Here is a 72,089-nt window from a genome sequence, read left to right on the forward strand (position 1 = left end):
GTAACTAAGCAGCCTATTATTCCTCTAATGTTGAGTTATGGAAGGGCTTTTTGACTGTTTTAACAGGGTTGGAAGCGGTTCGTTTGGTGACGCCACTGTCGAGTGCCATTAGCGATCTATCGTTAGCTGCTAATTTATTTAAGAGTGAAACTGCATTTTCGAAGTCCAAACATTTTCAACAAAAATTTTTTTATGTGTGTGAGAATATTAACTTACGTACTCGGTCATGAGTCACCAAGCACACCGACGACCAACATCAAATTTCGGCCTGTAATTTTTCTTTGGAATTACAATTATTCAAAAATTATTTATTAAAAAAGTTAGGAAGCGAATTCACTAAATTCGCTCAATGAGAATGAAAGATAAATGGTTCAAATGGCTCTGAGCACTATGGGACTCAACTTCTTTGGTCATCAGTCCCCTAGAACTTAGAACTACTTAAACCTAACTAACCTAAGGACATCACACACATCCATGCCCGAGGCAGGATTCGAACCTGCGACCGTAGCGGTCACGCGGCTCCAGACTGTAGCGCCTAGAACCGCTCGGACACACCGGCCGGCTAATGAAAGATAAATTACAAATATTGTTCCATCGGTATTAAAGTGGATCCTTTCGTTGGATACTTGAAATTGCATGAATACTTTAAAAACTAACTAGTAGCTCGGAAGGAATTACTTCCTATTCGATCTATACATCGGAGAAGAGTTTCCGGATGTGAAGGTAAGGTTCAGAAATGCGATTAAAATTCAGGATGAAATGATGCGAATGATAAGACTCGCTGATGACTTTCCCGTCCTGAGTGAAAGTGAAGAAGAATTGCCGGATCTGTTTAATAGAATGAACAGTGTAACATGTACAAAAAACGAACTCAGTGCGTGGAGTGAGCGGTTTTTAGGATAGAGGATCTCGGGAAAACGCAAAAAGGGTTTCAGTCGTAAAGGGTGCAGGCCGAACTCAGAAAGAACGTAGATACCGGAAACATGGGTAAAACAGTTGTAAATTGTCGTAGCCGTGTTGGGAAAGTACCGGAGCTCTGAGAGCTAATAGAAAGCACTGATTCTCAAATCACTATAGGCGCTGAAAGGTGGCTAAAGCCGTACATAAGTTCAGCCGAAATTTTTGCGAAGAACGTAACGGTGTTCCGAAAGAATAGGCTAAACACGTTCGTCGGGAGCGTGTTTGTTGCTGTTAGAAGTAGTTTGTCGTGTCGCGAAACTGAAGTAGATAGTTCCTATGAGTCAGTATGGTCAGAGGTCATTGTTGGCAACCGGAATAAAATAATAATTGGATCCTTTTACTGACTTCCCAATTCAGATGACACAATTGCTGAAAGGTTCAAAGAAAACTTGAGTTTCATTTCAAATCGTACCCGACTCATACGATTATAATTGGTGGTGACTGTAATTTACCCTCGATATGTCCTTGAAAATACTTGTTTAATTCCGAAGGTACGCATAAAACTTCATCCGAAATTGTGCTAAACGCATTCGCTGAAAATTATTGCGAGCAACTAGTTCATGAACCCACGAGAATAGTAAACGGTTGTGAAAACAAACTTGACCTCTTAGCAACAAATAACCCTGAGTTAATAACGAGCATCAAAACGGATATAGGGATTAATGAGAGATTGAATATTGTAACCCCCCAAATGCTCCAAAAAGAAACGAGAACTACACCTATTCAAAAAAGCAGATAAAAATTCACTTGAATCCTTCCTGAGAAACAATCTCCACTCCTTACAAATTAACAATATAAGTGTAGACCAGATGTGGCTTGAATTCAAAGAAATAGTATCGGCAGCAATAGAGAGCCTTATAACAAATTAATTAACAAAAGACGGAGCCGATCCTCCTTGGTACACAAAACGGTTCATAATATTATGACAGAAACAACACAATAAACATGTTAAATATGAACAGACGCAAAATCCCCAAGATTGGCGATCTTTTACAGAAGCTCGAAATTTAGCGCGGATTTCAATGCAAGATGCTTATAATAGTGTCCACCACGAAACTTTGTCTCAAAACCTGGCAATCCAAAGAGATTCTGTTTGTGCGTGAAGTATAGTAGCGGCAAGACACAATCAATGCCTCCTCTGCGGGCCAGCAATGGATATACTATCGAAGACAGGGCTTCCAAACCAGAGTTACTGAACACAGCCTTACGAAACGCCTTCACAAAAGAAGGCGAAGCACATATTCCAGAATTCGAATCAAGAACAACTGCCAACTTGAGTGACGTAGAAGTAAATATCATAGGAGTAGTGAAGCAAATTAAATCACTTAATAAAAACAAGCCTTCTGGTGCAGATTGTATAGCATTTAGTTTCCTTTCAGAGTATGCTGATGCAATACCTCCATACTTAAGAATCTTACAAAATCGTTCGCTCGAAGAAAAATCCGGTCCCAAATACTGGAAAGTTGCACAGGTCACAACAATTCCACTGAATTACAGGCCCATAACAATAACGGCTTTGCTCGGCAGTTCTCGGAAGTACTCGGAACAGCGCGATATTTCATTTACCGTTGCGGTGCGGCTTTTTTTGGTCGCCACAAATCTATGAGTTCGGTAGAATCGTGGTATCAGCTCTGTTTATCCTTCGCTATTTGTTCGTGGTATGAAGGCCGATCACAGTGTTTGCGCAGAACGAGGCAATCTACCGATCTATCGTCACAATCCTTTAAAATGAATGGGAATGACAAAAGAGAGGGACGGACGAGATTTCTCAATTCGCGTAAGTGGTCGGCTCTGACTATTTTCTGTAAGATGACGTAACAGTTGCTTGCAGAGATAATTTAAACATTCAGATGACAATAAAAGAGCAAAAACGTACAACGAACAGCAGACGGGATGCATTGTTCTGTACATCAAGAAGCACTTTGTGCTAAATCTGCAGGCATGGAGCACTTGAAGAAACTGGTGGTACGAATAGTAAAATTCCTGAAGTAGCACCCATTATTCAGTTGTCAGTTGCTACAGTTTCAAAATGGTTCAAATGGCTCTGAGCACTATGGGACTCAACTGCCGAGGTCATTAGTCCCCTAGAACTTAGAACTAGTTAAACCTAACTAACCTAAGGACATCACAAACATCCATGCCCGAGGCAGGATTCGAACCTGCGACCGTAGCGGTCTTGCGGTTCCAGACTGCAGCGCCTTTAACCGCACGGCCACTTCGGCCGGCTGCTACAGCTTCCCATGGAAATGAACCAAGGCTGTGGAGACTACATATATTGCTGAAAATTACGCTGGTTAAGTCGAGGGACATGACTGGAACTATTTTTCGATGTAAAGTCTGCTATTGTTGAATTGAAGAAGCAAACAGAAGTTCAGGAACGAGAATTAGAACATCCAGAATGGATTGCGGACTTGGCATTTTAAATGGACTGGACTGCACCTTGCCCACAGAAAAACATTGCAAGGTAACGTCTTTCTAATTTGATGATGATGCATTTAAAAAGAAAATCGCATTGTAGACGGACACATTCTGACAAAGGCAGTCCAGTTCCCTAAGCTCACTGACGTTAAAGAAAGCGCGAGGTTTCAGGAATTCATTGAGCCCTTGCAAGAATTGTAAGGATTGTTGTATAAAGGTGTCGCAGACACTGTCAGCCTTACATCTGTTTTCGAGACCGTTTGCCGTTTCAGTTGAAAGAGCACTGTGCATGTGCAGACGTAACTGACTGACCTGGAAGGTAATTCTAGTTACAATGACAATTATTTTTGCTTTAAAACTGTCTACATTGCTTTCCCCAGGTAGATTTTCCAAGTCTCCATAATGAGCTTGCAAGAATGCATCAGTATTTCGATCGACATATTTGCGTGAAATACTTTTTTCGATGAAGAAACTAAATCAGTCACGATTACATGGTAACTTGAGAGCGCAACTCGGTGGAATTGTCTCCCTGTGTGCATATGCCAGTAGTTTGTACCAGATAAAGAACGTATTATATCTTCAGGACGCCAAAAATAATTAATTAATACTGAAAACATGTCTTGTTTGTAATCTATGTTGTTGAGAAATATGAAACACAAAACCAAAACGCATGCGGTACTACTACACTGTCATATAAATGTGGTGCGTACACTGTTTTCCGCTCTTCCCACTCCTCGAGCACAGACAGCGTGGTGTGGTGATGGGGGAAATTTGAGTCGAGGCTGAGCAATTTTGAGTTCTGGCGCGTTCATGTCCCGCGAGCCGAAGACTTGGCCATCCTGGTCTATGCGGATATGTTACAAGTTTAGAAGCACCCCACACAATGGGCTCGTCGTCCGCAGTCGCACCTACGTGATAACAGCTCCAATTGCTGTAACTGTATGATTACTCCACTTACAGGCGCACTACATAGTCGAAGAACAAATCTAAGTGTTCCATTCACCTTCCCTAACACTGAATTTACGTGTCTCTATTCGTACAGCTTTTTGATACTACCCCAAAATACGCCCCCCGCCCTCCCCTCCCCACCCCGATCATGGACCATAGACCTTGCCGTTGGTGGGGAGGCTTGCGTGCCTCAGTCATACAGATGGCCGTACCGTAGGTGCAACCACAACGGAGGGGTATCTGTTGAGAGGCCAGACAAACGTGTGATTCCTGAAGAGGGACAGCAGCCTTTCCAGTACTTGCAGATGCAACAGTCTGGATGAATGACTGATTGGGCCTTGTAACATTAACGAAAATGGCCTTCCTGTGCCGGTACTGTGAACGGCTGAAGGCGAGGGGAAACTACAGCCGAAATTTTTATCCCGAGGGCATGCAGCTTTACTGTATGGTTAAATGATGATGGCGTCCTGTTGGGTAAAATATTCCGGAGGTAAAATAGTCCCCCATTCGGATCCCCGGGCGGGGACTAACAAGAGGACGTCGTTATCAGGAGAAAGAAAACTGGCGTTCTACGGATCGGAGCGTGGAATGTCAGATCCCTTAATCGGGCAGGTAGGTTAGAAAATTTAAAAAGGGAAATGGATAGGTTAAAGTTAGATATAGTGGGAATTAGTGACATTAGGTGGAAGGAACAACAAGACTTTTGGTCATATGAATACAGGGTTATAAATACAAACTCAAATAACGATAATCCAGGAGTATGTTTAATAATGCGCCGTCTGTCGAGTGGCTTCAGTATAACGACGCCAATGGCCATACCATGTTGAATACACCGGTTCTCGTCCGATCAGCGAAGTCAAGGAATAATGATTAAAAAAAAAGTAACGCGGATAAGCTACTACGAACAGCATAGTGAACGCATTATTGTAGCCGAGACAGACACGAAGCCCACGCCAACCACAGTATTACGAGTTTATATGCCAACTAGCTACGCAGATGATCAAGATATTGAAGAAATGTTAAGAGAAACGAAAATTTAATAGTCATCGGGGAATGGAATTCGACTGTAGGAAAAGGAAGAGAAGGGATGTAGTAGCTGAATACGGACTGGGGATAAGGAATGAAAGAGGAAACCTCATGGCAGAATTTTGCACAGAGCATAACTTAATCATAGCTAACACTTGGTTTAAGAATCATGAAAGAAGGTTGTGTACGTGGAAAAGGCCTGGTGGCACTGGAAGGTTTCAGATGGATTATACAATGGTAAGACACAGATTTAAGAACTAGGTGTTAAATTGTAAGTCATTTCCAGGGGTAGATGTGGACTCTGACTACAATCTATTGGTTACGAACTGTAGATTAAGACTGAAGAAGCTGTAAAAATGTAGGAATTTAAGAAGATGTGACCCGGATAAACTGATGGAACTAGTGGTTTCAGAGCGTTTCAGAGAGAGCATTAGGGAACGGTTGACAAGAACGGGCGAATCAGTAGAAGAAGAATGGGTAGCTTTGAGAGATGAACTAGTGAAGGCAGCAGAAGATCAAGTAGGTAAAAAGACGAAGGCTAGTAGAAATCCTTGGGTAACAGAAGAGATATTGAATTTAATTAATGAAAGGGAAAAATATAAAAAAGCAGTAAATGAACCAGGCGAAAAGGAGTACAAACGTCTCAAAAATAAGATCGACAAGATGTGAAAAATGGCTAAGTAGGGATGGATAGAGGATGTAGAAGTATATATCACTAGTGGTGAGATAGATTCTGTCTGCAGGAGACCTTTGGAGAAAGAGAACCACTTGTATGAATGTTAAGAGCTCAGATGGAAGACCAGTCCTAAGCAAAGAAGGGAAAGCAGAAGGGTAGAAGGAGTAAGGACTATGGAAGGGCGATGTACTTGAGGGCAATATTGTGGAAATGGAAGAGGACATAGCCGAAGATGAAGTGGGTGATATGTTACTTCGTGTAGAATTTGACAGAGCACTGAAAGACCTAAGTCGAAACAAGGCCCTGGGAGTAGGTGACATTCCATTAGAACTAATGATAGACTCGGGAGAGCCAGCCATGATTAAACTACACCACCTGGTGAGCAAGATGTATGAGACAGGTGAAATACCCTCACATTTCAAGAAGAATATAATAATTTAATCCCAAAGGAAGCAGGTATTGACAGGTGTGAAAATTACCGAACTATCAGATTAATAAGTCACAATTGTAAAATACTAACACGAATTCCATACAGACGAATGTAAAAACTGGTAGAAGCCGACCTCGGGGAAGATCAGTTTGGATTCCGTAGAAATGTTGGAACACGTGAGGCAATACTGACCCTACGACTTATCTTAGAAGCTAGATTAAGGGAAGGCAAACCTACGTTTCTAGCATTTGTAGACTTAGAGAAAGCTTTTGACAATGTTGATTGGAATACTCTCTTCAAATTCTGAAGGTGGCAGGGGTAAAATACAGGGAGCGAAAGGCTGTTTACAATTTGTACGGAAACCAGATGGCAGTTATCAAAATCGAGGGGCATGAAAGGAAGGCGTGGTTTAGAAGGGAATAAGACAGGATTGTAGCCTACCTCCGATGTTATTCAATCTGTATATTGAGCAAGCAGCAAGGGAAACAAAACGAAAAATTTGGAGATACAACTCCATGGAGAAGAAATTAAAACTTTGAGATTTGTTGACGACGTTGTAAATCTGTCATAGACAGCAAAGCACCTGGAAGACAGTTGCACGGAATAGACAGTGTCTTGAAAGGAGGAGATAAGATGAACATCTACAAAAGCAAAACGAGGATAATGGAATGTAGTCGAGTTTACTCGGGTGAAGCTGAGGGAATCAGATTATGAACTGAGACACTTAAAGTAGTAAACGAGTTTTGCTGATTGGGGAGAAAAATAACTGATGATGGTCGAAGTAGAGGGAATATAAGAGAGCAGGATAAAAATTGTAGAGGGAGACCAAGACATGAATACACCAAGCTGATTCAGAAGGAATTGGTTGCAGTAGTTATTCTGAGAGGAAGAGGCTGGCAGAGGATAGAGTAGCATGGAGAACTGCATCAAACCAACCTCTGGACTGAAGACCACAACATCAACGCCAACCAAAATACATGTTGCTCTTGGAGACGCTCTACGTTTGTAAATACGTATATTATTCATGACTGATAACAACTGCTACATTTGTAATAGATCAAAAAAGGGAGGCAAAAGCGGGAGGACAACACTATCTCCTCTTCAGGAGCTCCTCAAAAATTTGAACTAAATTGCGGCGACAATACAAATTGTCAAACTCTAAAAGGCCCAACAGAACTTATAGCAATGTTTTAAAGAAAATACCACATATACGTAGAGAATGTCCCTACGATTCAACTTACACAACGTAATGTAGTAATTGTCTGGTACATGCCATGCAAGCAGAAAACCCATCTCATATTTCAAGGCCGGACGGAAAACCTCTCCAAGTGCAGGGCCTATATAAAAACGATTACGTCCCCATATAGAAAAAAGATCGGAATTCACAGCAAATAAAATCAAGAGATGTGTACACAAATGTCCCATTATGTAAAGATTCTGACTTACCAGTAATGCATATACGCCCATCTAGTACCTCACCCACTACATACCGATGTTAAATTGGCAGGGGGCGCGCCATGTTGCCGCCACGTAGACTGCTCTACTGTGTCCGCCATCCAACGTATTATCCCCGTTATTATTGTATCTAAAACCTCTAAAATAGAACCACAGTCATCATGCTATCTCCTCTCGTGTACTATAGACGCGACATTATTACAGATAACGACGCTTGACAGTAAACCGTTTACCACACCAAAAATTGCAACCAAAATCACACTAAAAAAAAATCCAAGGCACCACAGAGAAGTTATCCGAATGGGAGGGAAATCGGTAGATGTTAAATGTGATGTACATGTACAGAAAAAGGAATGATTACAATTGCAGTAAAAAATTGGAAAATTTACTCAAGAGAAAGGGCTTCACAAATTGAGGAGGTCAGTAACACATTGGTCCACCGCTGACCCTTTTCCAAGCAGTTATTCTGATTAGCAGTAATGGACAGTGTTGTTGGACATCCTCCTGGGAATATCGTGCAAAATTCTGTCAAATTGGCGAGTTAGATCGTGAAAATCCTGAGCTGATTAATTGTCTCTGTCCGTAATGCTCCTAATATTCTCAATTGGGAGAGATCCGGCGACCTTGCTGGTCAAGATAAGCTTTGGCAAGCACGAACACAAGCAGTAGGAATTCTTGCCTCGTGCTGCTGGGTATTATCTTACTGGAATGTAAGCCCAGCATGGCTTGCCATGAAGGGCAACAGATCGCCTCGTGGAGTATCGTCGACGTACAGCTGGGCTGCAAGAGTGCCGCGGATGACATCCGTAGCGGTCCTGCTACCTAAATAAATCTACATCTACATCTACATCTACATTTATACTCCGCAAGCCACCCAACGGTGTGTGGCGGAGGGCACTTTACGTGCCACTGTCATTACCTCCCTTTCCTGTTCCAGTCGCGTATGGTTCGCGGGAAGAACGACTGTATGAACGCCTCCGTACGCGCTCTAATCTCTCTAATTTTACATTCGTGATCTCCTCGGGAGGTATAAGTAGGGGGAAGCAATATATTCGATACCTCATCCAGAAACGCACCCTCTCGAAACCTGGCGAGCAAGCTACACCGCGATGCAGAGCGCCTCTCTTGGAGAGTCTGCCACTTGAGGTTGCTAAACATCTCTGTAACGCTATCACGCTTACCAAATAACCCTGTGACGAAACGCCCCGCTCTTCTTTAGATCTTCTCCATCTCCTCCGTCAACCCGATCTGGTACGGATCCCACACTGATGAGCAATAAAAAAATGGTTCAAAAGGTTCTGAGCACTATGGGACTTAACATCTGTGGTCATCAGTCCCCTAGAACTTAGAACTACTTAAACCTAACTAACCTAAGGACATCACACACATCCATGCCCGAGGCAGGATTCGAACCTGCGACCGTAGCAGTCGCGCGGTTCCGGACCGCGCGCCTAGAATCGCTAGGAAGAGCAATACTCAAGTATAGGTCGAACGAGTGTTTTGTAAGCCACCTCCTTTGTTGATGGACTACATTTTCTAAGCACTCTCCCAATGAATCTCAACCTGGTACCCGCCTTACCTACAATTAATTTTATATGATCATTCCACTTCAAATCTTTCCGCACGCATACTCCCAGATATTTTACAGAAGTAACTGGTACCAGTGTTTGTTCCGCTATCATATAACACTGTTCGACAGGGGTTCTATTTCTGATATTAAAGTATGTGCTTCTAGACCATTTTACCGTGGGAAATTCAAATATGTAAACAAAATATCGTTGTCAGGGATACTTTTTATGTAATCTGTATATATAAATGTATATTCACAATTCATGGCAGACACAGAGACGTTATAGAGAGATACGGGTATGTTGCCGCATCCAGTAGTGATAGAACGTGATAATTTCTTGTGCAACAGCAGGTGGGAAGAATCAGACATCATTAGGTTATCCCCTGCCACACCTATGTCATTAAGACCACCTGAAACATCTCATTAACTCGAACGGCGACAGCCGGTCGCTGCCTCGGCAGTAAAGCTTCAAGCCTACTAGGGGCAGGTGCATCGATTTTACAACAGTGGTGTTAGCCGCAACTTGTGTCAGTCTTAATGAGTGGGTTTTTTTTTGGCTGACAAGTAACTGTCTGTCATATTTCCGAGTACGGTTGAATTTTTTAGTTCCTGTGTGTAAACTGATTGAGCCTGGTGCTGAAGTTAAAACGACTGCTTGTTTATACACATCAGCGTTCCTCTAGTTCCCTACTATTAATTTAATACAGGTGTATTACCAAAGTGGTATTTTTAAATGTGCAGAAATGCCACGTCGTCGTGGATGTCGATATAAGCCGGACAACTTCTGCTACATCTGTGGGAAGTTCACTTTTGCCAGAAATAGGAAGAAAATTTCTTCAGTCATAAAGAAAGCATACAAACATTACTTTGGAGTAGAGGTAGGAGACCAAGATAAAGAATGGGCACCACATTTCTGTTGTGCTACATGTTACTGCAAACTAATTCAGTGGTGGAAAGAATGTGGCGTTGTTTGCTGTTCCCATGGTGTGGAGGGAGCCTAAGGACCATGTTACTGATTGTTATTACAGTCTAACAAAAATTCATAGTTTTACAAACAAAAAGTCGAAGAGGCACATTGTTTACCCAGATCTGCCTTCAGCGAGAATGCCAGTGCAGCATTCCGACAACCTTCCAGTACCTTCAAGAGCTTGAGGTCAAATTCCGAGTGACAGTGAAATAAGTAGTACTGAAGAAATCACAGATGATGATTCTTTATATCACTACACAAGTGAGTCATCGCCAGATTTGTTAACACAGGCAGATTTAAATGATGTAGTACGTGATCTAGGACTAAGTAAAGAAAAGGCGCAGCTGCTTGGTTCAAGATTACAAGAGTATAATCTGCTGCACCAAAGTACTAAAATCAGTGTTCAGGCACAGAAAACATGCCTTTATTTCTTATTTTTCAACTGACGAAGCACTGACATTTTGCAATGACGTTTCTGGCCTGATGAAAGTGCTGAACTTCACTTATATTTCACAGGAGTGGAGACTTTTCATAGATGCATCGAAAATAAGTCTGAAGGGTGTTTTGCTCCATAACGGAAATAAAATACCCTCTGTTCCAGTAGCTTACGCTAGTTTGACAAAAGAGAATTACGAATTCGTACAAAGGATGCTAAATTCATTAAAATACAATGAACACAAATGGAAAATATGTGCAGATTTCAAGGTAATTGCTATGGTACTGGGAATGCAACAAGGCTACACAAAGTATGCCTGTTTTCTTTGCGAGTGGGATAGTCGAGACCGAAATTCTCACTACGTGAAAAAGAAATGACCTAGGCGAAGATGGAAAGTTGGCGAAAACAATGTACAACGTGAAAGTTTGGTAGCCCCTGAATATATACTACTTCCACCGCTTCACATCAAACTTGGCCTGATGAAACAATTCGTGAAGGCCGTGGATCCAACAGGATGTGTGTTTGCATATCTAGCTACCAAATTCCCCTGTCTTTCAGCTGCAAAAATAAAGGAAGGTGTGTTTGTGGGCCCACAAATCAGGGAGCTGCAGAAAGATGCAAATTTTGAAGCATGTTTAACTGATAAAGAAAAAACCGCATGGGACTGTTTCAAGATGGTGTCGGAAAACTTCCTCGGAAGAAGAAGAGCTACTAACTACAAAGCAATGGTGAAGGATATGATCAAAGAATATCAGGATTTGGGGTGCAATATGTCTTTGAAGGTACATACGATGGATTCTCATCTGGACTACTTCACAGAGAATTGTAGTGACGTATCGGATGAACATGGGGAAAGATTCCATAAAGACATTTCTACCATAGAAAGGCGCTATGAAGGGAAGTGGGTACCTTCTATGTTAGCAGATTATTGCTGGAATATCATTCGAGAGAAGAAAGATTCACAATACAAGAGAAAAAAGTTATGTGCATTACAAGGCAGTGGCTCATTGTTTGTCAATTTTCTGTAATTTCTCATGTCAAATAAATGCTTCAAAGTGTATATAGAAAGATTACTGTGTTATATGTTAGATCCCACCCTCCATTAATGTGATGAACTTATAACATCATAAAGATGTGCATTTGTTTGTCGAATTTCACCTCACGTTTGCTGCACTATATCAGAAACTGAAAAGAGAAATAAAATTGCGATTACTCATAAACTATCGCTGACAGAAAAAAACCAAAAACAGTTTTCAATTCAGCACTCAAAATACAACTAGGATCACAATATTTTTTATCAGAAATAGAAAAAAAAGTTTTTTTTGTAGAACAGTGTAATCATACAATAAAGGATCCTTCTTTCTATGTATTCGCAATACATTACATTTGTCTATGTTAAGGGACAGTTGCCACTCCATGCACCAAGTGTCTATCCGCTGCAGGTCTTCCTGCATTTTGCTACAATTTTCTAATGCTGCAACTTCTCTGTATACTACAGCATCATCCGCGAAAAGCCGCATGGAACTTCCGACACTATCTACTAGGTCATTTATACATATTGTGAAAAGCAATGGTCCCATAACACTCCCCTGTGGCACGCGACAGGTTACTTTAACGTCTGTAGACGTCTCTCCATTGATAACAACATGCTGTGTTCTGTTTGCTAAAAACTCTTCAATCCAGCCACACAGCTGGTCTGATATTCCTTAGGCTCTTACTTTGTTCATCAGGCGACAGTGCGGAACTGTATCGAACGCCTTCCAGAAGTCAAGAAAAATAGCATCTACCTGGGAGCCTGTATCTAATATTTTCTGGGTCTCATGAACAAATAAAGCGAGTTGGGTCTCACACGATCGCTGTTTCCGGAATCCATGTTGATTCCTACATAGTAGATTCCGGGTTTCCAAAAACGACATGATACTCGAGCAAAAAACATGTTCCAAAATTCTACAACAGATCGACATCAGAGATATAGGTCTATAGTTTTACGCATCTGCTCGACGACCCTTCTTGAAGACTGGGACTACCTGTGCTCTTTTCCAATCATTTGGATCCCTCCGTTCCTCTAGAGACTTGCGATACACGGCTGTTAGAAAGGGGGCAAGTTCTTTTGCGTAATCTGTGTAGAATCGAATTGGTATCCCGTAAGGTCCAGTGGACCTTCCTCTGTTGAGTGATTTCAGTTGCTTTTCTATTCCTTGGGCACTTATTTCGATGTCAGCCATTTTTTCGTTTGTGCGAGGATTTAGAGAAGGAACTGCAGTGCGGTCTTTCTCTGTGAAACAGCTTTGGAAAAAGGTGTTTAGTATTTCAGCTTTACGCGTGTCATCCTCTGTTTCAATGCCATCATCATCCCAGAGTGTCTGGATATGCTGTTTCGAGCCACTTACTGATTTAACGTAAGACCAGAACTTCCTAGGATTTTCTGTCAAGTCGGTACATAGAATTTTACTTTCGAATTCACTGAACGCTTCACGCATAGCCCTCCTTACGCTAACTTTGACATCGTTTAGCTTCTGTTTGTCTGAGAGGTTTTGGCTGCGTTTAAACTTGGAGTGAAGCTCTCTTTGCTTTCGCAGTAGTTTCCTAACTTTGTTGTTGTACCACGGTGGGTTTTTCCCGTCCCTCACAGTTTTACTCGGCACGTACCTGTCTAAAACGCATTTTACGATTGCCTTGAACTTTTTCCATAAACACTCAACATTGTCAGTGTCGGAACATAAATTTTCATTTTGATCTGTTAGGTAGTCTCAAATCTGCCTTCTATTACTCTTGCTAAACAGATAATCCTTCCTCCCTGTTTTTATATTCCTATTAACTTCAATATTCAGGCATGCTGCAACGGCCTTATGATCACTGATTCCCCGTTCTGCACATACAGAGTCGAAAAGTTCGGGTCGGTTTGTTATCAGTAGGTCCAAGATGTTATCTCCACGAGTCGGTTCTCTGTTTAATTGCTCAAGGTAATTTTTGGATAGTGCATTCAGTATAATGTCACTCGATGCTCTGTCCCTACCACCCGTCCTAAACATCTGAGTGTCCCAGTCTATATCTGGTAAATTGAAATCTCCACCTAAGACTATAACATGCTGAGAAAATTTATGTGAAATGTATTCCAAATTTTCTCTCAGTTGTTCTGCCACTAATTCTGCTGAGTCGGGAGGTTGGTAAAAGGAGCCAATTAATAACCTAGCTCGGTTGTTGAGTGTAACCTCCACCCATAATAATTCACAGGAACTATCCACTTCTACTTCACTACAGGATAAACTACTACTAACAGCGACGAACACTCCACCACCGGTTGCATGCAATCTATCCTTTCTAAACACCGTCTGTACCTTTGTAAAAATTTCGGCAGCATTTATCTCTGGCTTCAGCCAGCTTTCTGTACCTATAACGATTTCACCTTCGCTGCTTTCTATCAGCGCTTGAAGTTCCGGTACTTTACCAACGCAGCTTCGACAGTTGACAATTACAATACCGAATGCTGCTTGGTCCCCGCATGTCCTGACTTTGCCCCACACCCGTTGAGGCTGTTGCCCTTTCTGTACTTGCCCAAGGCCATCTAACCTAAAAAACCGCCCAGCCCACGCCACACAACCCCTGCTACCCGTGTAGCCGCTTGTTGCGTGTAGTGGACTCCTGACCTATCCAGCGGAACCCGAAACCCCACCACCCTACGGCGCAAGTCGAGGAATCTGCAGCCCACATAGTCGCAGAACCGTCTCAGCATCTGATTCAGACCCTCCACTCGGCTCTGTACCAAAGGTCCGCGGTCAGTTCTGTCGACGATGCTGCAGATGGTGAGCTCTCCTTTCATCCCGCTAGCGAGACTGGCAGTCTTCACCAAATCAGATAGCCGCCGGAAGCCAGAGAGGATTTCCTCCGATCCATAGCGACACACATCATTGGTGCCGACATGAGCGACCACCTGCAGATGGGTGCACCCTGTACCCTTCATGGCATCCGGAAGGACCCTTTCCACATCTGGAATGACTCCCCCCGGTATGCGCACGGAGTGCACATTGGTTTTCTTCCCCTCTCTTTCTGCCATTTCCCTAAGGGGCCCCATTACGCGCCGGACGTTGGAGCTCCCAACTACCAGTAAGCCCACCCTCTGCGACCGCCCGGATCTTGCAGACTGAGGGGCAACCTCTGGAACAGGACAAGCAGCCATGTCAGGCCGAAGATCAGTATCAGCCTGAGACAGAGCCTGAAACCGGTTCGTCAGACAAACTGGAGAGGCCTTCCGTTCAGCCCTCCGGAATGTCTTTCGCCCCCTGCCACACCTTGAGACGACCTCCCACTCTACCACAGTTGAGTGATCAGCCTCAATGCGGGCAGTATCCCGGGCAACCACAGTCGTAGTCCGATCGGGGGATGCGTGGGACGAGCTGGCCGTCCCCGACAAACCCCCATCCGGACCCCCACGGTGATGCCCATTGGCAACAGCCTCAAGCTGTGTGACCGAAGCCAACACTGCCTGAAGCTGGGAGCGAAGGGATGCCACTCAGCCTGCATCCGAACACAGCAGTTGCAGTCCCTATCCATGCTAAAAACTGTTGCGCAAAGAACGTCTGAACTAATCTACAGAGAGCGCAAACAAATCGACAAAATTTAAACGGTTTTTAAAATACAAGATTGCCTAGTAAATGCAGTAACGCTGCTACTTGCGCACTGCTGACACACTGCTCGGCGTCGGAAGGAGACTACGCGATTTTACACTATTCAGGTACTAAAACGCGATGCTACAACTCTCAAATACTATAATACGCCCGAAATTTATGAATTAAACAATGCAAGTACAAAAAACACGCAAAGAAATTAAGAATTAAACTATGTAACAAATGAGTGAGCTAGGAGTATACGACTTGCTGCTGCAGCTGCTTATCCAACGGCGGCAGGGAGCACCGAGACCACCACACCCGCTCATTCGGCCGTAAGGCGGGTGATAGACAGGTTGGTATGCCACCACTGTCCAGGTTCAAAATGGTTCAAACGGCTCTGAGCACTATGGGACTTAACTTCTGAGGCCATCAGTCCCCTAGAACTTAGAACTACTTAAACCTAACTAACGTATGGACACCACAGACATCCATGCCCGAGGCAGGATTCGAACCTGCGACCCCACTATCCAGGGCGTCTCCAGACCCGTGTCGTTGGTCATCTTGACTCAGTTAGAAACGGGACTCATCACTGAAGACACTCAATGGGGTTCCATAATGAAGACGTGTCTGGAGACGCCTCGGACGCGGGCTGGATACCAACCTGTCTGTCGCCCTCCATACGACCCGACAAACACGAGTACTGGTCTGGAGTACTGCCTCCTTTTATAGGAGTTCCTCTTTGGTTGTCACTCGCGACCCCAGTACAGCACAGCGCCACGTCGACGATATTCTACGCACCGTTTTGTTACCATTCATGGCAAGTCTTCCTGAGCTTGTATTTCAACTAGATAATGCCCGTCCGCACACGGTGAGAGTTTCTTATGCTTGTCTTCGTGTTAGTCTTCTCCCTGGCGGAGATTGTTTGGAGCATTATGGGCAGGGCCCTCTAAGCAACTCTGGATTTCGTCGATCTAGGACCCCAATCGGACAGTCTTTGGCACCGTTTCCCCGATGAGGACATCCAACAACTCTGTGAATCAAAGACAATCATTATAACTGATGGTATAAGGCCATCGGTGGACCAACACGTTATTGACTTGCTCAGGTTGGGAAGCTCTTTCTCTTGAGTAAATTATCCAGTTTTTCTGAAATTGTAATACATGTTTGCATGTGTATACACATCACATCTACAGGTTCTCATCTCATTCGGATAATACCTCCGTGATGCGTCATTTATTTTTCTTTCGTAGTGTAAATAAGTGGACATAACTTCTATCATACCAGTCAGGAAACAGTATAGCAGGTTGCCACAGCATGCAGAGAATAAAGTTGAATCCATTTGAGCTTTCGGTAAAATAAATCATTGGATCTAGACCTAGCAAGAACTTATCAAAACCACCATCCTCAAATAGATCAAGAAATAACAGACATTTCAATAAAACATAATAAAAGCCACATAATAGAAATCATAGAAATAAAAGGATAAACTACAAGGTAATTGCCAATAGGAAAGACAGTAAGCAACACAAACGAAATAAGTTTATGATTAGAAGAGTGACATAACTGTGCTGCGGTCCACAGACCACAACCACTCTGTACCATCATCCTCAATTCCCTACCTGGGAAACGCTCAGAACTACATATCGCATACATTACATTAAAAGACCATGGCCTGTAATTTTTCAGAGGCAGCTGGAGATGAGACTTTCGTCCTGAAAATTGGTTGTGGTTTCCTTTTTTTGGAAAATAAGAATTTCTTACAACTTTACCAGATGTTATCGATCACGGATGAACTATTCCAAAATATTTAAATGTTATGTGTTTCAAAATTCGCACTAATCATGTAATCGGGTGCTACTGAGTTACTTTGCTGTAGGGTTTTTTGTTTTTTTTTTTTTTTTTTTTGCTCACTGAAAGAGAACCGTCATTCGTTATAAGAAGTAGAAGTTTTATTCCTGTTGTAACACTTACATTTCCAGGTCTCCCCTACACGTGGCAAGACACTTACCAAGACTGCTTCTCGCTAGGTCAAATTACAAAAAAAGATGCCCTAGTTAATTAATAGGACATTTATATTCCAACGGAATAGAGATCCCCTCGCTACAATCAATCCTCTAGTGTATTTCATTGTGCAATACTACGAGGGCTATTCCGAAAGTAAGGTCCGATAGGTCGCGAAATGGAAACCACGGTAAAAATCAAAAATGTTTTATTTGCAACAGTTAGATACACCTTGCAGCTACTTATCTCCATAGTCGCCGACCCGACTTAGACGTGTATCGTAGCGTTGTACCAACTTTCCCATACCCTCGCTATAGAAGGCAGCCGCCAGTGCTCTCCGCCACTTCTCTACGCTGGCCTACGGCTCGTTGTCTTGTGCCGAAATGTTGTCTTCATAACCAGCGGTTCATGTGACCTGAGCTGAAACTCAGAGGGAGACAATTACGGGCTGTATTGTGGGTAATCTCACATTTCCATTTGAAAACGATGCAGGAGCATCTTCATTGCCCCTGCAGAATGCGGCTGAGAATTGTCTTGAAGACGAAACAGCACGACAGTTATGTAATGTTAGCTGCATAGCTTCAGGGGAAATTTCTCACCAGGCCCCCGTACTTGGCGGCAGACACTATTTTCTAGACATCTTTACGCACTCACTGCGAGCTCAGAAATGAGAAGAGCGACGTGATGCTAACTGGGGTTATACTAGAGACACTACCCAACACATCTGTGCAAAGCTTTATCGGATTTTCATAGTCGTTTCCATTTCGTGACCGATCGGACCTTACTTTCGGAATAGCCCTCGTAATTCAATTTCGATACATGCTGATTCATCCCTCAAGAAAAGACCAGACCGAAGGGATTTATCTGACGTGCAAAATGGCATGATCATTGGCATTCGCGCCACTGTTGGAAGCATTTAGTTTGTAAACTGATGCGTGCCTCCGTGATTTAAGGATACCGTAGCTGTCAGAATGGCGCTATCCAAAATCCCACCGCGGCAACTGTGCAGCACCACGGACCATAGATGAAAGAAGGGTGCGGAGTTGTGTACGGGCGAATATATGCGTAACTGTTGGGAAACCTATCAGATGAACCATGGTGCCCGCAGCACTGTCTCCTCAACGATCGTCCAGAGAACGTTGCTGCATAAGGGTCTCCATGGCAGGCGCCAGGTTCACGCACCCATTCTGACTGCGGTTCATCGGCGCCGAAGGCTGGAAGTCACACGCTAGTCCCGCAAATGCACGTCCACTGAATAACGGCAGATGATCTTTTGAGATGAATCACTCTTTGTGGTCCATCGGACAGATGGTCTTTGGCGTATATAGAGTGAAACGTCTGAAAGCAAACACCCTGAAACAATCGAGGGATCATTATGGTATGAGGAATGTTTTCGTGGCATTCTCTTGGCCATCTCGTCTTTATGGATCCTAGAGGATCATGTCCGCCCCTACCTACATGCAGTATTTTTCCTCGGCACGGTGGCGTCTACCTGCAGGACATTACAACGTGTCACACAGCTCGCATTTTACGTGGGTTGTTGGAAGAGCACCGGGATGAGTTCACCGTACTCCCCTGACCACCAGAGTTCCCGGGTTAAATCCTAATGCAGTATCTGAGTGACCACCTCTACCGGACTGTTCGCTCCATGGATCCTCTACAGTCTACTGAGTAACTTAGCGCAACTACCGACGGCACTGGAATCAGCGTGGCTTCACGTCTCTCTCAGGACCTTCCCGAACCTCTTCCTCCATGATTCACAGCGGTCGGCACTGCCAAAGGTTGTTATTCCGGTTTTCAACAGTTTGTCACATTGACGTGATTGCACGCTGTAGATGCTGTTCACTCGAAAGTTGTAAAACTATCTGGCTGCCCCCATTCTCTTGTTCGGACATTGTCACTTGCAATTAACTGCCACTTTCGGTAAATGCCGAGGCTTGGCTCGAGGCACTTGCTGCCAAGAATCTCATTACACAGTTCTGCGTTTCATTAGTTTAGACAGGGGGCCCGTAATGAAGCCTGCGATAAAGCACCATTGCTTTAACGCTGCGTGAGGCATTGTTTCGTGTAGCAGTTGGATGGATGCTGGAATCCATCTTCGGAATCTCCATGTTCTAAGAAGACATCGCAACCTTCTCCCCCTCCACTTCCTGCCCACTTTTTCGCCTCTAGTGAACTCTCAACAGTGCAATGATCTCTCTGGTTTTTCTCGAAAGCTTTTCCCAACAGTATCTGCAGTATAGAAGTTACATTAAGTTTCCTCAAAATGGGATGACGTTTTCAGTTTTAAAAGAAAAAAAAAATTTTATTTTAAAACCAGATATTAAAATCAAAATTGTACGGTATCTTAGGTCTTGTCCTACGTAACTTTACTTACAATTGGACTCGGTGTTTCCATTACCGTACATGGAGGGGCGAATAGAAAGAGCAATGTAATCGTACCATTTTTTGTATTTATTGGCCTTTTGGGTGAGTGGTGACATATCAAAATCTGTTTTGGATCGTCTAGAACAAGAAACAAAATTTATGTCATTCAAAAAAATTTAATTCAATTCAAAAACAAAAAATATCGCATGAATTGTTATTTTTTATGCTGTTTTCCGAATAAAAATTGTAATATCTCTGATTACTTCATTGTACCCTTAATCGATGTACTTGGTTCCTTTTTTTTAAGATATTATCGGTGGCATGATATTGAAAAATGATCTACAAGTCGTACCCTCTTCTCCCCAAAGTATCGAAGAGAGTTCGAACGATATGTCCTTGAATAAAAAATGACTCCTCATATGTTAAGAAAAATGTGTCGAGGATGGAATCTAAATGACTGCTTACTTCTCGCAAATACTTCAATCGCAGAATAATCTCCTGATTTGAGGACAGTGCCATGTGGTTCTTCATTTCCATCAGATTCTTGTTCTCCTTCTGAAGGTACGCCGATGATTACAGTTTCCGTCCACCCCACAAATTCTGAAAACAGAACCCTACTTTTTCATTTATCCGAAATACAAGTATGCTTAAAAATTAATTCTTGGTTGATGACATGCGATCGCAAATTTGATTATTCTGTACTTCAAGTAAAACAACACAATTTATATTAATCAGGTCAGAATCGACATGCTCTGTTTGCGGTAAACAGAGGCTCAGTTCTTGTTAGACGCCTGTATGCTCTACATAAACCAATATTGTTTATTACGAAACACTTCGGACTAATGTCAGCTGTTGTTATATGCACTAAAGATAGCTATTTGATACTTAACCTCTAGATCCGCTTTAATAACACGACGGATTTCGCAATCGATTGCTGCCAATTTCTCTGTTGTCTAAAATTTAGATTTCTACTTACAAATAAAGTTCGAAGAAAGTCAATTCAGCACCACATCCGACGTTTGCCATCGAGTGCCCAAACATCAAATGGTTCAAATGGCTCTGAGCACTATGGGACTCAACTGCTGAGGTTATTAGTCCCCTAGAACTTAGAACTAGTTAAACCTAACTAACCTAAGGACATCACAAATATCCATGCCCGAGGCAGGATTCGAACCTGCGACCGTAGCGGTCTTGCGGTTCCAGACTGCAGCGCCTTTAACCGCACGGCCACTTCGGCCGGCACCAAAAACATCAACTAACAGTGCCGCCAACTGTGAAATTCGTAATTTTCCTGTTAGATCGGTTCACTACGAACCTAGAAAAATGTATGTTTGAATGATATTTCCATTTTTTCTGTGCAGAACAGAACAGAACATTTTCGGCAGGTTCGTTTCTATTCACCCATATTTACGGTTGTAGTAGATTTGTCCGTCGCCCTCTAACGACTGCTCAGCCATTTACAAGAAATTCCTGTTTTCTTTTAAGTGTCAGTGATCTTATGGTTTTCTTCAGCGATTTTTCTAGCTATATGAATATTTTTGTGAAGGCCATACGAATATTTTTATTTCAGTGATTTGTGAGCCTTCCCTGCTCCTCCATTTATAACCAATCAATTGAGAGCCCTCTGCAAGTATGGATGAAAGCGATTGCCTTGCGCAGTCTTGAAAGAGACCGGAAGTAATTATTAATTTTCCAGTGAAAAGGGTACAAGTTTGTCACATTCCCCTTCGTCACTTATACAGAGTGACTTACCACTTAACACGCTATCAAAGTCTTTCTTCATTTACTAAGGTATTACAACAACGATAATTTCTTGTAGTGTACAGCATCATCAGCGAGCAACTTGATGTTGCTACTAGAAGTGTTGGACGGAAATCGTACCTGGTCTGCTGTATTGCTTCTGTGCTGGGCTTGTACGTTGCAAACTTTGGGGCGCCAATCGCCACAGTACCCCAGAACTGATTTACGGTCCGTTGGCTGTGGATGTGCCCACCTTCTGGTGTCTGCTAACGGAGGGAAATAATAATAATGTGAACAGTTTGGAAGTAATATGGCCTGATCGTATGCGCTTTGAAGTTTTCCCAAGATAGTGTGACAGTTTGCAGCCACAAGAACGTCATAAATTGTGGCAGTTCCAGTCCTGACGGCACGTGACAGTCGGCGCCAGCTGGAATCACAGAGAAAGAGGTAAAAAGGAGAGAGAGAGAGAGAGAGAGAGAGAGAGAGAGAGAGAGAGAGAGAGAGATTGCGGAAAAGGGAGGGAGGCGTTTCATTAGCCGAGGTCTCCGCCGGGGCCGGAAGGCCGCACAAGGCGCTGGTGGTCGCAGCCCCCGTCACCTCCGCCCCCACCCCCATCCCCGCCTCCAGCTCCGGCGGCAGTAACCCGAAATTAACACCGGCTCTGCTGCTCATCCATTACGTGGCGACAAGGACCGCGCCAATATACCGTAAGCTGTAAACTGCAAACTCATTAAACGACAGATAAAATTTTACGCCCGCCCAGTGGCCGCTCGGACGAGGGCCCAATAAAGGCGGCGCTGAGTGAATTACTGCCGAAGGCGGCGGGGGCGGAGGGCTTGCTCAAGAGATTGACCCTCCGACTGCCGCCCCGGCCCGTAACCCTCGGACCGCCAGCTCACCGCCGCGCCGCCTCGTAGCTCCCACCCTGTACGTTCGCAGGGCGAGAGGTCAATGTCCCGCAAGAGAGCATTCAAGTCTCCGTTATAGGCCATGATAAGCCGGCGCACCGCGGGAGTGAATGTCCCCGGCGTACGACGTCATTCTTGAAGTTTTCCTCGGTACCCGAGCTATGCACATTCTGGACGAGACCCGAGCCAAACTGTCCCGTTGTTGAAAACTTCTGTACTTTCCGACTCTCGGTGGGCAATAAGGTGTAACGTTCACTTTATGAGTATTATCGCCGCACTCGGTGCGTGCATCAGTCTGAAACGTTTTCCAAGTTCACCTCCTCGTTCTTTAGGAAACTTGAACAATGTCGTGTGCTATAAAATAAACCGCTCGATTCAGTCCTGCTGATTGCTATGCAATAATCTGCCAAAGGCGTTATGGATGTCAGTATGGAGTAGAATATATATACGACATTGCTAATCTCGCCGTTAAAGTTTGCTCCGCAACTGAAGCCGCTACGTCTCGTCGCTCAAAACGGCACAGAAATATCAAACTAGCACAGTCAAACCTTAAGATTACATTAGACATGGTGGTCAGAAACAGTCCGAAAAATTTGTAAGGGTATTGCAGGGTAGGTTTTGCTAAGAAATAGGCTAATTTTAAGAAAAAATACGATACGTAGACATAAAAGTTTTCTGGGTATGATACCGCGTCATAATGTAAAAACTTCTGCTGCTGGAGAAAAACCAGCAGCAGTATTTTTTACATTATGACGCGGTACCATACCCAGAAAACGTTTATGTCGACTGACTCTGGCCGCGGAAGCCTACGCAATTATAAAATACGATAGGTAGTGCTGATTCCGAGTTAATTAGCATTTAAGCTAGCTAATAAGGCCGTTGCGGACGCAAATTCAAGGGTCCGCCAGACATGGTGTCGCTGAACGTGTTCTTTGTTTGGTTTCCTAAAATCGAACAAGAGAGCGATACAAAACTGGACATGAAACGCTAGTAAGGATCGAACCCAAGCCAAAGGCTGAACAGTCTGGCGCGCTTTCATCTAGGCGATGAGAACGACTGACACTAACTGTATCTGGCGGGCCGCTCGAATTTGCGCACGCTACGTCCTAATACGCTAATTTCAATGTTAATTAACTCGGACACGTCAGCTACGTATTAAATATTTTTCTTAAAAATTATATCTCAGTACAACCTAGCATGCAACAGAATTACAGGCGCCCTAGAGTCGCCAGTCGCATATTCTCTGGAGTGTCATCAGATATTTGCAACTTAATTTTTGTAATGTGTAGCTGAGACAGCCCAAACAAGTACTGCACATCAGGTTTGTCACCAATTACAAACAAAATGGTTATTAATCCGGACTACTGCGTCAGCTTTCGACAGAGCGGTCCCAAATCAGTCTAGTGCGATAATCGTTGAATCGAAATGTATTAACAGGGACATTAAAACACGAATACTTCAGAAGAGACTGGCGAGCCGTCCTGGTCCGGGTTGACTGCTGTGGCCACGCAGCAGCGCTGCCCAGTGGCTGCTGGATCACTGGTTATTTCGTGTTTTAATGCTCCTGTTAATACATTTAGATTAAACGAATATCACGCTAGACTAATTTGGGACCGCTCTGTCACATCAAATTCCACATTAAGTATCCCTGTACTCGTCACGGTAAACGACACCGCCGCTGGGCTTCGCATGAAAGATGTGAAGTGTAGTATTTGTTTGGGCTGACTCCAGCTACACACAACATAAACCAAACTGCAGGCATCTACCAGAACATTAGAGGTAATAGGACAGATGACTTTCAAGAGAGTTACTCTGTGTAGACAAGCGGGAAACAAATACGTAGTATGGTAACGCTGTAAAGGGAACTATTATGGACAAATAAAGCCGAAATTCTGTAAAGCCCTGGTTGGAAACGATTAACAACGACAACAATCACAACACCGTTCGCAAAGGCCTTGAAGGCCCACGGTACCGACCGGTCGCCGCGTCATCCTCAGGCTTTAGGCGTCACCGTATGCGGATACGGGGAGGACGTGGTCAGCGCTCTTCTGGCCGTTGTCGGTTTTCGTGACTGCTGCCGCTACTTTTCAATAAAATACCTCCTCAACTGGCAACACAAGGCATGCAGTTGCTTGCAAACTCGGCGAACTGGGACGGTGACTCATCCAGCTGGTAGCCAAACCCGACAGCGCGTAACTTCAGTGATCTGACGGGAACCAGTGTTACTACTGCTGCAAAGTCGTTCGCTCCACACGATTAAATAAAAAAAATCAAAATAGTCACGTATCAACCACCATCCATTATCACCGAATACAGTTACACAAAGAAATTCGTACAGTAAATCTCATGGAATCCGATAGGAAATACGCACGGACTTTAGAAAGTAAGTTCCACATGTCCCACGCGAAGACCATTGACAGAATAGAGTACATCTTTCGGGTTTCCTCCAGAGGCAATTCTTCTGCAGTGCGGATGACAGATGCATCATAATGTGCGAGTGAATTCGTGTGGCAAGTGGAAACATATTTCGAAGTTCTTGTGGGAAAAAAGTCTAAATTTGCTCACAGAGTCATCGTGAAATTCTGGCGGTACACTGATTCAGTGCAATCCTGCACCCAGCCGCAGTGAAATGGAACCAGACTTTACCAAGGCCGCAGAGACATACGTAACACTGATCGGTAAGGAAGGCCGTCGATATCCATCACCAGTTACGATGTCCAGGCAATCGAGGAAGTGATTCGCAGCATTCGCGGACACTGTCCAGCAGATGCGCATCTCGGTAGGCAGCGCTCGTACCATCGCCCAAGATCGTCTGCAGTTTCAGAAGTTGTGCTGACGTTGCTTCCGCGATCGCTGTTGCGTGCACGCAAAGGCGCAAGACTTATGACGTTTCTGAACTTCCTAGAAGGTTAACCATTGGAAGGGAATAATTTTCTAAGCCACATGATTGCGGACTAAGAAACATGCGTCCTTCATTTCACACCTGCTCAAAGAGAGCGATTATGGAATCTCGTGACGCCTCCTCTACTCGGTGGATGAAATGCAGAGAGTTGTGTCGTCAGGAGGGGAGGTCGTGTCCGACTGTGAAGGAGCTGTGTTCACAGAGGTTATGGCAAAAGGCGCAACAATTAACGTCAGTTCGCACTCTCTACCACTGACATCGCTACGCAGCGCCATGCAGAACGTGAGGCGTGCAAAATTAAGCTCAGGTGTTATTCTCCTGCACGATAATGCAACATAACGCACGAAGCGCACGAATGAAAATTTGCTTCAACGTCTCCGATGGGAGGTTTGGAAGCATTTGTCATACAGTCCAGATCTTGCACCATGCGATTTTCAATTTTTCAGCAAGAGGGACACCCTCCGCTAGCATTACTTTTCCTCAATAGAAGTAGTCGATACCAACACTAATTTTCGAATTTTCAATAGGTCAGTTTTATCTCAGCTGTTTTTCTAAAATATTCATACGATTTTATACATGATGTGTTATGTTCAAGCTAAAATCTATGAAAAGATACTGCAAAGGGCGTTCAAAAAGTTTTGCACAGTCATCTCTAATTTTTTAATTTTTTGCAGGAGGAGAATGAAATTTTTTGTGAACATACTTGGAACATTTAGCTATACATTGAGCCTATTCAATGTAGCCTCCATCAGCTGTGACGCATCTGGCCCAACGTTCTTTCCATGACGTAAATGCACTTTGGTAAAATTCTGGGTATTGACTTTTGTACAATCACTTGACACACGAAATAAGGTCTCTCTCACTATCAAATGCTTTACCGCGCAGGTGGGCCTTCAGACGACCAAAGAGGTAAAAATGTGATGGAGCCAAGTCCGGACCGTAGGGAGGATGACGAACAATTTTCCAACCCATTTTCCTGATCTTCTCCTGCGCCATAGGGGCTGCATGGGGTTTGGCATTGTCATGGTGTAGTCCCATGAGCTGACCCTGAAGCTGTGGTCTGTGCGTCTTGATGGCACGTCGAAGCTTCTCCAATGACAAACACTAACGGTCCCCGTTAATTGTGGAGCCACGTTCCAAAAAGTCAATGAAAAGGACTCCACACTGATCCAAGAAGAAGGAGACCATCACCTTTCGGCCTGCTTTTCGTGAAAGTGTTGGTTTCTTCTTCCGAGGAACGTTCGGACAGAAACAACCATGTTTCATCCTGGGTAATGACGCCGTCAAAACGCTGTTTCCACTCTTCATGAGACCGTCGCACACGTTCTTCCTCATTGTTTTCATTTCTCTTGTCAATAATCTAGGTACCCAACGTGCACAGATTTTTCTGTACCCTAGTGACTGTACCAGTGATACCAGACTACCCAGTGACAAACGAGTCATTTCAGCAAGCTGTCGTGTCGTCCCACATCTGTCATTCTGGATGATTTGATCAATGGTCTCCTTATTCACATCACTCACTGCCGTCGATTGTCTACCGCATCGTGGACTGTCCAGTAGAGAGAAATGACCTTCTCTAAACCTCTGCAAGCACTGCTGGATACTGCTGCGATCCATTGTGTCCTCTCCATAAACAGGGAGCAATTTCCTGTGAATCTATGTGGCAGAGTCATTGCCGGTCTTGAAGAGGAACTCCATCACCGACCTTTGTCGCAACATGACACCTACGTCACGGTCCATAATGGCTCACCTGTAAATAAAAGAAAATACTTTTATATACCAACTTATAGCTAAATTTTCCAAGTATGTTCACAAAAAATTTCATTCTCCTTCTGCTAAAAATTAAAAAACTAGAGACGACTGTGTAAAATTTTTGAAAGCCCTTTGTACTTTTTTGTTGTTGTTACAATCGATACGTACTAGCTCTGTATGTACAGTTCCAATTGTTCTTTTAGACACATTTGAAATCACGAAATATTTGGTACAGTTAAAATTTGGGTTATTAATTACGCAATGTAGTACTATTTACTATCTTTACTTCTTTATTAATTTATAAAATAATAATATAAACTACTAGAAATTCATTTGTTAAGAAAGATTGTAAACCCTTTGGAATATTGTTATTACCGCAGAGTGATGTAGTAGTGGGCATGCCTCCGATGCGATCGGACGTGTTTATGTATTTTGGAAGAACAATGCAATTTGTGCTTTGTTAAGCGTGAAAATTCAAAAGACAGAGTGATACTGCAAAATGTGAGACAATAAATTATCGTGAAAAAATTTGTATATGCAAAGTTAATTATGTCAGTTGGAACCATGAGAACCTAAAATATGAAAATTTCAGCTTCAAGAATCAGACATCTATATAAGAAGACTAACAGAAAAGAAGATAAGCAAAAAGTTTATTGTAAATCTTATTCGTCTCGTATTTTTGAAAAAAGGGCTTTACCATATCCAGTAGTAGTGCCATCGACAAATTTTGTGAGGGGGAGGTTACAAGCTGAAACAACGTATGCGAAGGAAAGTTCTCGGTGCCTGTCTCTGGAGGATGTCTAAAGTCGAAGGACTGAACGATGACTAGAACATTTCGATTTTGGCTGACAAAGACTTGTTGACTCTGTCAAAAAATACTGTCATGTGCTAATGTCACTCTATAGTGTAGTGTAGCCTCAGACAAAAGCTATTTGCCCTGCCAAAATAGTGTGTAACCTGCTTTTTAAAGTCCACTCTTATAAATCACGTTTTCTTCGCATCTTCATACTCTGTGTTCGGCACGAGCAGTGATGATTCCGGTTCCCAGCCTAACGGCCTGCATTATGGCAGGACTGACTGCTCGAGAATGGGGCTGCGGTCGCGAAACTAGTAGCAAGGAACGAAAAAACAATAAATAAAATAGGAATATTATATCGCGGAACAATTATTTACAGAACAATTTATCAACTGACAACCTGCCTGAAAAATTCTCTGTGAGAAGTGAGAGAGAAGACGATGGAAAACTATCAGGATGGCTCTCTTGAAAAGAATATGACAGGTACATTTCGTCCCGCGTCCTTGGGTAATCCTAACTTTCTTCGGCGACTGGATTTTAAACCCTAATCCTCCTCCCCCCGTTTGTCATGGATTCTGACAACAGCCCTTAATTTGAAAGTGGGACAAACGGAGAGGCGAAACCAGAAGCGTTAGCTCTGTTTTATCGAGTCATCAGTCTCCTGACTGGTTTGATGCGGATCACCACGTGTTCCTCTCCTGCGCCAACCCCTTCACCTCAGAATAGATTTGTACCGTACGTCTTCACTTATTTGTTGGAGTATTCAAATCTCTGTCTTCACTGACAGTTTTTACGCTTTACAGCTTCCTCGAGTTCCATTGGGAGATTCCCTGCTGTCGTAATACGTGTCCTATAATCCTGTCCCTTCTTCTTATCAATGTTTCCCAAGTGTTCGTTTCTTCACCGATTCTCCGGAGGACACCTCATTTTTATCTTATCAGTCCATCTAAGTTTCAACATTCTTTTGTAGCACCACATCTCAAACGGTACGGTTCTCTTGTGTTCCGGTTTTTCCAATGTCTATGGCTCATTACCGGACAAGGCTGCGCTCCAAATGTACATTCTCGTAAATTACTTACTGAAATTGAGACCTATGTTTGATACTGGTGGACTTTTCTTTGCCGGGAATGCCCTGTTAGCACGTTTTAGTCTGCTTCTTATGTCCTCCTGTGCTTAGGAAGCAGAATTCCTTAATTTCATCTACTTTGTAAATATCAATTATGATAAGTTTCTCGGTGTTTTCATTTCTGCTACTTTCGTCTTCCTTCGATTTACTCTCTATCCATGTTCTCTACTCAATAGACTGTTCATGCCATTCGCCAGATCCTGTAATTCTTTCCCACTTTCACTGAGGACAGCAATATCATCAGCGAATGCTATCTTTGACATTGTTTCACCTTGAATTTTAATGCCACTCTTGAACCTTTCTTTGATTTCTGGCATTACTTCTTCGGTGTATGGACTGAACAGTAGGGGCAAAAGACTGCATTCCTATCTAAACCCTTTTTAGTCCGAGCACTTCGTTCATGGCCTTTCAGGCTTATTGTTCCCTCCTCGTTCTTATACATCTTGCCCTTGCTGTCTTCGGAATTGTGTGGACGATATTTTTCCGGAAGTCTGATGATAAGTCGCTAGTCTCATAAATTCTACACACCAACTTGTCGTTTTGTTGCCACTTCCCCCAATGATTTCAGAAATTCCGATGGCATGTTATCTATGTCATCTTTCTTATTTGATGATTCACAAGGTTCAAATGGCTCTGAGCACTATGGGACTTAACATCTGAGGTCATCAGTCCCCTAGAATTTAGAACTACTTAAACCTAACTAACCTAAGGACATCACACACATCCATCCCGAGGCAGGATTCGAACCTGCGACCGTAGCGGTCGCGCAATTCAAGACTGAAGCGCCTAGAACCACTCGGCCACACCGGCCGGCCCTTATTTGATCTCAAGTCTCCCAGCACTCTCTTAAATTCTGACTCTAATACTGGAACTCGTTTGTCATCCATATTGGCGTTAATTTCTTCTTCTATCATGTTATCAGATAAGGCCTTCACTGTACTCTTTCCGCTCTCTCCTCTGCACTTAACATTGGAATTCCTATTGCGTTCCTAATGTTGCCTCAGTTGCTTTTACTTTCGCGGAAGGTTGTTTTGACTTTACTATATGCTGATTCAGTCCTTCCAACGATCATTTCTTTTTCGATTTCTTCACATCTTCCATGCAGTCATGCATGCGATGCACTTGCTAATTGTTTCATTCCTGTCTTTCGCTTAACTTTTTTGTAGTTCCTTCTTTTGTCGATCAGTTAAAATATTTCTTCGCAGTTACCCTACACATACTAATAATGTTATTCTCTCTAACACCTGTGATTGGTCTTTTTCCACTTTCCCACTCCTCTTCAAGCGAAATTCCAACTCAGGTGTTCCTTATCGCGGTATTAACATTCTACGCGAACGTCAAACGCATCTTGCTATTCTATAGGATTTCAGTGTTCCACTTTCTTCCACACTCATTATTTCCAAAGATTTCCTTAAATTTCGTTCTAATCTTCATCATTACTAAATTGTGATCCGAATCTATATCTGCACTTGGGTACGCCTTAAAATCTAGTATCAGATTTGAGAATCTCTTTCTGACCATGATTTGGTCCATCTAGAACCATCCCGTATCTCTAGGTCTTTTCCAAGTATACCAACCTCCTTTAGAGATTCGTGGAAAGTGTATTTTCTATTATCATCCGAAATTTATTGGCGAGCTCATTTAGTCTCTCTTGTTTCATTCTTGCTGCTAAGCCATATCCTCCCGTAACGCTTTCTTCAATTCCTTCCCCTACAACCACGTTGCAGTCCCCCACCACTATTATATTTTCATCTCCCTGTACATACCGAATTACCCTTTCAGTATCCTTATACACTTTCTCTATGTCTTCATCTGCTACCTGCGGCGTTGGAACGAATAGCTGAACTTTCGTTGTCGGCATTCGTTTGCTGTCGATTATGATTAGAACAATCCAGTCACTGAACTGTAGCTCACCCTCTGCCCTAGTTTCCTGTTCATAACGAGTCCTGCTCCCGTTATACTAATTTCTGCTGCTGTTAATATGACCCTATATTCATCTGACCAGATATCCGTATATATTCTTTCTGCTCTTCGAACTGGCGACACTTAAGACAGCTGCTGCCTTAAACGAACAGTCAGTGTTATTCAAGGGCGGGTTTGTTGTGACCTGGTAGTTTCAGGCCTGCCGTAGACCGCAGAGGAACTACACTACTGGTCATTAAAATTGCTACACCAAGAAGAAATGTAAATGATAAACGGGTATTCATTGGACAAATATATTACATTAGAAATGACATGTGCTTACATTTTCACGCAATTTGGGTGCATAGATCCTGAGAAATCAGTACCCAGAACAACCACATCTGGCCATAATAACGGCCTTGATACGCCTGGGCATTGAGTCAAACAGAGCTTGGATGGCATGTACAGGTACAGCTGCCCATACAGCTTCAACACGATACCACAGTTCATCAGTAGTAGTGACTGGCGTATTGTGACAAGCCAGTTGCTCGGCCACCATTGACCAGACGTTTTCAATTGGTGAGAGATCTGGAGAATGTGCTGGCCAGGGCAGCGGTCGAACTTTTTCTGTATCCTTAAAGACCTTTATAGGACCTGCAACATGCGGTCGTGCATTGTCCTGCTGAAATGTAGGGTTTCACAGGGATCGAATGAAGGGCAGAGCCACGGGTCGTAACACATCTGAAATGCAACGTCCACTGTTCAAAGTGCCGACAGTGCGAACAAGAGGTGACCGAGACGTGTAACCAATGGCACCCCATACCATCACGCCGGGTGATACGCCAGTATGGCGATGACGAATACACGCTTCTAATGTGGTTTCACCGCGATGTCGCCAAACACGGATGCGACCATCATGATGCTACAAACAGAACCTGGATTCACCCGAAAAAATGACGTTTTGCCATTCGTGCAGCCAGGTTCGTCGTTGAGTACACCATCGAAGGCGCTCCTGTCTGTGATGCAGCGTCAAGGGTAACCGCAGCCATGGTCTCCGAACTGATAGTCCATGGTGGTGCAAACGTCGTCGAACAGTTCGTGCAGATGGTTGTTGTCTTGTAGACGTCCCCATCTGTTGACTCAGGGATCGAGACGTGGCTGCACGATCCATTACAGCCATGCGGATAAGATGCCTGTCATCTCGACTGCTAGTGACACGTGGCCGTTAGGATACAGCACGGCGTTCCGTATTATCCTCCTGAACCCACCGATTCCATATTCTGCTAACAATCATTGGATCTCGACCAACGCGAGCAGCAATGTCACGATACGATAAACCGCAATCGCGATAGGCTACAATCCGATCTTTATCAAAGTCAGAAACGTGATGGTACGCATTTTTCCTCCTTACACGAGGCATCACAACAACGTTTCACCAGGCAACGCCGATCAATTGCTGTTTGTGTATGAGAAATCGGTTGGAAACTTTCCTCATGTCAGCACGTTGTAGGTGTCGCCACCGGCGCCAACTCTGTGTGAATGCTCTTTAAAGCTTATCATTTGCATATCACAGCATCTTCTTCCTGTCGGTTAAATTTCGCATCTGTAGCACGTCATCTCCGTGGTGTAGCAATTTTGATGGCCAGTAGTGTAGATTCCACTTGCCAAATTCATAGCAAAGCATTCTTTTGGGATTTTGGACGTTGAGCAAAGGCGTATAGCGATAATCCCCACTAAATCAAAGGAGAAATGAGAACAGTTCGTACCGAACCTATCAAGCGCAGTCAAAGTCACAAGTAACAACTGTTAGTGACAATTATTAACAATATTTCACACGATAAAATGGCAGGTCAAGTCTAACCGTCCTCGTAGAGACACGCGAAGGGAATAAGCTGACTTTGCGTAGTTCGGTGATGCACTTGGAAAAGCTTGATACATGACTGGTCGTCTCCCGAGCTGTCATGTAATAATTTGCTCCTCGGGTCTCACCTCTGCTCTGTTAACACTGGTGGCGCCACAGGACTGGATATTTTTGCAACCTCTCTGCACAGTCTACAAACGGGCAGCTATTTATAATAGATGTTAGGAAGTACCAAATTTCCAAAATTTCCTGGAGTAGTTGAGTCCACTACAGGTGTCCCTATAATAAGACACATGAACATGAAACGCTGACAGCTCCCGACGTCTATAGGTTACGCACAAACCTTTCAGTCTCTACATATCCGTGAACAAAGAAAGGTATATGTTGACAGCACCCGGCGCCTATATGTTACGCACAGACCTTTCAGTCACAACATATCCGTGAACAAAAGAAATTTCACGGAACGTATAGACTGTAGATGAAATGTAATGGTCAGAAATCTAGAGATGCAAAGGTTCGAGAGTATCTGAAAGAGTGTTAGAGGACGATTACTCTTCAGTTACTTTTCACGATGTAAGAGGGATGTTCAGGTTGTATTTACTCAGGTTCATGGTGATGTTGTTGTGTGCAGATACACCATATTATTTTCCCCATTTTTGGTTTCAAATCCTTATTTCTCAGCATAATCTCCGTTCAATGCGTCGGCCTTACGCCTACATGTCCGCATGATACCAACCTACTGGTCGACATTGGAGCCAACGTCTTGTTGCATCAGTATCCTCCCATCCTCCATGCCCTGCTTCGCGCGGAGTGCATCCCTCATTTGGCCAGCCAAATGGAAGTTGGAAAGTGCGAGGTTTGGTTTGTAGGGTCGAAGAGTGAGAACAGTCCAATGAAGCTCTGTGAGCTTAGATTAGATTAGATTAGTTTACGTTCCATAGATCCGTGCTGAGGAGATCCTCGTGGATGTGGAACATGTCAATTTTTTTTTAAATTCTGAAATAACAATACTAATAGTATGAATACATACAATACATCATTTGTTTCTATTAAAAAATTCGTCAGTGGAGTAGAAGGAGTTGGCCACTAGTAAGTCTTTCAGGCTCCTTTTAAACTGATTTTTATTTGTAACTAAATTTTTTATGTTTACTGGCAAATTATTGATGATGAGTGTTCCTGAGTAGTGGACCCCTTTTTGAACTAAATTAAGTGCTTTTAAGTCCTTGTGCAGATCATTTTTGTTCCTGGTATTGTATGTATGAAATGAGCTGTTTGTTGGAAAAAGAGATATATTATTTAGGACAAATTTCATTAATGAGTAAATATACTGAGAGGCAGTAGTAAGTATACCCAGTTCTTTGAAGAGGTTTCTACAGGACGTCCGTGAATTTACTCCACAAATAAAACGTATTACACGCTTTTGGACTCTGAAAACTTTTGTTTGACTTGAAGAGTTACCGCAAAATATTATACCATATGACATTATGGAATGAAAGTAGGCAAAGTATGCAAGCTTTTTCATTTTTATGTCGCCTATGTCTGCTAACACTCGAATTGCAAATACAGATTTGTTAAGGCGTTTCTGCAGTTCTGTGGTGTGCTCTTCCCAACTGAATTTATTATCAAGTTGTAATCCCAGGAATTTAAGACTGTCAACCTCTTCTATCTGCCCTTCTTCGTATTTAATGCATATGCTGGGTGGAAACCTCTTACAGGTTCTAAATTGCATATAGTGAGCCTTTTCGAAGTTTAATGTCAGTGAGTTGGCTTTAAACCATTTATTAATATCCGCCGGCCGGAGTGGCCGAGCGGTTAAAGGCGCTACAGTCTGGAACCGCACGACCGCTACGGTCGCAGGTTCGAATCCTGCCTCGGGCATGGATGTGTGTGATGTCCTTAGGTTAGTTAGGTTTAAGTAGTTCTAAGTTCTAGGGGACTTATGACCACAGCAGTTGAGTCCCATAGTGCTCAGAGCCATTTGAACCATTTTTTATTAATATCCATGAAAATATCATTAGCAGATCTTTCTAGAACTACACTTGACATACTATTTATTGCAATACTTGTGTCATCTGCAAACAAAACGAACTCTGCTTCTGGCAGTGTAACTGATGAGAGATCATTAATGTACACAAGAAAAAGCAATGGCCCTAAGATGGATCCTTGAGGGACACCACATGTAATTTCTTCCCATTCTGATGATGACTGATGACTTAATTCACTAGTCCCTTGCACTGACACCCTTTGTTTCCTGTTAGTGAGGTATGACTTGAACCATTTTGCAGCACTGCCTGTGACACCATAGAATTCTAATTTACTTAAAAGGATGTTGTGGTTCACACAATCAAATGCCTTTGACAAATCACAGAAAATACCTGCTGCTTGTAATTTGTTATTTAATGAATTAAGTACATTTTCACTGTAGGTGTAAATAGCCTTCTCGATATCAGAACCCTTCAGAAATCCAAACTGTGTTCTTGATAATATGTTATTTGTGGTCAGATGGTTGAGCAGCTGCCTGTACATTACTTTTTCTAAAATTTTTGAGAATGCTGGCAAAAGTGAAATCGGTCTGTAGTTTGATGGTATCTCTTTATCCCCTTTCTTGAATAGAGGCTTAACATCTGCATATTTTAGCCAGTCAGGAAATGTCCCAGTTATAATTGACTGGTTACACAAGTAACTTAGAATTGTACTAAACTCACAAGAACATGCCTTAATTAACTTTGTCGATATTTCAACGTACCCACTAGAATGCTTTGTTTTTAAAGATTTTATTATGGACGTTATTTCTTTTGGTGAAGTGAGTGATATATTTATGTACTTGAAGCTATTTGTGAAGGCTAGTTTCAGATATTCAAGGGCATTATTTACTGATCCTGAAAGTCCCATTCTATCAGTAACGGATATAAAGTACTTGTTAAATAGATTTGCCACACTATGCCCATCAGTTACTAATGTGCTCCTGTTCCTTTCTGGCTCTACCGGTCTGCTCTTTCACTATATCCCATATTGTTTTTATTTTGTTCCCTGACATTGCTATCTTCTTCTCGTAGTGCATTTGTTTAGACATTTGAATTACTTTTTTTAATGTTTTACAGTATTCCTTGTATTTAGCTAAATCATCAGCATTGGAGCTATTCTTGGTCGACAGATACATTTTCTTTTTTGTCTTACAGGAAATCTTTATTCCTTGTGTAATCCATGGTTTTATTATAGACTTATGTTTAATTTAAGTAACTTTTAGAGGAAAACAGTTTTCAAACATGGTACTGACATTGTTCATGAATGTGTTATATTTTTCATTCATGTCATGAGCACTATAAACATCTTTCCAGTTCATATCTTTCAGCAGTTTTCTAAAACACTCAATTTTTGGTTGATTGACTACTCTCCTGTACTCAGATTTAGCAGTCTTGATAATCTGCTTAGAATTTACATCTAAAACAAGGAGCTGCATGTCATGATCTGATAGTCCATTTATAACAGGTTTTATGATATGATTTTGTCTATAAAAATGTTATCAATGGCTGTCCTTGAGGATTTAGTGATCCTAGTTGGAAAGTTTACAGTGTGAGTTAGATCGAAAGACAACATTACTAACTGCAGTGAATGTTTACTGGAAGATTGCATTAGAAAATCTGTATTAAAGTCACCAGCAATCAAAATTTCTTTGTTTCTTCCTGTTAAATAAGCCAAAAGAGCTTCTATATGATATAAGAATAGATTATAATTTCCTGCAGGTGCTCGGTAAATAGTTATTATTTTATAGGATCTGTTATGGAACTCTACTTCTGTTGCACATGCTTCTAGATGCTGCTCTAAACAGAATTTATTAATGTCAATGTTCTTGAATTTATGGCAGTTTTTGATAAATGTGGCAACTCCTCCTCCTCCATCCATATCTACTCTGCAGATTGAGGAAGCTAGCTTAAATCCTGAAATATCTAACATATCTATATCAGTGGTCACTTGATGTTCAGAGAGGCAGATTATGTCAATTTGGTTAGATGAATTCATTTCATCGATACAAATGAGTAGTTCATCAACTTTATTTCTAAGTCCCGGAATGTTCTGGTGTAATAAAGATAACTGATACTGCATACTAATGGGATTGTAACTGCTTTGGCGAAGATGAACTGGCAGTTTCTGATTACTTTCTGTTAAACACTGTTTAAATGGAGGCTGTATGATAAAATTTGACTCCTGTTCATCTGTTTTCTCAAACTGAGTGTGTCTGCCAATCTCTCTTAAAACTTGTTTTCTTTCCCCCTTCCCTATCCTAAAAATGGCATCCCTCTGACACCTGTGACCACTGGTATTTTACCACTTGTGCCAGTGTCCCCCCTTAAGTTTTCTGCAGTCGACCAAAACAGTTTTCCCTTCCCTTTCCTATTGAGGTGAAGGCCATGTCTAGTGTAGTCCCACCTATCGATAGCATCCACAGGAATCAAACCAATATGGGACCCTATATCCGTCCTAAGCAGCCACTCCAACTCCAAGTTCACCCTCCCTACGGAAGAGTTCAAATGAGGCCGATCATGGCTTCTCAACACAGACACAAATCCCACTCTCGTATGCTTCGTTTCTGACGCTATCTTCACCAGGTCACTCTCTATGGAATATTCACAGTCTCTGCCAATGCTATTTCCCGGACCACCCACTATAACCACGGCATCCTCCTTTGTGAAATCCTTGCATAAAGCACCTACATCCTCTGTTACCTGACCCAGACCTGCACTAGGCTTGAAAAAGTTTGTGACCTGGTACTCTGGACCTAGATTTTCCTGCAGTAATTGGCCAACACCTCTACCATGGGAACTACCTAACAACAGAACTTTCTTTCTCTTTACAAATTTCCCTACCTTTTTCAAGTCCTTGAAAGCTTGTTGTGCCCTTTCTACAGCTTCAGCTACATGAGGCTCATCCGATTCTGACTGAGGCAACAGATCAAATCTATTTTCAAGATTTATGACAAAGCTGTCTGATGCTCTCCTTTGCCTGTTCCCCCTATTACCTGTTGCCACTTCCCACCTCTGTTCACCCTTCTCCCTCTTTAATCTGTCCAGATCCTCTCTTGCCTTGTCTAGGTCAGCTTGAAGAGTTGCAATTTTCCCTTCCTGTTCCAGTATTTTCCTATCTCTACTGCAGATCCTACAATACCACTGGTGAGCCTCATTTATGTCCCCATTTCCCACGCCACTACATTCGCCCCAGTGAAAGAAACTACAGCACCCATCACACCATACCCCGGAACTAACGATCCTACGGCATGTCAGACACTTCTCACTCATGGTAAAAACAGAAATCGTATAAGCTGATTTAAGTAGTGACTAAAACGTAAACAAGAAAAATTAATCTTGCAGCCTACAAAAACAATAGGCCCTCCTAATAGCTGTTGCTGTGCTGTATTCTTAGGTGTGAGATTAAAGATATCAACATTCTTGTATACTGGTAGTCTCGTTCTTCTTCCATATCTTCTCCTGCAGTAAGGCATGGCTGTCTGTACTGTGCGGCTGCCTCGAGGAGACTGACGTGCAGCTGCCTCAGTAAGCGCAGCGCCTGACGGCGCTGCTGATAAGAAACGCGCCAGCCAATCAGAGCCCGACCGGATGGGCGTTGCCGCACCGGAAGTTCTTTTTAGCAGCGAATCGCGCATAGTTAGAACTAGAGCGCGATCCTCCAGCCCTGGCGGCAGCCAGGCGAAGCTCGTTCAAGGTCACCCGCCTTGTGTAGCTGACGCGTGTAAAGTAAGACATCTCGGGTGTGGAGACTTGTCTGAGGCCTTGGGTTATCATGGAGAAAGAGTAGTTCATTGTAAGTGTACGCTTCCGGGCCACTGTCACAGTCAATAAAATTCTTCTGTTTATGTGACTGCATTTTCAGCACTTAAAATTCTCCGATGTTTCGACCTCGCAAATGACCTTCGTGAGGGTGTCTTAGCACGAACAACCTGAGGAAGACTATTTGCAACAGTGGCCAGAACGTATGAAAATTTTGCACATTGACAATGTTTCACATACGCGGAAAAATTTTGTTGACCAAGGAGAAGGCATTTTTGTGGGGATGAAGGCGCTGAAGTCATTTCTTGAATTTTCTGAGGGTAGCACGATACACTTCAGAGTTGACGTTGCACCATGAGGGAGGGCATCAAACACAATCGAAAATGCGTTTTAGACAGGTACGTGCCGAGTAAAACTGTGAGGGATGGGAAAAACCCACCGTGGTTCAACAACTACTACTGCGAAAGCAAAGAGAGTTTCACTCCAAGTTTAAACGCAGCCAAAACCTCTCAGACAAACAGAAGCTAAACGATGTCAAAGTTAGCGTAAGCAGGGCTATGCGTGAAGCGTTCAGTGAATTCGAAAGTAAAATTCTATGTACCGACTTGACAGAAATTCCTAGGAAGTTCTGGTCTTACGTTAAATCAGTAAGTGGCTCGAAACAACATATCCAGACACTCCGGAGTGATGATGGCATTGAAACAGAGGATGACACGCGTAAAGCTGGAATATTAAACACCTTTTTCCAAAGCTGTTTCACAGAGGAAGACCGCACTGCAGTTCCTTCTCTAAATCCTCGCATAACGAAAAAATGGCTGACATCGAAATAAGTGTCCAAGGAATAGAAAAGCAACTGGAATCACTCAACAGAGGAAAGTCCACTGGACCTGACGGGATACCAATTCGTTTCTACACAGAGTACGCGAAAGAACTTGCCCCCCTTCTAACAGCCGTGTACCGCAAGTCTCTAGAGGAACGAAAGGTTCCAAATGATTGGAAAAGAGCACAGGTAGTCCTAGTCTTCAAGAAGGGTCGTCGAGCAGATGCTCAAAACTATAGACCTATATCTCTGACGTCGATCTGTTGTAGAATTTTAGAGCATCTTTTTTGTTCGAGTATAATGTCGTTTTTGGAAACCCAGAATCTACTCTGTAGGAATCAACATGGATTCCGGAAACAGCGATCGTGTGAGACCCAACTCGCTTTATTTGTTCATGAGACCCAGAAAATATTAGATACAGGCTCCCAGGTAGATGCTATTTTCCTTGACTTCCGGAAGGCGTTCGATACAGTTCCGCACTGTCGCCTGATAAACAAAGTAAGAGCCTACGGAATATCAGACCAGCTGTGTGGCTGGATTGAAGAGTTTTTAGCAGACAGAACACAGCATGTTGTTATCAATGGAGAGACGTCTACAGACGTTAATGTCCCGCGTCCGGCCATCCTGATTTAGGTTTTCCGTGATTTCCCTAAATCGCTCCAGGCAAATGCCGGGATGGTTCCTTTCAAAGGACACGGCCGACTTAATTCCCTAATCCGATGAGACCGATGACCTCGCTGTCTGGTCTCCTCCCCCAAAAACAACCCCCCAACAGACGTTAAAGTAACCTCTGGCGTGCCACAGGGGAGTGTTATGATACCATTGCTTTTCACAATATATATAAATAACCTAGTAGTGTCGGAAGTTCCACGCGACTTTTCGCGGATGATGCTGTAGTATACAGAGAAGTTGCAGCATTAGAAAATTGTAGCGAAATGCAGGAAGATACGCAGCGGATAGGCACTTGGTGCAGGGATTGGCAACTGTCCCTTAACATAGACAAATGTAATGTATTGCGAATACATACAAAGAAGGATCCTTTATTGTATGATTATATGATAGCGGAACAAACACTGGTAGCAATTACTTCTGTAAAATATCTGGGAGTATGCGTGCGGAACGATTTGAAGTGGAATGATCATATAAAATTAATTGTTGGTAAGGCGGGTATCAGGTTGAGATTCATTGGGAGAGTCCTTAGAAAATGTAGTCCATCAACAAAGGAGGTGGCTTACAAAACACTCGTTCGACCTATACTTGAGTATTGCTCATCAGTGTGGGATCCGAACCAGATCAGGTTGACGGAGGAGATAGAGAAGATCCAAAGAAGAGCGGCGCGTTTCGTCACAGGGTTATTTGGTAACCGTGATAGCGTTACGGAGATGTTTAGCAAACTCAAGGGGCAGACTCTGCAAGAGAGGCGCTCTGCATCGCGGTGTAGCTTGCTCGCCAGGTTTCGAGAGGGTGCGTTTCTGGATGAGGTATCGAATATATTGCTTCCCCCTACTTATACCTCCCGAGGAGATCATGAATGTAAAATTAGAGAGATCCGAGCGCGCACGGAGGCTTTCCGGCAGTCGTTCTTCCCGTGAACCACACGCGACTGGAACAGGAAAGGGAGGTAATGACAGTGGCACGTAAAGTGCCTTCCGCCACACACCGTTGGGTGGCTTGCGGAGTATAAATGTAGATGTAGATGTAGATGAATAACTCCTTTGGGGCCGGCCGCGGCGGCCGTGCGTTTCTAGGCGCTGCCGTCCGGAACCGCGGGAATGCTATTGTCGCAGGTTCGAATCCTGCCTCGGGCATGGATGTGTGTGATGTCCTTAGGTTAGATAGGTTTAAGTAGTTCTAAGTTCTAGGGGACTGATGACCTAAGATGTTAAGTCCCATAGTCCTCAGAGCCATTTTGAACACCTTCGGACTCCCAGAAGACCGTCGCCATGACTTGACCAGCTGCGGGTGCGGCTTTGGACTCGGAAGAGAGGTGGTGTGGTGCCACTCCATGGATTGCCGTTTTCTTTCAGTTCTAAGTGATGAACTCACGTTTCATCGCCTGCAACGATGTTCGACAAAGATCTTTACGGTCAGCCTCACAAAGCGCAAGCAATTCAGCGAAGATGCTCTTTATACGCTTCTGTTAGACGACGGGGAACTCGCCAGTTACACAGCTTTGAATACCCTAATTGGCGGACAAGTGTGTCTGCACTACCAACTGACGCCGAGACGTGCAGCGAGATGTGTGATTGCGATCCGTCTATCACCTCGAATGAGAGTGTCCCCACGTTGCAAAATTGTTGGAGTGACAGCTGTGTGCAGCCTGCTTGTACGCGTGAGATGAGGCAAATTTGCGCAACCTTGCAGTGATAACGGCTATCCCAAGAATCATCGTGCTTTTGTTCACTGTCAGATTTTGGTAGACATTCTGCAACCACCTATGAATATCTGCGATGCTCTGGTTTTCCGCCAAAAGACTCTTAATGACAGCCGGCCTGGGTGGCCGAGCGGTTCTAGGCGCTTCAGTCTGGAGCCGCGCGACCTCTACGGTCGCAGGTTCGAATCCTGCCTCGGGCTTCGATGTGTGTGATGTCCTTAGGTTAGTTAGGTTTAAGTAGTTCTAAGTTCTAGGGGACTGACGACTTAAGATGTTAAGTCCCATAGTGCTCAGAGCCATTTGAACCATTCTTAATGACAGGTCTTTGCTTAGAACGCACCTTCGTCACAGACGCCATTTTGAAGGCTACATAAAGCACCACCACCTATTGGAACTTCCAAGATATACCACAACAAATAGCGCGTTTTCTTAATAGAAATAGGCCAAGAAAAAATGTGTTGCATTACTTACTGGGCGCTTCTTCCATACACGATGATTGAAAACTCATGTTCCAAAAGAGAAACTACATATTGATGATTCAAAAGTCTTCACCATAGGACAAGGATATATTCAGAGACCTGACAGGAAAATCATTCTAAACGAACGTCTAGTACACATGGGCTCTAAAATGCACACCTTAAGAGCTATGTTCCTCAGTAAAAGATTTGTTTCGTACCAGCGAAAATGAACAAGTGCTCATAGTTGTTACGGTATGCATTTTAGAGCTTATATTTACTAGACTTTCTGATTCGAATGATCGTTCGTGTCATATCTCTGAGTCTTTATCCTATGGGCCAACAATGTTGAATCACCAATGTGGAGCCGGCCGCGGTGGTCTAGCGGTTCTAGGCGCTCAGTCAGGAACCGCGCGACTGCTACGGTCGCAGGTTCGAATCCTGCCTCGGGCATGGATGTGTGTGATGTCCTTAGGTTAGTTAGGTTTAAGTAGTTCTAAGTTCTAGGGGACTTATGACCACAGATGTTGAGTCCCATAGTGCTCAGAGCCATTTTTGAACCAATGTGGAATCGTCCTATAGGACGTGATTTATGGATCAACCTGTGTAAATCTCCTAGTGGATAGCATCGTAGACTTTTCGCGGGTGATGTTGTTGTGTGCTGATAAGTACCGTTAGAAGAATGTAGCGGAATCGCAGAAGACCGGCAGAGGGTCGACTCTTGGTGCAGCGACTGGTAGTTGCTATTTTGTTGAAAACTGATCTGGTAGTGTGCAAATTACAGGTTGATTGTTGGAGAGAAAACGGAAGCAACTATCGACTTTTAATAATGTTATTCATTATGCTCACAAGAGACATCTTGTGTGCTACATATATAATTACGTACACTTTACATGAATATCATTTGTTTTATTTTGCCATGATTTATTTCCTGAGGTTCCTGTAAATGATACTGCAGGTGTCATGACTAATTCCACACAATAATTGTGAAGATATAGTTGCACTGAACTGTGTTGATAAGTTCTACTACTAGATAGGAACTTTAGCATAGCTAGGAGCCTCTCATCACAGCTTACAGCTTCTCTCATCGCAGTACCGGTACTACTTTTCGTCAAATATGGCTTGACGAGGTTTAGCAGTCCAGAAGAGCATTTCTCGTCAATTCAGAACCAATTTCAGAAATCATCGGAGCGAATCTCCTTCTCTAATAACGCCTGGATGAATTTCTTCGTTTAAAGAAGCCATTTCTATTCCCACAGCATTCTTTCTCCTTTTTCTGGCCTTTTCAGCTCTAAAACACCAAGGCTTATTCCGGTTTTTGTGTGTTTATTATGCCAAGTGGCATCTCGAACGCGCAATCACACCGAACGTAACACAGACAGCAAGTATCCAGTGACAGGAACAGGGCGGCACTATGATCGCCAAGTGCCGTTGATCAGGCAATGTGAAGGCCACCACAAAATTGGTCGATTAGTCATCGCCCGATAAATCGAGCTAAATAAATTAATATTATATACAGTCTATGGTACCAAGAAATCATTGATAATCCATGGGAATGCAGAAATAGCGTTATTAAAATTGTGTAGTTGCTGTTTCCTTCTATGCAAGAATAAACCCGTAGCGCAATGTCCATTAACAGGCAGAAAGATCCATTATTGTATCTTTACACGCTGAACAGTTAGAGGACGCAGTCACATCCACAAAAACATCTACCGTATACCACACAATAGTAAACAGAAGTAAGGCACAGCTCAGAGATTTATTGGAAGAGTCCTCAGAAAATGTAGACCATCCACAAAAGTTGTGGCTTACAAAACATTTGAATATTGCACTTCGCCATAGGATTCGTACCAGATAGATTTAATGGAGGAAATAGAGAAGATCCAAGGAAGAGCAATGCTTTTAGTTACAAGTTCATTTATTGTATGAAGCAAGAAAGTCAGGTCCAGTGGCAGACGCTATAACACACGTGTTTTGCATCACGGTGTGGTTCACTACCAAAATTCCGAAAGAGCGTGCTTTACTGGAAGAGTCAATCAATATATTGCTTTTAACTCACGAAAAAATCATGACGGTAAAATTAGATACACTGGGGCTCACATGGAGGCTTACCGGTAAAGTACTCTTGTTCTGGCCCCCCATTTTCGACTGTAACAGGGAAGGGATAAGTGACCCTCTGTCGCATACCGTAAGTTGGCTTTCTGAGTGTAAATGAAGATGTGATGTAGGTTGGTACTGTGACTTAGTGACCCACTTCCGACACCTTTCCGACGCAAAAGCAAATTGAAGCGGGCATGGGAAGTTGTACCAAGGCCAGCATTCGAACCTATGTCACCTGCTCAGTATGCGGAAGCGTTAACCACTAAGCCACCCTGGCACAGTAGTACAACTGCACAGACTACCCTAGCATGCCTCCCTCCTCAATACAAATTCCCATTCATGGCTCAGCCGACTTGCAGTTATGGAGAGCCACTGTACAGTGGTGGTGCAGTGGTTAGAGCATCTGCCTAGTAAGCAGGGAATACAGCTTCGGATCTTGGCCTTGGTACGAATTTTCATTCATTGCTTCAGTATATACAGGGTGGTCCATTGATAGTGACCGGGCCAAATATCTCACGAAATAAGCATCAAACAAAAAAACTACAAAGAACGAAACTCGTCTAGCTTGAAGGGGGAAACCGGATGGCGCTATGGTTGGCCCGCTAGATGGCGCTGCCATAGGTCAACCGGATATCAACAGCGTTTTTTTTAAATAGGAACCCCGATTTTTATTACATATTCGTGTAGCACGTAAAGAAATATGAATGTTTTAGTTGGACCACTTTTTCGCTTTGTAATAGATGGCGCTGTAATAGTCACAAACGTATAAGTACGTGGTATCACGTAACATTCTGTCAGTACGGACGATATTTGCCTCCTGATACATTTCCCGGGTTAAAATGGACCGTTTACCAATTGCGGAAAAGGTCGATATCGTGTTGCTGTATGGCTATTGTGATCAAAATGCCCAACGGGCGTGTGCTATGTATGCTGCTCGGTATCCTGGATGACATTATCCAAGTTCAAAAAAAATGGTTCAAATGGCTCTGAGCACTATGGGACTCAACTGCTGAGGTCATTAGTCCCCTAGAACTTAGAACTAGTTAAACCTAACTAACCTAAGGACATCACAAACATCCATGCCCGAGGCAGGATTCGAACCTGCGACCGTAGCGGTCTGGCGGTTCCAGACTGCAGCGCCTTTAACCGCACGGCCACTTCGGCCGGCATTATCCAAGTGTCCGGACCGTTTGCCGGATGGTTACGTTATTTAAGGAAACAGGAAGTGTTTAGCTATATGCGAAACGTCAACCACGACCTGCAACAAATGATGATGCCCAAGCAGGTGTTTTAGCTGCTGTCGCTGCTAATCCGCACATCAGTAGCAGACAAATTGCGCGAGAATCGGGAATCTCAAAAACGTCTGTGTTGAGAATGCTACATCAACATCGACTGCACCCGTACCATATTTCTGTGCACCAGGAATTGCATGGCGACGACTTTGAACGTCGTGTTCAGTTCTTCCCCTGGGCACAAGAGAAATCACGGGACGATGGCAGATGTTTTGCACGCGTTCTGTTTAGCGACGAAGCGTCATTCACCAACAGCGGTAACGTAAATCGGTATAATATGCGCTATTGGGCAACGGAAAATCCACGATGGCTGCGACAAGTGGAACATCAGCGACCTTGGCGAGTTAATGTATGGTGCGGAGTTATGGGAGGAAGGATAATTGGCCCCCATTTTACCGATGGCAATCTAAATGGTGCAATGTATGCTGCTTTCCTACGTAGTGTTGTACCGATGTTACTACAAGATGTTTCACTGCATGACAGAATGGCGATGTACTTCCAACATGATGGATGTCCGTCACATAGCTCGCGTGCGGTTGAAGCGGTATTGAATAGCATACTTCATGACAGGTGGATTGGTCGCCGAAGCACCATACCGTGGCCCACACGTTCACCGGATCTGACGTCCCCGGATTTCTCTCTGTGGGGAAAGTTGAAGGATATTTGCTATCGTGATCCACCGCAACGCCTGACAACATGCGTCAGCACATTGTCAATGCATGTGCGAACATTACGGAAGGCGAACTACTCGCTGTTGACAGGAATGTTGTAACACGTATTGCCAAATGCATTGAGGTTGACGGACATAATTTTGAGCATTTATTGCATTAATGTGGTATTTCCAGGTAATCACACAGCATGCGTTCTCAGAAATGATAATTTCACAAAGGTACATGTATCACATTGGAACAACCGAAATAAAATGTTCAAATGAACCTACGTTCCGTATTTTAATTTAGAAAACCTACCTGTTACCAACTGTTCGTCTAAAATTGTGTGCCATATGTTTGTGACTATTACAGCGCCATCTATCACAAAGCGAAAAAAGTGGTCCAACTAAAACATTCATATTTCTTTACGTACTACACGAATATGTAATAAAAATGGGGGTTCCTATTTTAAAAAAAACGCAGTTGATATCCGTTTGACCTATGGCAGCGCCATCTAGCAGGGCAACCACAGCGCCATCTGGTTTCCCCCTTCAAGCTAGACAAGTTTCGTACTTTGTATTTTTGTCGTTTGACGCTTGAGATATTTGTTCCGGTCTCGATGAATGGACCATCCTGTAGATACATCACTTTGCCTTTTGGTGAGAGGGATAACGCGAAGAGGGATGACACGTCACCGCAGTAGCTCGAGTGTAGCTGCGAAAACAGCTGTCGGTGATAACTACTTACTGCTGATAGCCACGTTATCGCATTAAGACAGAAGTCCTTAGGCGTGTCGCTAAACTTCGCAGGGCAGCAATTCTCTCGCAAAACACGCGTAGCAAAATTACGGAATAATGCAAATCACGGAACTAATTTCGGGGAGCTGAAAATATCCAGAATTTATTAAAGTACGGCAGAAGTTTATTGCGGCAAGCAACAGTCGGTGGCAGGCTCGGGCGGAGCGGCGAGTTATTTCATCTTGGGGACCGCGGAGCCACCGAAATCGCCTCTTTAATTAAATTTAAATTAATGCAAGTGCAGCGTCAGCATATTTAATAAGGAGTGTGTTTAATTAGAGCGGCGGCCGGGCCTTGATGAATGGACCGTGCGGGGCGCGAGCACTGTCTCTTCCCACGTTGCCGCCCTCGGCCGGTGGCAGGGAGGCGTGCTCAGTTGGCGGTGGGGACCTGCGCAAGTGTTCCATCCCGGGGGAGCGCTTTGTCTCAGGCTCTCCCACTTAGGCTAATGTTTATCATTCCTCAAACTTCTCAACTATTACCTTGGCTACAGCAAAAGAAGGTAGCATTCTTTTTTCGGGCGTCATCATTTGCCACTTAACAGCGTAGTGAGTATTGCAGCACTTCTTTCGGGAACGCGAGCTTAGGGGTGCCGCTGCCCTCCGGTTTTCAACGTGCTAACTGACCCGTACGAGGCTTCGATATGATACCGAAGGTGAAATGTAATCTCCTTGCGTGCGTAGCCGAGGAACTCGCTCATTTGCGTCCCCCTGGAGGACCGCGCCGACTTAACGGCTATGCGCGTGAGCTCCCTCTCAGCCGTTCACCACCGATAACTGGAGGGTGGCCATCCAGAGGCAAGTGCTGACTGTCGTGTAGGACAAGGGTGCCACGAATAGAGTTGTAAAACTAGCGTAGGCCGCGGTACACTATCATAAGTAAGACCTCGGTAGTTTTCCTGGTGGCCTTGTCCAGTTAAGATCGCAGTCTCGATACCTGTACGTTAGGTGTGTTGCATACCTATCGGGCGTTACCTCGTTTCTATCGCTTTGTCTGCATATGCGATCAATGCCTTACCAGGTTTCCCAAGAAACCGGAAGCAGTAAACCGTCTGAAAACTCAGTGAGGATATATAAATATAATATATATATATATATATATATATATATATATATATATATATATATATATAAATATACTCTACAGAACACTTTTGTTCTACAAAGTTACCCAATTTGTACTTGAAAATAAACATTATTTTAACAAAATTTATATTAACGGTATTTTTTTCTGGTTTATTGGAAATTGTTGTTTCGTGAGGTGAAACAGAACACTTTTGTTGTAAAAATAAAAAAAGACCAATATAGGTTTATCGTACAGCTCTAGAAAACACAATATCCTCAAAAAAAAAAAAAAAAAAAACGTAGAGTTAAAACACTATCACAGAGCAAAAAAATATCTAATATCGCTTTAACAGTTCGGTGAGCTTAAATAAAGCGTGTTTCTATTATACATAAACGAATTTTTCACTTATCAATAACAACAGGAGACTCTTGCCATAGTGCATAACGATGCTCCTACAGAATACATAATAACAACAATAATTATACAGATTTTTTAATGTTTGTGCAAGTAAACTGTAATTGTATAAAAGTGTCTGGTTTGGTTACATAATATAGTAGAAGTTACGCGATCAGCTAATTTTTATTACCTATAAAACGCAATTAATATTTTGCTAGAATATGAACTGCACACTGAACGATATACGGTTGTAATTATGTACAAAACAAACAAACAAAAGGGAAAGAGAAATCGTCGGCTCACAGTTTTTCTCTTACCCATTCATTACGCTTCTTTCCCTCATATTGATACCAATACTAAGGAAAGTTCCACCATTAACTACGCCATTTATGGCGTGTACCAACACGACCGAAACGTAGTTTTGGTAGAGAGCAATTCTAGCTATGAGAAACTGCCGAAACTGAATTTTGAACGAGTATGTGAGTCACTATTCTATTAGTTTACATGCCCGGGAACGAATTTCCGAGGGTTTGATGGAAGACGGCTTTGGAACTTTCTCTGCTATTTAATGTTTACAGAGTACACGGTAAAGTGGGTTTACTGAGCCATAGTCACCGGCGCTTGGGGACTTGTTTGGTGAGCATTTTGTGTGTAGACTGTACGAACGGATATTAGCAGCTATGCACTGAGCCATAGGGCTCCGTATGCTATGTGTTTTCAGATGATGAAGAAACAAGTACCGTAGAAAATGTAGAAGTAGATGCTGTGCACTTTTGTTTCTCTTGGCTTTTCTCTTCTTACAATATCCTCTGCTTCGCCCTTTTTTATTAGCAAGTATTCGGTCTGCTCCTATAATGAAGCATTTACGCCAAGGCTCTCTCTGTCGGAAAAAAACAACCTGTCCTCTTCTAACTTGACTGTTTGTAGAGCTTTGGTATTCGTGATATCAAACAAATTTCTCAAATTATTTATAAACTTCTCTTCATGGCGCATAAACACATCTTGAGACTGGAATCCTTGCTTTGTACCAAAATATCATACACTTGCGAACCACAAGATTAGCTCTTTCACTAACGGTTATACCTCCTGAATGTTATAAAATAAAACTGGCAGCACTTTGTTGGTAATTTTGAGAGGTGACTTGCCCCCTCTTATATCTTACTCTGAGTAATACGATTTGGGGAAGTATGACCGAGTATTGTCATTACAAGGCTAGTATTGAGAACTCAGAAGATATGAATACAGTCCTCTCTAATTGCATGTGGTGAAAAGTTGCTATTGCTTCACGCGCGGACTTCCCACACAGCGTCTCTCGTCACCCGGTTGGTCCGGTGACAGGTTGGTTCTGCTGAGTTTGAAAGGGTTATGCCGACGGGTGTGAGGGAGTCGAGTGGATGCTTTCCAGACTACGACATTGTCATAAGAGCGGGGGTGGCACGCCGACAGGGGCCTGACGGAACAGTTGGGCTAGAGATTCCGTTACATCGCAGAAACTTAGTGAAAACACTTTCTGGTGGGCTACCAGCGAGGCGTGGGAATGGCTTGTGTTCCCAGGCAGTCTTGGCGCGCAAATTCCCGCGTTTTCTGCAAAATCATAACTGTGATTGGCTTGCTCAAGGGGTAGCTCCGTGACGTAGCAAAATCGGCGCAGAAATTGGCGCCAAGTATCTTCATTGGTGGAATAGTAGTGCTTCGGCAATAGAGTGGAATTTTCCGCCGGTTTTCGATTTGCTGATTGGCACGTTTAACCACGGCCACTGTCGTGGGGGCGGGAATGTTCTGTGTTTGCCTTGTACGTGTGCTCTTGAGAGAGTCGGCGCTCGACTTTCGGTTCCAGTAGGTTACAAGACTGAGCTCTCGCTGCTCTGGACAGCCTGCCTTCCGTTGGTTGTCTAATATACTTTCATTTAATTGTAACTGTTTGACGATGTTGCTAAAGTTGCGACTTCAACGTAACTTTCCGTGTACAGTTAGCAATTGAACGTTCTGGGTACAAGCGGCCTATGTTGTCCGTCTTGAACAGTTTTGGCTGAAGTTGACTGTATCGGAGTTACTGTGTGACTTCGCTTGTTAAAATCAATCACTGTACCGTCAGTGATTGTGTAGCGAGTCTTCTTCGTCTCCCTCAGAGGCGCATTTGTGTTGCTAGGAAGTCTTTAGTCTGGAACAGTCAGACCAGGATAATTTGTTTCTGGCTATACTTGCAACATTATCATCACCACAACAGGACGTCGAAGCAACTGGCCATCGCCTCTGGTATGCCAGATTGTGCCCTAGCATTTAAGAAGACGGGTTGGTAACGTATGTCCGCAGCACCGGCAGATTAGGGAATTTAATTACGTGACAAACAGAGTTCAGCAGAGCGCGCCGGTTCCCGTCTTTTCTAACGTGGTTCTGTGTTGGGTGTTCATTGTCTCAGTTCTCAATACAATAGCAGCAATTAATGTTGGGTTGACTGTGTGTTTCTCTTAAGATTTGAGTTGCAAGGAATTGGCTCGACATACCACTTCGCCATAAATGTCACAATCTAGTTTAGGGACAACTTCACCTTCACAGCATTTATTTGAGTATCCAATTTGAGCCAATTTGATGTATTGTAAAATGTTTCATGTGTTTTGTTTATTATTTTGAGTTTAGTCATAATAAATCAAATTGTTATTTTGGAAAGAACTTTTATTCTGTTGATCGTTAAAGCCACCCTTTCATTTCTCACTACGTTAATGAAACTTTCCTGTATCAAATTAATTTCTAACAAATTAAATTATTGCAGGTGCCAAACTCTTTTCTACTCCACTTGCAGGGTCGATTACAATCAGTTCGCGTTTCTTCTTAATCCATTAATCCATGTGCAACAGCAAAAGTCGGAGTTTGAAAAGGGGGGGGGGGGGGGCGCTTGAAGCATCATTTCCATATGAAGATTCTAGAAGGATTTAGTGTTAAATGCACTGCTAGCCCCAGAACCTCGCTATTTGTGCGCAGTTATTTGGTGTTTTATATTTACTACTAAACACACATGTTTCTTGGCACTGCCGCGCGGGGTATGCCGCGCGGTCTCGGGCGTCTTGTCACGGTCCGCGCGGCTCTCCCCGTCGGAGATTCGAGTCCTCCCTCGGGCATGGGTGTGTGTGTCGTCCTTAGCGTAAGTTAGTTTAAGTTAGATTAAGTAGTGTGCAAGCTTAGGGACCGATGACCTCAGCAGTTTGGTCCCGTAAGACCTTACCACAAATTTCCAAATTCTTGGCACTGCATAACTGCCGTGACATCTTAGTGACTGGAAAATTGGTAACAAACACTGGAGGGTAAGCGCTCAAAAATATTGAGGTTAGAAAATAAGGGACCATAAGCGACACACACACACAATATATAGAAAAATTAAATTATCTCTCTCATCTTCATCTCTCACCCCATCTCTCTCGCTGCCTCTCTCACTCGGTATATATATATATATATATATATATATATATATATATATATATATATATATATATATATATATATATATATAACTCTTGGTTCTATTACATTACATCTTTCTTATTTTTATGCAATATTAGTTTTTATTGCAGTTCCTACCTTACTGATTTTCTGTGTACATATGTTATAATCACCTGTTCTAAATCTTCGCTGCTGAGGATCTTTCAGCCTGCCGTCTAAAGTCATAATACATTTCGGTTATTTAGTGATGAAAAACAATGGGACTAAGAGTGGTTAACAAATACAGAGAAAATAAATAAGGCCTACAAATAGGAGCTAGAATTAATCTAAAAATGAAGAAACAGTGTATACAACTAATCCTGGAGCACTTTCTAATGGTCAACTTGTACAGCTACGGTTGCAAATACTCGCCACAGCTTCCTATCGAAAACTAAAGGAGGAGGGTTAGATTTAAACAGATCATAGACGTCGAGGTTATCTGAGAATCTGAGAAGTTACAATTGTTCGCGTGGGACTAGGATGGGGGAATGGTATTACCCATCTCTACAAGAAATGTGTTGCGGCATATGTCTGAATCTATTTGAGTAAAATCACGTAAGATTCTTCACATGACACCAAATCCCCACTGGGCGGTGAGAACTAAACCACAAGCTCTCCAGTGAGAAGTCATTTAACAGATGCATTATTGGTGGTTTAAATAGCTAGTTTCGTCCACCATCATAGCTGAGCGATTAGCGTATCTGACTGTGATATAGAGTATTGGAACCAGGTGCCTCGTAAGGTCAACTGAGGAGATACTTGAATCAAAAATAGTTTCTCCAAGGTCTGGAAAGCTGATAATGGCCGGGAGCGCAGTGCCGACCAGGTGTCCAGCCAAATCGCATCCAAATGACTCCATATGATAGATCAGAAGATAACACAGCGGCCAGTTGGCATTGTGGAGATAATTGTGCACTATTGGTTGTTGCGAGACACTAGTTGCTGCAGACATCACTATGCCCACATCACTGTCAGTATTTCCTCATTCTGAAGGAGATGCAAAACTGCCATGCAATCAGCTAGAATTAACATTTGTCCACAATGTTCTGTTTGTACGCTCACTACTGAAGCTGAAGCTAAAAACAGCCGCACCGGAACTTATTATGCGCTACACAGTTTCCTCTGCTCCTTTCTTTACAGACTAAACTACTGTAAAATAAATTTCTACAAGGCCTTTCTTCATTCATATTGTATTTCTTGATTTTTGAAAATTCAACTAAATATTATTATTCCTTCCGTAACATGTGTACAGTGTTTAATGTTCTCCATCTCAATTCAGATTAGGTGCTGGCACTGCAGCTCAAAAATATTAAATATGGAGACATTTGTTACTTTGTAAAAGTTTATACGTTTAATTTCTTCTTAAAGCTCGATTAGTTTCGAAATACAGGGTGATTAAAAATTGTGTTACCACTCAAATGGTAGATATGTCCTTGGTCATAAAGTACGAATGTTATGAATGTTGCCATAATTTGATTTTACCCATAATATATATGAGGTCGTGGCCGGGTCAATCAGCTCAGTCACCTACTTCCAGTGTAAAAAGATAACAGATTTTATGCGTTTCGAAAGTCAAGCCTTCATCTCCAGTATAACAGTACCAGAATCTCTAACAAGGACCATTATGAAATATAAACAAGAACAGTAAAATAATAATAAAATAACGCGGGTCCTTCCGAGCCAGGTCCCCTTAAGATGTACATTGATATCATCGTCAGCTGATAAAATAGGTTAAACTGGAATTCCATATGTTGTCCTGGGTCCTGGCAGGGTCACTCGCGTTAGTTTTGTGTTTTGCTTCTGGGATGTGGCTTTCGCAAAGATACATTGGCCATGTGCACTTGTAGCTGTTACTGTGACGCTGCAGTACCCAGAACTACATATGAAATTCCATTTCAATCTGTTTTAATTATTTAATGGTGATGTTGAAGCACATCGTAAGAGGACACCACTTCGAGGCAAGTAGCAACGTAATTTTACTATTATTTTTATTGTTTTTAACGTTTTATGCTGGTCACTTTTAAAGATTCTTGCATGGTTATTCTGACCATGAAGCCTTGATCTTCAAAACGTGTAAAAACACTTTTCTTTACATTGCAAGTAGGTGGTTGAGCCACATTTGACATTGCCACAGTTTGCAATTTACTGGGGTGATCTCAACTTGCCTGTCATCGTGTATAACACATCGAAAGTATGCTTTAATAAAACTGTATACGGTGCATGTTTGGCGTATGGTTGATAGATACATATTCGTATCATTTGAGTGGTACTATATTTTTTTAACATAATTTTAAATCACCTTGTATATAACATCATTTTCAAGTGTAACATATATGTAGCATGACACAAATTCTGTACTGCATAAGGAGCATTCACCTACAAATCAGGTTCAGGGACACCTATGTTGAAAACCTGCACAAATGATCTGCATCCACCGCAACGTCGGTACAATTAAAGGTAAAACACTTACTAGAAGAAGGGATATGTTGATATTATACACATTCAGACATTAGATTGTGCTGTGAAATTGAAGTTTGCCGCACGGTTAAGTCCTATCCCACTCAGCCTACTGCGGCAGTACGTCTCTGGAGCTATAGTTTAGCAATAGGCCTCTGATGGTGGCTTTTGAGCTAAAAAAACTCCACTCCAAACTAAGGGAGGGTTGCGCGATACGAAAGAGGTTAGTCAGCTGCACCGAATGGTAATGAAAACATCATATGGAGGCCGGCATCGCCGTCATGATGAAACTGGCAGAGAACCTTACCATCCATCGAAAGAGCCAAGGATCAGTGGGGTAGCTGAGGTTGTTCATAGTGGCAAGGTGGGCCTGGGTGTGTCGGTCAGTGGGACAGGAAAATGTTATCACGACAACTTCAGCCACTACCGGAAGCTTCGGTGCCTAGAGTCAGGTAAGTCATGAGGTAGTTCAAGTCCTGGGATAGAGTGCTGTACTGACTTGTTTTGGGTACGGTATGGTGCATCCAACTTGTCGTTGTGGGCCACAGCTGGAGCAAACCAGAGATCTGCTTGGTGGCCAAGAACTGAGAAGGGAGTTCCAGTCTGGAATGTGATGTGCTACAGAGCTGGGCAACCTGTAGAGTCAGTTAACGCGGGGAGTGGCCTAGCTGTCGTGAAAATCGCTTGCTTGGAAGGTGGACAATGTTTTTTCCCCTTGTCCAGAAAAAATACCAGTCACACCCAGATAGGGGTACAGTGATTTTATTACTGTAGAGAGCACTTTAGTCGTCCACAATGATTGGTGGGCGGCTGATGTTACTGTGTGGCGGTACTGACCACAGTGAAGAAAGCCAGTGGATGTTTGTGTCTTTGAATATTATAGGTGCACTACAAGTATAATATTGCATGGCATGGTTGTGAGGATGCAAGATCACGTCCTGTATTGTGCTATTTTCATGCTGTGGACGTGTTCATCTGTGTGCAAGAGAGAGTCCCGTTATATGTTCTACAATCACGCTGACCTTCTGATAGTGTGTTGAACTAGTGCACATAGCGTTAAGCGTTTTGACTTACAGGTTGACGTCTGTTGTCTGTAGAGGAGGCAGTCTGGGTTATCTGTAGCAGTAGTGAGTAGGTGGTAGAGGCTCTTGGTAACAGAGGTAGCTGCTTTTGTTCAAATGGTTCAAATGTCTCTGAGCACTATGGGACTTAACGTCTGAGATCATCAGTCCCCTCGAACTTAAACCTAACTAACCTTAGGACATCACACACATCCATGCCCGAGGCAGGATTTGAACCTGTGACCGTAGCGTAGTTGCTTATGTGATTTTATTAATTTATTACCCTACGTTATAATGGTTGCCTGACCATAACAAACTGCAGGCTGAAATAAGAGAGACTGTGATTTCTTCTCTGGTGTTCCTGGTTGGTGCCCGCTTGTGTTTGTACTCGAGCTGCGCACATTACAGTTGCATAGGATCAATTTCTTTTGTGTTATTTATTATAGCATAACACAAAATTTCAGATAAGAAATGTCCCTCGAGGTATTACCGTTAATTTCTTATCCACTGTCTGTATTTTCCATTGATGCCATTGCCTTTATCTGCTAGTATATACGTTGTTAAATACATGCTATTGTAAAATAAGCCCACATTTTGACCACCACTAGTTCAAACTCTGCTTCATCCAGAAGTTGCGCTACAAGGCAATAATTTCTGTCGTAGTAGAGGGACCCATAAATGGAAAAAGAAGAATGAGAAGGCAGAGACTGGAATAAATAAATAAACAGTGGATGCAAATGCTACTCTGACATGATGAGGTTGGTGCAGGGGAGGAATTCGTTATGCGCCGCATCGAACTAGTTCGATGACTGATGACCAAAACATTAATAAATAAGTAACGAAACTACTTACAGGCCGAAACTACAACACATTTTTGCACACACAATTTTATGCATGCGTAACCTTCGTGTCTTGAGAATTTCAGTAATTAGTGAATGGCTAATTTGGGACAATTGTTTGTTAATTTTTTTAATTTAGGAAGAGGAATGGCATTAGCATTTCAGTGGCCTGGTGCATGTTATTATAGTTACGGACGACGCTATATAGCCACTGGTTGGCTCTCATAAAGGAAGGAAAATAACGAAGGCGAGGAGTGGGATTCTGCTTCTAGCGGCGGCGGCGGAGGCGGAGGAGGTCGTTAGGCGCGCCCCCGCCCTCGCCCCCACCCCCACCACCCCAGGTGATAAACGGGGTCGCCTGGGCGCCACCTTTCCCACACCACCAGCCCTTCGAGAAAAGCAGCGACTGCGGCGCAGCGGGCCACGGGAGAGGGCCGGGCTTGCCCCGCAGGATTTATGGCGATTGACACATTTTGGGGGTGGCGTCGTTCCCCGTGGCGGCGACAACGGTGGCTGCGCTAATGCGCTCTTGCTTCATCGCGTCAGCATTAGCAGGTTACTACTGCTACGTTGTAAACCTTCACTACGTTTTCAATAAAAGGTGAAGAGCAAGTAAGGAAATTCAAAAGTACAGCTATATCGACATTTTTTGGAATATGAAAAAATGCGATTAAAATTCTATGAACATAGTAAAAGAGTGGTATCAACCAGATTAACTTGATAAGCTGTGGAATTCTATATAACTCGTACTAACGGTAAAACTGAGACTATACACTAAATGTCAGTAGAGGAAAAAAGAAAGACCTGACAGAAGATTGTTGTACAATACCTGGTATAGTAGGGTGCAATCATGAAGGCTGATAAGAGTATAACAATAATTATAATAAACTTGATTTTATTATTATTATCATTATTATTATTGTACTATTATCATATTTCGTGTTTACACCCTACTGGACCAGGTGTTGTAGAACAAAGTAAATTAAAAATTTTATTTTAGCATTATGGTAATAAACATCATTATTCTTATTAGTGTCATTATTATTGTCATCGTTCATGTTTGGGCCCTAATGGACAACGTGATACAGAAAAGGGAATTTCAAAATTTTTCTTCTGCTGTTGTAATAAAAAACACGCATCAGCCCAAAATCAGAGTAAACTTTTGAATGTAACTGCAGACAAACTCAGTCTCCAGATATCTTTTGAAAGGACAGAATACATGGCTTGCGATAAAGAAGCACCAAAATTCATGGGAAAAAATATGGAAATATAATTGAGTACCACAGTTTAAATGTCTTGGTGAAACTATGCAGGAAAATGGAATCGAAATAGAAGCAAAGAAATCAGTTGCCAAAAGGTGGAGACTGCTTACTGACTTACTGACTTACCAAAAATGGTTCAAATGGCTCTGAGCACTATGGGACTTCACTGCTGAGGTCATCAGTCCCCTAGAAGTTTGTAATCAAGAAATATTATAGGCTCAAATTTTGTAGACAGACAGTATCGACTGAGAATCAGTTAGAAATGAAACAATACAGAAATATCCATATTGACATCGGAAAACTATGGTTAGAAATCTATGAACACGTTGGAGGAATGAACCCAGACACCTTTGAAATAGGAATAATCGATTTTTTGGCAATAGGAACAAAGCTGAAAAGTAAAAGTTTGACGAGAAAAACTGATATGTAACTGACAGGAATAACTCCAGAAACTATAAGAAACCTTGAAGTCTTGAGGTCAAAAGTTCACAAATGGCAAACTGAGCAAGAGGAAAATCCAAAGAAAAAGACTGGAATAACATGGTTTGAATAAAGAAAGTAATCTCAAATGAAGAGAATGAAAGAAATATGGGCACAAAGGAAATCAAATACCCACCTCTAACTTTTGTGGGTAGTTTCAATAGGCTTATTCGCAAATAATAACGAAAAATAGTTTAAATAAGACGTATAGGACTCTTCTCTGCCGAGCCACGCAATTACAGAGGTTCCGAGGACCCACAGTACGGCCGAGATAGTGTTCGAGTGTCGATCGGATGCGCGTTATATCCGGAGCTATGTTGGGATGCGGATTCACAATATGCCGCGTCCGCGATAAGGTTTGGAGGTGGATCCGCCACGCGTAATGTCTGGAGTGACGTTGCGATGCAGATCCCCAATGTACCACATCCGAGTTAGCGTTCGAATGTAGATCTACCGTGCATTATATCCAGAGCGATGTTCAGAGGCAGATCCACCACACGTCACATCTGGAGTACGGCTCGAAAGTGGACCAAACAAGCGTTACGTCCGAAGATGTGTTCTATGTTCGAAGTTGGGTTCACCAGCGGGAAGACCGGGTCAGGGGGCCATCCGCGACACATGCACAGAACACAGACATACAAAAAACACAGTAAACGCACTACAACTGTAGAGTATGTGAATGGAGGTGACTGGATGCAATCGAGTACAGTGCTATACTATGCCGCCCGACCAGAAAAATGGTGCATTTGCGGTTGGCGTTGGTAGATGTACTACATTTACAAGAAATTTTAGAACACGGAACGAGAAGTGATGTCGTGATCGCATGGGTAGAAGTGACATAAAATCGACAGACTTAATAAAACTGACAGAAAATACGTACACATTGAGGGAAAATACATCGAAATGCGAGAACATTGAAGAAGTACTCGTATGTCTTCTAGTTGGTGCAGAACAATTCTTGCACATGGGAGCGAGAATGCGACGGCAAGAGGAAAACGAGAAAACGTTGACATGTAAGCACCGAGAACAAGGAAAACAATAATTTTCTTTTTCGTCGAGGCAGCAGTCTACTATATGTCTGTTGAGCTAATAGTGAAGTACACGAATTGACTGCTGTCTTTCCTGCTCTCCTGGATATACAGAGAGCCATTTACCCCTAAACTTACTTGCCTCTGCGTTAAAGGATGACAGAGAGTGGGCGGAATGTTATAGTGCCGATAACGTAGACGACAAATATAATGCTTTACGTAAGAAATTTTTCATCCTCTTTGAGAGTTGCTTTCTATCAAAACTTTCTAAACGGGGTACTAGCAGTGAAAGGCAGCCTGGGTGGCTTACTAGTGGGGTTGGGATATCATGTAGAACAAAGTGGGAATTATATCACAATATTAGAAGTATCACAATCAAGCTACGGTAGCCCATTACGAACCGTACTGCAATGTGCTTAAAAATGTTATTAGGAAGGCAAAGAGTATGTGGTATCGAAATAGATCAGCTAATTCAGAGGATAAAATTAAAACCATATGGTCAGTTGTGAAGGAAGTGTCTGGTCAGAAGCACAAGGTTGACGATATAAAGTCATTTCGTAGGAAAACCATTTCTGTTACTGAGAAATCAGATATATGTACCGTATTTACCAGTCCTTTTCTGAGCATTGCCGGTGAATTAAATAAAAATTTAGTTTCTACAGGAATGATATAACTCTCTTGGCAAATTCCTTTCCGAGATTGATGTCTGAAAAATTCCCCTGTGATGCAGACAAGGGGGAGATTGAGTCAACAATCAAATCACAGAAGACTAAGGACTCTCATGGATTTTATGGAGTTCCTGTTGTTGTTGTTGTTGTCTTCAGTCCTGAGACTGGTTTGATGCAGCTCTCCATGCTACTCTATCCTGTGCAAGCTTCTTCATCTCCCAGTACTTACTGCAACCTACAACCTTCTGAATCTGCTTAGTGTATTCATCTCTTGGTCTCCCTCTATGATTTTTACCCTCCACGCTGCCCTCCAATACTAAATTGGTGATCCCTTGATGCCTCAGAACATGTCCTACCAACCGGTCCCTTCTTCTTGTCAAGTTATGCCACAAAATCCTCTTCTCCCCAATTCTATTCAATACCTCCTCATTAGTTATGTGTTCTACCCATCTAATCTTCATCATTCTTCTGTAGCACCACATTTCGAAATCTTCTATTCTCTTCTTGTCCAAGCTAGTTATCGTCCATGTTTCACTTCCATACATGGCTACACTCCATACAAATACTTTCAGAAACGACTCCCTGACACTTAAATCTATACTCGATGTTAACAAATTTCTCTTCTTCAGAAACGCTTTCCTTGCCATTGCCCGTCTACATTTTATATCCTCTCTACTTCGACCATCATCAGTAATTTTGCTCCCCAAATAGCAAAACTCCTTTACTACTTTAAGTGTCTCATTTCCTAATCTAATTCCCTCAGCATCACCCGACTTAATTCGACTACATTCCATTATCCTCGTTTTGCTTTTGTTGATGTTCATCTTATATCCTCCTTTCAAGACACTGTCCATTCCGTTCAACTGCTCTTCCAAGTCCTTTGCTGTCTCTGACAGAATAACAATGTTATCGGCAAACCTCAACGTTTTTATTTCTTCTCCATGGACTTTAATACCTACTCCGAATTTTTCTTTTGTTTCCTTTACTGCTTGCTCAATATACAGATTGAATAACATCGGGGAGAGGCAACAACCCTGTCTCACTCCCTTCGCAACCACTGCTTCCCTTTCATGCCCCTCGACTCTTATAACTGCCATCTGGTTTCTGTACAAATTGTAAATAGCCTTTCGCTCCCTGTATTTTACCCCTGCCACCTTTAGAATTTGAAAGAGAGTATTCCAGTCAACATTGTCAAAAGCTTTCTCTACGTCTACAAATGCTAGAAATGTAGGTTTGCCTTTCCTTAATCTATTTTCTAAGATAAGTCGTAGGGTCAGTATTGTCTCACGCATTCCAACATTTCTGCGGAATCCAAACTGATCTTCCCCGAGGTCGGCTTCTACCAGTTTTTCCAATCGTCTGTAAAGAATTCGCGTTAGTTATCTGCAGCTGTGACTTATTAAACTGATAGTTCGGTAATTTTCACATCTGTCAACACATGCTTTCTTTGGGATTGGAATTATTATACAGGGTGATTCAAAAAGAATACCACAATTTTAGGAATTTAAAACTCTGCAACGACAAAAGGCAGAGCTAAGCACTATCTGTCGGCGAATTAAGGGAGATATAAAGTTTCATTTAGTTGTACATTTGTTCGCTTGAGGCGCTGTTGACTAGGCGTCAGCGTCAGTTGATGCTAAGATGGCGACCGCTCAACACAAAGCTTTTTGTGTTATTGAGTACGGCAGAAGTGAATCGACGACAGTTGTTCAGCGTACATTTCGAACGAAGTATGGTGTTAAACCTCCTGATAGGTGGTGTATTAAACGTTGGTATAAACAGTTTACAGAGAATGGGTGTTTGTGCAAAGGGAAAAGTTCTGGACGGCCGAGAACGAGTGATGAAAATGTAGCACGCATCCAGCAAGCATTTGTTCGCAGCCCAGGAAAATCGACTCGCAGAGCTAGCAGAGAGCTGCAAATTCCACAATCAACTGTATGGAGAGTCCTACGAAAAAGGTTAGTTATGAAACCTTACCATCTGAAATTGGTTCAAGCACTGTCTGCAGCTGATAAGATTAAAAGAATCGATTTCTGTGATTTTATCCTTGCTCAAATGGAACATCTCTGAACTTGTTTTTGAGTGAAAAGAACCTCTTTAAATACTCTTTGTAATGATGTATAACAGAAGGTTTCTTTCATTAAATACACATTTTTAAAGTTGTGGTATTCTTTTTGAATCACCCTGTATTCTTCTTGAAGTCTGAGGGTATTTCACCTGTTTCATACAGCTTGCTCACCTGATGGTAGAATTTTGTCAGGACTGGCTCTCCCAAGGCCGTCAGTAGTTCCAATGGAATTTTATCAACTCCTGGGGCCTTGTTTCGACTCAGGTCTTCCAGTGCTCCGTCAAACTCTTCACGCAGTATCGTATCTCCCATTTCATCTTCATCTACATCCTCTTCCATTTCCATAATATTGTCCTCGAGTACATCGCCCTTGTATAGACCTCTATATACTCCTTCCACCTTTCTGCTTACCCTTCTTCGCTTATAACTGGGTTTCCATCTGAGCTCTTGCTATTCATACAAATGGCTCTCTTTTCTCCAAAGGTCTCTTTAATTTTCCTGTAGGCAGTATCTATCTTACCCCTAGTGAGATAAGCCTCTACATCCTTACATTTATCCTCTAGCCATCCTTGCTTAGCCATTTTGCACTTCCTGTCGATCTTATTTTTGAGACGTTTGTATTGCTTTTTGCCTGCTTCATTTACTGCGTTTTTATATCTTCTCCTTTCATCAGTTAAATTCAATATCTCTTCTGTTACCCAAGGATTTCTACTAGCCCTCGTCTTTTTACCTACTTGATTCTCTGCTGCCTTCACTACTTCATCCCTCAGAGCTACCCATTCTTCTTCTACTGTATTTCTTTCCCCCATTCCTGTCAATTGTTCCCTTATGCTCTCCCTGAAACTCTGTACAATCTCTGGTTTAGTCAGTTTATCCAGGTCCCATCTCCTTAAATTCCCACCTTTTTGCTGTTTCTTCAGTTTTAATCTACAGTTCATAACCAATAGATTGTGGCCAGAGTCCACATCTGCCCCTGGAAATGTCTTCACAATTTAAAACCTGATTCCTAAATCTGTGTCTTACCATTATATAATCTATCTGATACCTTCTAGTATCTCCAGGATTCTTCCATATATACAACCTTCTTTTATGATTCTTGAACCAAGTGTTAGCTATGATTAAGTTATGCTCTGTGCAAAATTCTACCAAACGGCTTCCTCTTTCATTTCTCTCCCCCAATCCATAATCACCCAATATGTTTCCTTCTCTCCCTTTTCGTACTCTCGAATTCCAGTCACCCATGACTATTAAATTTTCGTCTCCCTTCATTACCTGAATAATTTCTTTTATCTCATCATACATTTCATCAATTTCTTCATCACCTGCAGAACTAGTTGGCATATAAACTTGTACTACTGTAGTAGGCATGGGCTTCGTGTCTATCTTGGCCACAATAATGCGTTCACTATGCTGTTTGTAGTAGCTTACCCGCACTCCTATTTTATTATTCATTATTAAACCTACTCCTGCATTACCCCTATTTGATTTTGTATTTATAACCTTGTATTCACCTGACCAAAAGTCTTGTTCCCCCTGCCACCGAACTTCACTAATTCCCACTATATCTAACTTCAACCTATCCATTTCCATTTTTAAATTTTCTAACCTACCTGCCCGATTAAGGGATCTCATAGCAGAATATTAAAGTACTGTGTTGCACATGTTAGCTCTGTATTTATATTTGTAATTTTTCCCTTTAGAATGGTCAGTTTCCTAAACGATTAAAGTACTCAGTAGTAAAGCCGCTTTATAAAAAGGGAGAAAGGGATAATGTGGACAATTTTAGACCTATTTCTATGCCATCAGCGTTTGCTAAAGTTATTGAAAAGGCTGTGTATGTGAGGATAAGTGATCATTTTACATCACACGATTTGCTATCAAATGTACAGTTCGGCTTTAGAAGTCGTTTAATAACTGGAAATGCCATATTCTCTTTTCTATGAGGTACTGGATGGGTTAAACAAAAGGTTTCAAACGCAATGATCACAAAATATTGCTCCAGAAGTTGGAGCCTTATGGAGCTCACAATTGGTTCACTTCTTACTTTAGCAACAGACAGCCAAATGTCATTATTCACAGTGTTGAGAATGGCTGTGATGCGGGGTCTGAGTGCGTACAGTCATGTAGAGGGGGGGGGGCACTCCTGTTCCTTATTTATATAAATGATTTGTCCTTTGGTATTATGGGTAACACTAAAGTATTTCTGTTTGCTGATGACACTAGCTTGGTAGTAAATGATGTTGTGTGCAACATTGGCTCGGTTTCAAATGGTGCAGTTCATGACCTAAGTTCATGGTTTGTAGGAAATAAACTACGCTAAATCACAGTAAGACTCAGTTTTTACAGTTTCTAACACACAATTCAACAAAACCTGACGTTAATTTCACAGAATGGGCATATTGTAATGTGGCAGATTTTAGTACCTAGACATAGTGGAGGCCTAGACATAGGTTTGGAGACATTGCCAGCATTGCGACCAGTTATTCAGAATTTGTGCATACGTCTCCACAGAAGCAGAATCATCTGTTGCTCTGAGAAGAGTAAACAGATTTCTGCTCACTTGTGGCATCCGAATGGAACATTAAGCGTTCCTTTGCTGCCACGCACTTGAGTCTACCAACTACTCCTGGCATTTGTGCAAGTAGATTGTGTATCGACTCGTGACGGACTCTACAATTGAGCAACTTACGGTCAGGAGTTTTTTGGAGGGAAATCACGTCCACGTTTTTAGATAAAGTTCAGATTTCACAGGGGAAAGACGATATCACGCTGGTCCCTGGGACAACCGCCGTGATCTTCACATTGAATTGCTGTGATATTAGCGCAAACAGCTGGTAGAGTAGGGCACTTTAATTGTAAATGAGGACTTGTTCCCGTAGCTCTTTACTTTAGCTCTCTGATTCTGTGTTTGTTTAGGTGGAGCTTCAGTAGAACAACGACTTGCGTGACCCGTTCAGCCTACATAAGTTAGGGAAAGGGGCGCGACAACGAAAAAGTTTCCATTGTGGCAATGGTAGGATACTTAGTTTAGGGAGTTAATTTGATTGGTGTTATAATGTCTTAGGTTAGTAACATTTCTCATTCTGTTTTCAATTAGTAAATTTGTGATTTGATTACGTACAATAATTAAATTTACTATCATGATTAGCGGTGTTTTCGCAAGCAGTCACAGACATGATGACGGCTTTTAGCGGTGAGAACGTTTACCATTTCGGAGACGTTTGTTGAAAGCAGGACGTCACGATTTCCAGGAAGGGTACCGCATGATGGACGGGGTGCTTCGTTAGAATCATAAGAAAGAATGCATTCTGTGTTATTCTGGGATATTTTCTTAAACAGAACCTGATAGAACAAGCAGACAAGCTGAGACATGGAAGCTCCTACAACAAAAGCGACCGTTAACTATCTCTGCAGCGCTTTGCGATTTCCAGGAAGGGTTGATATGTAATGGACAGGCCGCCCCATTAAGATTGCAGGGAGGAATGCATTCTGTATTGTTCTGGGATATTTTCCTTGACAGTTTCTGAAAGCATTGCAAAAGATTCCTATTGCGCTTCCAGAGGGAGACTTGGCTGTTATTTACATAGACATGTGATGTCAGTGCAACACTGGTAACACCTTAGCTGCGCCTGCGATGGTGGCTCACTCGGCAAACATCTCGCTCGGCAATTAGGCCAGCGCTGGATGTGCAGGCACGAATGTAATGCGTCAGCCACGGTGGCTAGGTAAACGAGTGTGGCCAGAGGCGTCTTGCATGTGGGACAGGCTGGACCGGCGTGCGTTCCCCGATATGTCTGGTCATCATTGCGCGTTGGACCGCTGTAGGGAACAGTTCACTGATACGCTGTAGTCCAGTTTCTTAACGATAGTTCGAAAGCGTTTTTAAATGCAATGAGTTTTGTGCACTGCATTATTTCGGCTGTTAAAGCATTGTGGGCGTCTTTGCATGCATTATTTTGCCAATTTTAAGTGTAGCGAATATGTCTGTACATCAGTGTACTGCATTATTTTGAGAAAATATCTGTAAGCTGTGCAGTGCATTTACAATTATTGAGCGTGTTTGCAGAGTGTTTTACATGCAATATTTTGACAATTTACGAGTTGTTTGCGTATCTGTACAAGAGTGTACCATATTATTTCTGTAATTTAAGAGTAGTTTGCAGGTCTGTAGGCTATTTATTGTGATTCCAAGCACGTCGGGGCGAGTGTTTTGTATCAGCGTAATAAATAAACTTCGTGAAATCCGTCCCTAAGTAAATTGTTCCAGCTTCCCGCTGAAAATAATTAAACTCCTTCCTCTTCAGCAGCTGCACACAGACAAGTCCTTTTCCCGCCAATTCCAGGGAAGAGGTGGTGGCTGGACGACTTAGGTTAGTGGAAGCAGCCCAGTTGACCTTTTTCCTTCCACAATTTTACCGCCATTTTCTTAGGGAGGGGAGGGGAGGGAAGGGGAAGCAATCAGGTCAGTAGAGGTAGTCCACCTGACCTATTTTCCCGTCAAAATTTGAAATTCCCTCCATGACATCATCGCGACGTTGCCACATCTATCGCCATCTTGCATCCACCATCTTGAATAAATTTCGGGTGATGCCCCCTTGTCCCACTACTGGTTTTAGTGAGTATTAGAGGATTCATGCAGTAAACGCAAGTGGTGATGATACCTGACAGATGCAAATGTTGAGATCTAGGGATATAAGTGTCATCGTACATTTTGTAGGAAAATAATCGAAAATAAGTTCAAAGAACATTCAGAAGAAATATAAATAAATTTTAAAGTATCAGTAGGCTTCTATTTGTACGAAAAAATCTGAATAAACGAACTCTAAATTCAATACATTAGCTTGTTAGCGGACATGACCGTAAGTTGGAAGGGCGGCATTGAGGAACTGAGGCCTCGAAACGACATCGAATGAGGCGCTGAAGTTTGGCCGATAAGAAAATTTCTGCCTAACAAAGCCGTTTCGTTTAATCAAGCTATTTCTGCGTTATGCTGTGAATCGCATCGCGGTAGACTTAGCGTAGTCCCCTCCCCCTCTCGTCTGCGTGCAGGTCTGGTCCAGTTTTTCTGAAGTATAGTTCACAAATTACAGATTTCTCTCGATTGTAATTACTTAGACGTTATGCTTAAGCTGTATATTGTTCTAAACAAATGTTGTTGTTATTGCTGTACAGGGTTATTCACAAGTACCTTTGGGGGTTCATAAAGATCTCAGCACAAATATAGAGGACGCGCAGAAAATAGACACATATTGGTGGATAGTTTTTAACTCACAAAACAGGTGCTCAATATGCGCCCCGTTTGTTATGTGACAAGAATTAATAAGTACGTATAATTCATTGAAGTAACTTAGGCATGACAGTTACCTACGTTCGAAATCTGTTAATTGGGTTGTCTATCTGCAAGTGTCATCTAATTCGATGCGACGATATGGAGCACATGATTTTGCTACGTATTCTGACACGTTTACCCTAGTACACCTACGTCACGGCGCATATTAAGAATCGAATCTTGTTATTAGGTTGACAGATGCATGTTGTTCCGTTTCTTACATGCAACAGAGAATTTGGCACAGGAATCAGGTAAAAAGAAAAAAAAAATTGCGGATTTGCGAATGCGTTTGTTTGATATTTGGGAAAGGTTTCTGCTGGAGAGGAAGGAATAAACTGTGACCCTCCACTCAAACTCTCTCCCCGTAACACGACGCTACATCCGTATCTTAAAAGCCACGCAGGTTTCCTCAGGACACGGTAACGTTCTCACTAGAAGTGTTTCAGTCGTCGATGTGGCTACCAAAGCCAACAGTGTTCTGATCGTGGCCGTTCAGTTCTTTGGACAGACGCAGGTCAGGACTGGTGGGCGCTCTCCAGCCGTCTAGACAGACAGGACGTCGTGTTAGCCCCTGGCGGTCCCACCTGCTACGCTATGCAATATAGGGCGCCAGACAGGCGCCGCTTAATAACTCGGCACCGCACGCTTATTCAGACGAAGAAATGCCAGGCCGGCGAGCCGGTCATATTTCACGGCAGCCCGCCTGCAGGTAGTGGCTGAGCAGGCCGGCTGATTTACTGCCGCCTCTTGACAGCCGCGAATGCTCTCGGCCTGCCTCCCCGCCGACTTGCTCTCTCGCCTCGAATAAAGCCGCTCAGCTCCAGCAGTCTGCGCTCTCAACGCTCGCTTTCGCGTCTCCTTCGTCTGCTGTGAAACGTTGTGCCACTGGCGGATGCGGCGCGGGCTCTGGTGCTTTAACAAATAATGGAGAATTTATTGACTGAATGTGTAGTAATTGCGTTGGGAGCTGCATCGAAGCTCATTGGACTAATAGTAATCACCTTAAAAGAGCTCTCTGGTCACTTTCGAGCTCTATACTTGCCATAGAGGCATATTGTATCAGGACACATATGGGTGTTGCAAGTCAATAGACTACGGGGTAGACAGCTCTTTGTATTTGCCGCACCACGGCGCCCAAGCATTGTGGATGAACACAGATCTCCTGTAGCACAGGAGCCCCTGCCACATAACGGTTGAAAGGTCGCAGTTGGATTCCTTTCATGATAATTTCTGAAATCTGTTGTCATTTACGGCATAAATTCCTCTTCTAAATTTACTGTGGTGTTTCTGACTATCTGGGAGGAGACTGAGCAGTGGAACGTGCTACTTTTACACATAAACAAGAACGATCTGTCACACTACTACACTTTAAAACACAGTTTATATGTAATTCATGTCACACAGTCTCATACAGAACCTACATCTGCTTTCTTTTATATACTGTATGTGATAAGATACTGTCATCCCCCTTCCCTTCTGTGTGAGAGGATGAATGAGCAAATGTATTTCTAGTTGCATGCTTGAGGGTAGCAGACAAGCCTGTCTGCTAGAGAACAGTAGGACCAACGTCGGAACAGGTAGCTACACTTTCTAAAAGCAGAGAGGTTTCTATTCGTAGTATGGTCCTGTCCGTCCCTTGTCATGTTGGTATGGGAAGCTGCCTCTCTGGTCACTTCCGTTTGTATCTGTTAAGCACCCTCGGTAGGGGCCTAGTCAGTCTGTCCGCGGCGAGCGTCTGAAGTGGTAAGATCTCCGGCTAAGTGCGTGTCTCCTTAGTCCGTAGGACAATGGATTTCTTAAGTTCAGCCAAACTGAAAATTTAATCACCTTTATTTCAGGTTTAGCTCTAAAATATCTAATGTTATCTTAAATTGCAACGCAGTGAATATCTTCCGGTAGTTGCTTTGTCACTACTTTGTGAGTAAAGTGGAACCACGTGTTGATCAGTAACTCTAACTAAGATCATCAATCTTAAATGCGAATATGCGTGAGATTATAACGTCTCGTCTTGACAATATTTTTCAATATAGCAACTTTTCTTTATGTTCAACCCACGTGGGGTGTACTTTGTGAGAACAGTACCACCTGCTTATACAATTATTTGACCCATCAGGTTAATAGTAAGACGATAGTAACCAGTTCGTGGTTTTTCTTTTGTAAATTGCGTTTCGATGTAATTTATTTTAATTATCAAAATTGTTGTGGAGTTACACTCTTTGTGTAAACCAAGTTGACCACGTGAAGCTTGAGGTGTAAGCATCAAAGTAGCCCTCAGCTATTATTATCGGGAAGATTTCACAGAGAGTTAGTATGAATTTAGTATACCAGTGTGTGGTAATTTCATGACGGACAGGATTGTGCTAGGAACGTAACTTCTTTGGGTGAAAATTGAATCGGTTGGTTGTGGTTAATTTCCTCTTGCATATGTTTCAACGTTCTTCGTGAGTTATTTTATGAATGCGGTGTTGTATGTAGTCTCCCAATCTTGGTTCCCTATTTGATGTGTTCCATAAGATTACAAATTCTTATTTTCACAATCCTAAATAAGGCGCCAATTTAGTTATGAATCAAGTTTGATATGCAGAAATTTTAATGGAACAATGATCAATGTTAAAATAAATGTCCAAATATAAACTGATTTATTTCTTTTTATTTAAATTGTGTTTTTATATACATATCACCGGTTATCGTAAGATGAGTACTAAAAGATTATAATTAATGTTAGTCTGGTTGGGAATTTGGTAAGCTAGACTGGATACCTGGTGAAACAGTTGCGCAGTAATGCAAGGTTAACTCCCTCAGATAGCTCACAGCTTTTAACCCACTTTTATGGTCTTGAATATCAGCACCGCTTTCAAAAAAAAATTAATGCAACAACTTTACACCGTTTACAATCTTGGTGTGTGGGAGGTAGAAAAACGTTTTATTGGAAGGCACTACTGTGGATAAAAATAGAAAGGCTTTTTCCCCGCAAAGCACTAGACGCTACGAACAGACATCCGAAAAATGGAATCAGAACCGGCAATTTTGGGCCTTTGTATGTGTGAGACACTGCTGAAGTGTTGGTTTAACAAAATGTAAATGGTTACACGACATAAGACTCGCAGGATTTGGCCCATGTAAATAAACGAGAGGTTAGACGAAGACATTAGGCTGTGCTAATGGGGACTATCTCATTGGTCAAAGAGAAAGATATGGAGAGTGAGATGAATTTTTCTGTGTAAAACGTTGGAATGCAAGTTACTGGTTAATAGCATGGAGGACAGACCAGGGAAATGGACCTGCCTATTCTGAGAAGCAAATTGACTGGTCAACACTCGCAAGATCCAAACTCTAGTCAATCTGAATTCAGTAAGAAATGTGAAACATCGCTATGAGAGGTTTCCTGTTAGAATACATTCGAACGAAAAATGACTTCACCTTCATCTTCTTCATCAGAATGTTCTCCAGTGACTACGTCACTTGGTGAGAGGTGCTGCCAGCCTCTTTCAAAGGAACCATCCCGGTATTTGCCTAAATCAGGATGGCTAGACGCGGGTTTGAACCGTCGTGCTCCCGAATGTGTGCCAACCACTGCGCCAGCTCACTCGGATTGGCAAGAGAGATGTGGGATGTTTACACTCTTGGCTTTGCTGTTTGCCCTTGGGCTGTCAGTACGCTGTCAGACGGAATCATCTTGTTGCACGATAACACCCATCCTCACATTGCCATCAGAGGAAGCAATTGGTTGGGAAACACTGCGGCATCCCCCGTACAGCCAGAATTTTTCACCATCTGATTTTCACATCTTTAACGACCTGAAGAGAGACGTGCATGGACGTCGTTTTTGGCTGGATGGGGAAGTGCAAAATTGGGTGTGGATGTGGATCCATCAGCAGCCGACCACACACTGTGAAGCAGGAATTGATCGTCTCATCTCCCAGTGGTATAAATGTCTTAGTGCATGTAGTGCTTACATTTGAATGGAACCATTCCATTGCTCCCTTGTGGTGGGTGTTCGGTTTTTATTTGACAGCCCGTCACAGTAATGGTCAGTAGGTTGATGGCGCTGTCTGTGTATTGTGCGGAACTGAAAACAGCATTAACTGAGGGAATCAAGGTACCTGATAAAAAAGTGGAAGACAACACATACCCGACTTTAAGCGAGACCACTGGAGGAAAAGAGATGCAAAGCTTACTTGTCTCAAGCTGTCAGGTCTCGGTGCTGGACAAGCAATCGAATGAACTGTGTGATGAGGAGCATAGTGACCATTATTCAAAATGCAGTTGATGAAAATACAAGGTGCGGTGTTCAGGAAGCACACAGCAGTGAGAATCTGTTACATACTGATTTCTGATAGAAAAAAATTAACAGAAAAGGCTATAAGTGGACTTGAATTCTTAAAACACCACATCACTGAAATACACTTGAAAGAGAGGTTTCTACGGTAAGTTTAAATGACGATAAGGCCAAATTACGGTTTGTGGACAATACAGATTCCACAGGTGAGGAAGGCTGTTGGTCAGATCTGCTGTTCGTGAGAAGAGCTGAGGGAATGACAGAGCAGGAAGATGAAGAACGAGTGGAAATAGCTGTACAGGACAGTAACCACAGTTCTATGAATGTTGAGCAAGATATTCTGAAAGATTCAAGCCCTTTTGGCTTGCCACCCTTTCATTTTCATTATGTGTGTGTGTGTGTGATGTTTGCTTATTTATAGTGTGTCAGTTAATGTTATGAAATTACAGTGATTGGGTACTGAGGGCCTCGAAAACTTGGGGAAGTGTTCTTTGTCCACCTTCTGGAGGGAGGAATAGGGCAGCCCTTTATGTGCACGACTCGTAAGGAGAAACCCTGCCATCC

The sequence above is a fragment of the Schistocerca nitens genome, chromosome 1 (genome assembly GCF_023898315.1).
Source record: "Schistocerca nitens isolate TAMUIC-IGC-003100 chromosome 1, iqSchNite1.1, whole genome shotgun sequence".
Lineage (NCBI taxonomy): Eukaryota > Metazoa > Arthropoda > Insecta > Orthoptera > Acrididae > Schistocerca > Schistocerca nitens.